This window comes from Triticum urartu, chromosome 7A, assembly GCF_056163025.1.
Source record: "Triticum urartu cultivar PI428250 chromosome 7A, HENAU_Tu73, whole genome shotgun sequence".
Classification (NCBI taxonomy): Eukaryota; Viridiplantae; Streptophyta; class Magnoliopsida; order Poales; family Poaceae; genus Triticum; species Triticum urartu.
Window position 1 is genome coordinate 44,424,593 of NC_141879.1, and position 72,089 is coordinate 44,496,681.

Consider the following 72,089-nt stretch of genomic DNA (forward strand, 5'->3'; position numbering starts at 1 on the left):
TTGTCAAACCATCAACACTTGATGCTCCTTCTTGATTTCTACCTTTTGCGGTCTTAAGCACCGCGAACAGCTCCAGGATCAACTCCATCCCTTGCATGTCATAGTTCATCACGAAGATATAGTAGCTTAGTGATAGTGGCTAGAGAACTCTATCAATCACTATCTTATCTGGAATTTTAACTCCCACTTGATTTAAGTGATTTTAGCACCCAGACATTCTGAGCACAAGCTCACTAGCTGAGCTATTCTCCTCCATCTTGTTGGCAAAAGAACTTGTCAGAGGTCTCACACCTCTCAACACGGGCATGAGCCTGAAATCCCAATTTCAGCTCTTGGGACATCTCATATGTTCTATGGCGTTCAAAACATCATTGGAATCCCGATTCTAAGCCATAAAGTTTGGTGCACTAAACTATCAAGTAGTAATCAGGATGTGTCTGTCAGGTGTTCACAACATCCACAGACGACGTTGTAGGGGTTTGCACATCGAGCGGTGCATCAAAGACGTAAGCCTTCTGTGTAGTAGTGAGGACACTCCTCGGAGTACGGACCCAGTCCGCATCATTGCTTACAATATCTTTCAACTTAATCTTTCTCTAGGAACGTATTGAAACAGGGAGCTACAACGTGAGCTATTTATCTACAACATATTTGCAAAGACAATTTAGACTATGTTCATGATAACTGAGTCCATCTAATCAAATTATTTAATGAACTCCCACTCAGATAGACACCCCTCTAGTCATCTAAGTGAAACATGATCCGAATCGACTAGGCCGTGTCCGATCATCACGTGAGACGGACTAGTCATCAACGGTGAACATCTCATGTTGATCGTATCTTCTATACGACTCATGTTCGACCTTTCGGTCTTCCGTGTTCCGAGGCCATGTCTGTACATGCTAGGCTCGCCAAGTCAACCTAAGTGTTTCGCATGTGTCCCGAGGCCATGTCTGTACATGCTAGGCTCGTCAACACTCGTTCTATTCGAACGTTAGAATCTATCACACCCGATCATCACGTGGTGCTTCGAAACAACGAACCTTCGCAATGGTGCACAGTTAGGGGGAACACTTTTCTTGAAATTTTAGTGAGGGATCATCTTATTTAAGCTACCGTCGTTCTAAGCAAATAAGATGTAAAACATGATAAACATCACATGCAGTCAAATAGTGACATGATATGTCCAATATCATTTTGCTCCTTTTGATCTCCATCTTCGGGGCTCCATGATCATCGTTGTCACCGGCATGACACCATGATCTCCATCATCGTGTCTTCTTGAAGTTGTCTCGTCATCTATTACTTCTACTACTATGGCTAACGCTTTAGCAATAAAGTAAAGTAATTACATGACGTTTAAGTTGACACGCAGGTCATAAATAAATTAAGACAACTCCTATGGCTCCTGCCGGTTGTCATACTCATCGACATGCAAGTCGTGATTCTTATTACAAGAACATGATCAATCTCATACATCACATATATCATTTATCACATCCTTTTGGCCATATCACATCACAAGGCATATGCTACAAAAACAAGTTAGACGTCCTCTAATTGTTGTTGCAAGTTTTTACGTGGCTGCTATAGGTTTCTAGCAAGAACATTTCTTACCTACGCGAAAACCACAACGTGATATTCCAATTTCTATTTACCCTTCATAAGGACCCTTTTCATCGAATCCGATCCGACTAAAGTGGGAGAGACAGACACCCGCTAGCCACCTTATGCAACTAGTGCTTGTCAGTCGGTGGAACCAGTCTCACGTAAGAGTACGTATAAGATCGGTCCGGGCCGCTTCATCCCATGATGCCGCCGAATCAAGATAAGACTAGTAACGGCAAGTAAATTGACAATATCGACGCCCACAACTGCTTTGTGTTCTACTCGTGCATAGAAACTACGCATAGACCTAGCTCTGATACCACACTTGGGGATCGTAGCAGAAATTTAAAATTTTCTACGCATCACCAAGATCAATCTATGGAGTAATCTAGCAACGAGGGGAAGGGGAGTGCATCTACATACCCTTGTAGATCGCTAAGCGGAAGCATTGCAAGAACGCGGATGAAGGAGTCGTACTCGTAGCGATTCAGATCGCGGTTGATTCCGATCTAAGCGCCGAACAACGGCGCCTCCGCGTTCAACACACGTGCAGCCCGATGACGTCTCCTACGCCTTGATCCAGCAAGGGGAGAAGGAGAGGTTGGGGAAGACTCCGTCCAGCAGCAGCACGATGGCGTGGTGGTGGTTGAGGAGCGTGGAACTCCAGCAGGGCTTCGCCAAGCACTACGAGAGACGAGGAGGGAGAGAGGTAGGGCTGTGCCAAGAGGGAGATGATCTCGTGTATGTTGCAGCCCCCAATACCTCAAGTATATATAGGGGAAGGGGAGGGGCTGCGCCCCCATCTAGGGTTCCCTCCCTAGGGGTGGCGGCAGCCCCAAAACCCATCTAGGGTTGTGGCCAAGGGGGGAGAGAGAGGAGGCGCTCCTAGGGTGGGCCTTAAGGCCCATCTGCCCTAGGGTTTGCCCCCCTCCCCTCTAGGAAGGCGCCTTGGGCCTTGGTGGGAGGCGCCCCAGCCCACCTAGGGGCTGGTCCCTTCCCACTATTGGCCCATGTAGGCCTTCGGGGCTGGTGGCCCCACCTGGTGGACCCCCGGACCCCTCCGGTGGTCCCGGTACACTACCGGTGATGCCCGGAACACTTCCGGTGGCCAAAACCATACTTCCTATATATCAATCTTTACCTCCAGACCATTCCGGAACTCCTCGTGATGTCCGGGATCTCATTCGGGACACCGAACAACATTCGGTAACCGCGTACATACTTTCCCTATAACCCTAGCGTCATTGAACCTTAAGTGTGTAGACCCTACGGGTTCGGGAGTCATGCAGACATGGCCGAGACAACTCTCCGGTCAATAACCAACAGCGGGATCTGGATACCCATGTTGGCTCCTACATGTTCCACGATGATCTCATCGGATGAACCACGATGTCAAGGATTCAATCAATCCCGTATACAATTCCCTTTGTCTAGCGGTACGATACTTGCCCGAGATTCGATCGTCGGTATCCCGATACCTTGTTCAATCTCGTTACCGACAAGTCTCTTTACTCATTCTGTAACACATCATCCCATGATCAACTCCTTGGTCACATTGTGCACATTATGATGATGTCCTACCGAGTGGGCCCAAAGATACCTCTCCGTTACACGGAGTGACAAATCCCAGTCTCGATTCGTGCCAACCCAACAGACACTTTCGGAGACACCTGTAGTGAAACTTTATAGCCACCCGGTTACGTTGTGATGTTTGGCATACCCAAAGCACTCCTACGGTATCCGGGAGTTGCACAATCTCATGGTCTAAGGAAATGATACTTGACATTAGAAAAGCTTTAGCATACGAACTACACGATCTTTGTGCTAGGCTTAGGATTGGGACTTGTCCATCACATCATTCTCCTAATGATGTGATCCTGTTATCAACGACATCCAATGTCCATGGTCAGGAAACCGTAACCATCTATTGATCAACGAGCTAGTCAACTAGAGGCTTGCTAAGGACATGTTGTTGTCTATGTATCCACACATGTATCTGAGTTTCCTATCAATACAATTCTAGCATGGATAATAAAGGATTATCATGAACAATGAAATATAATAATCATAACTAATTTATTATTGCCTCTAGGGCATATTTCCAACATACTGCAGTCGAGTGCTTGCCATTGTTGGTTTCACCAACAATACGCAACCTCAAGGTGACAAAGATGCTAGTTGATGGCGGGGCCGGTCTGAACTTAATCTCGCCTGCCGTGATCGAGAAATTGCAGATTCCTGATGAGGACCTCGAAGAGACGGGCACGTTTCAGGGGGTCAACCCGGGAAGAAGTCAACCAAAGGGAAAGCTCATGTTGCCCGTGACTTTTGGGAGTGATCTAAACTACAGGACAGAAAGGATTGTGTTCGACGTTGCCAAGATCCCCTTGCCTTACAACGGGATCCTTGGCCGCCCAGCGCTGGCCAAGTTCATGGCGGCGTCACATTACGCCTACAACACCCTGAAGATGCCAGGGCCTGTGACGATCATCACCGTCCCATCAGACAAGAAGGATGCGCTAATATGCGCTGGCCAACTCTACCAACAAGCAGTTGCAGCAGCCGCCACTGCTAAGGCACTTGCTCCTGCCGCTGGAGCCCCGGGAAGGCAAAAGAAGAAGACCGGTGAGACCTCAGGCACCCACTCCGGCAAGCGCACCTCTTCGGAGTGTAGCGCTCCCGTCGAGGACGTGCCAGAGAGCTCCGCCGACAGAAACAAGAAGTCCAGGGCCACACCGCCGGGAACCAAGAAGGTTTCTGTCAAGGAGGATGGCACGGGAGGGGCTTTTACCATAGGCTCCACCCTTGACGACAAATAGGAAGACGCGCTCGTCACCTTCCTGCGGGCGAATGTCGATGTGTTTGCATGACAAGCATCCGACATCCCCGGCGTTCCCAGGGAGGTGATTGAGCACCACCTTGCTGTCTGTCCTCATGCGCGGCCCGTCAAGCAGAAGGTCAGAAAGCAAGCTTTGGAACGACAAGAGTTCATCACAGAGGAGATCCGGAAACTGGAAGCAGCGGGTTTCGTAAGAGGAGTGCTCCATCCAACGTGGTTGGCCAATCCGGTGGTAGTGTGCAAGGAAAATGGGAAGTGGAGGCTATGTATTGATTACACAGATATTAATAAGGCTTGTCCCAAAGACCCCTTCCCGTTACCGTGCATCGACCAGATTGTTGACTCCACAGCTGGGTGTGATCTGTTGTCATTCCTCGATGCCTACTCCGGCTACCACCAGATCTTCATGACAAGGGAAGATGAACAGAAAACGACATTCATCACCCCATGTGGTACGTATTGCTTTATATGGATGCCTTTCGGGTTGAAGAGTTCTGGTTCAACGTTTGCAAGGGCGGTTCAGATTGGTTTTGAACCCCAGCTCCATAGCAATATGGAAGCTTATATGGATGATATAGTGGTCAAAACCAAGAACAGGGCAACCCTCATATCAGATTTACAAGAAACATTTGCAAACCTATGCAAGATCAATCTCAAGCTGAACCCTAAGAAGTGCGTCTTCGGCGTCCCGTCTGGCAAGATTCTCGGGTTCTTTCTGTCACAGCGTGGGATAGAGGCCAATCCGGACAAGATCAAAGCTATAGTGCAGATTGAAGCGCCCAAGCGAGTCAAGGATGTGCGTCGGCTTGCTGGTTGCGTTGCCGCCATGAGCAGGTTCATTTCCAAGTCCGTCGAGCGCGCCCTTCCCTTTTTCAAGATTTTGAAAAAGGCGGGCCTGATGGAGTGGACGCCAGAAGCCGAAGCAGCATTGCAAGATTTGAAGAGGAACATCTCCTCCGCGCCAATACTAGTTGCGCCTAGGCCACAGGAACTGTTGCTGCTGTACCTGGTGGCAACGAACCAGGTGGTCAGCGCCGCACTAGTGGCGCAGAGAGAAATTGATGATGAGGTAATAGCAGCGACGGAGCCCGATGCCACCGATGCCGAGACGACACAGCCAATTGAAGTGCCGCCGAAGAAGAAAATGATGCAGCACCCGGTCTACTTTGTTAGTTCCCTCCTGCAGGGGGCTAGATCGAGGTACTCCGGTGTGCAGAAACTGCTCTTCAGCCTTCTTATGGCCTCAAGGAAGCTGTGTCACTACTTCCAGGCGCACGAAATCACTGTCGTCACTCGCCTCCCTCTGCAACGGATATTGCACAATCCAGACACAACGGGAAGGATCGTAGAGTGGGCACTGGAACTGTCCAGCTTTGGCCTCAAGTTTGAGAGTACCTCGACGATTCAAAGCCGAGTCCTGGCGGAGTTCGTTGCAGAATGGACCGCGACGCCTGACGAAGAAACCCAAGAGACTGCTCTCCCTGGCAAGGAGGCACCTTGCGACTGGATCATGTACTTTGATGGAGCTTTCTCCTTACAGGGCGCCGGGGCCGGCGTACTGCTTGTCGCGCCCACCGGAGAGCACCTCAAGTACGTGATCCAGATGCACTTCCCCAGGGAGGTGTCAACAAACAATACAGCTGAGTACGAAGGGCTGCTTGCCGGTCTTAGGATCGTGGCGGGCCTCGGAATCAAGAAACTCGTCGTCAGAGGCGACTCGCAACTTGTCATCAAGCAAGTTAACAAGGATTACCAGAGCCCGTTGATGAAGGCCTACGTCGATGAAGTGAGAAAGCTGGAAGAGCGTTTTGACGGTATACTAGCAGAATACGTTCCCCGAGCAGAGAATGATATCGCCGATTACCTGTCAAAATGCGCTGCCCTCAAGCTACCTGTGGAACCAGGTACCTTTGTGCTTCGGCTAACTCAGCCATCCGTTGATCCATCAACAGAGCAGAACAAGAGGAGAAAATCAGGGCCCGGGAAGTACTTTCCCGCCGAGATCCCCGAAGCCGCCGGCAAGGATGTTGCCGGAGACATTGAGCCCGCCACGGGACAGCTAGCTCCGACAGAGCATCAAGCTCTTGCCATGGAGACAGCCGCTCCGATAGCAGAGGAAATGCCTTTAGTCCTCGCCGTCGAGCCCCAGGCTCCAGCGTGGGCACATCATACCGTCCGATTCCTCCAAACAGGGAAACTTCCTGAGGAGCAGGAAGAAGCGGAAAACGTAGCCCGTCGCTCTACTCTGTACCAGTTCGTCGATGACGTCCTGTACAGAAAGAGGCCGAACGGCGTGAAATTGAAGTGTATCCCTCGAATGGAAGGACTGGGGCTGTTGGCGGAGATACATGGAGGCATATGTGGATCCCACATCGGGTCAAGGGCCCTTGACGGCAAAGCGTTTCGGCAAGGCTTCTTCTGGCCCACCGCCCTTCAGGATGCGACGACACTAGTCACCAGGTGTGAAGCGTGTCAGTTCCATTCAAAGAAGCTTCATCAGCCAGCTCAAGCCCTTCAAACCATTCCTCTCTCCTGGCCTTTCTCGGTCTGGGGGCTCGACATACTAGGCCCTTTCCCCTGCACTATCGGGGGCTTTGAGTACTTGTACGTTGCAATCGACAAGTTCACAAAGTGGCCAGAAGTGGAAGCAGTGAGGAAAGTCACAGCGCAGTCAGCCGTCAAGTTCTTCAAAGGACTGGTGTGTCGTTTTGGTGTACCCAATAGGGTTATCACCGACAACGGCACGCAGTTCACAAGCCACACCTTCATGCAATATATTCAAGACCTTGGCAGCAAGGTCTGTTTCGCTTCCATTGCTCACCCACGAAGCAATGGTCAAGCTGAGAGGGCAAATGCTGAAGTACTGCGAGGCCTGAGGACAAAGACCTTTGACAGACTGCACAAGAGTGGAAGGCGCTGGATTGATGAATTGCCGGCGGTTCTTTGGTCAATCAGAACGACACCAAATCGAGCCACCGGCCAGACACCCTTTGCCCTGGTATACGGGGCAGAAGCAGTTCTCCCCATGGAACTCATATACGGGTCACCTCAAGTACTCGCTTATGACGAGCTTGAGCAAGAGAAATTGCGGCAAGATGATGCAACACTCCTTGAGGAAGATCGTCTTCGGGCGGCTGTGAGAGCAGCGCTATACCATAGCCGCAGGGTTCATGCCCGAAGCTTTGAGGAAGGCGACCTTGTTCTTCGGCACGTTCAATCGGCCAAGAATTCCAACAAGTTGACGCCAAAGTGGGAAGGCCCTTATCGGGTAATACGAGTCACCAGGACATGCGCAGTCCGCCTGGAGACCGAAGATGCCGTTCCAGTGAGTAACTCCTGGAACATTGAGCATCTTCGCAAGTTTTACCCGTGAGGCGCGGCTTGCCGGGCCCCCCGGCAAGCCACCTTTTGTACGAGCCTTGCCGATGACGCATGTAACCCTTTGTATAAAGCCAGGCGCAGACCCTGAGCATAAATAAATGAAGCGCTGGCGCCCAAAGTTGTAGCATGCATGCTAGGTCGAGTCTCGTCCTTGGTTAGGGTTGATAGTGCTTAGCGGCGACTAACCCCTAGCTTAGAGGTCGAGTGTGCGTCTCTTTGTCTTTATTTTGTCTTCTTTGGTTCATACGACACACAGATATCCGTGCCGAACCACTTGGGGAGAAAAAAAAGAGGAACAGACCAGCATCTAGCCCCCGGCAAGCCAGTATGGACTGAGGTATGTGAAACCTCGTTTTCCCCTAAGCTACCGTGATCCCCTAACTCTAGGCCTTAGGGCTCGTTCCTGGGGACAAGTTTGGTCGTAGTCCCGGCAGCGAAAGGATGAAACAAGGAGCCTGAACCCGCCTCATCCCTGCCTCCGCCAAAGGCGTGAGGAAGGTTGAGCGAAGTGGGGAGACGGCAAGGCCTGTTGCCGGGCAAGGAAATGTTTATCTTGAAGATATCAAGGATTTACTCCTTGTCATGGGTTCCACCCGCAAACAAATGACCCGGCAAACATCCCTTTTTCATTAAAAAAACATTCCACTCAGGTACAGTCCATAGGGAATGAAAAACATGAATGATGGGATTACAAGTTTTAAATTCAACAAAGGCCCGAAGGCTTACAAACTAAAAAGAGATAACGTGCCCGTAATCCCTTTCTTGTCCCTCTCCTCAGGAGGCAGGTCAAGGAGGCGAAAAGGACAAAAGGAGCGCCTAGGCGAGCTACGGGTGGCAGAAGACACCAAGAGAACATCTTGGTGGCCGTCCAAAGGCTGGATGGTGATGGCGGCGCTGGAAGCAGAGCTCGAAGACGACGCGGCAGGACGTCAGCACGCGTTGAAGGCATCGGTGCCCGCGTACTCTGACTTGACGGCCTTGCCGCCCGCCCTCTTCCTCTTCCGCAGCCTCCCAACGCCAGCCGCCCAAGGAGACGACCCCGAGAAGTTCAGGGAGCTGGCGACATGGATGATGGGGTCGCCGATGCCGCACGGAGCGGCACCCGACACCTAGTCGGACCCGTCATCCTGCCGCCTACTACCCTCGTCGTCGCTGCCGCTGTCCTCCTCGTCACTCCCGCCCGAGGAGGAGTCTTCACTATCAGAAGAGCTCTCCACGCAGCACCTTGCACGGGTCCCAAAGAGCCTGAAGACCTTGACAGAGAGAAGGCCACCCTCCATCAGCTTAAAATGGAGAGTGAGCCCCTCCGTCAAGCGGTGGATATGAGCAAACGTCTTCCATCCCCGACGAAGATACATCACGTGAGGGGCGGGGAAGTCGACGCGGACCCGCGTGCCACTGATCCCGCAGCCCCTCATGTGCAGCCGCAACGACTCCGGCGGATCCAGCTCCATATCCCGCGCAAATGGAGTCGGGAGACGAAGGCGACGGCGCGGCGGGCGGCGCAGCCTGACGAAAATCTCACAAGGGTCATCCCCAACATGGCCCTCCGTTGGAGGAGCTGCTGGCGGAGGCGAGGCCAGCGCGCCACCCCGTCCTTCCCTTCACCGAGCGCCCCGGCCTCGCCCCCTCCCCCTTCCCCTCGCGGCTGGCTCTGCCACCGCAGACGCAGGAGAAGGAGGGACGCGTTGTCGAGCGGCGACCCTCGCCGCCACTGTTGAAGGACCAGGATTCCCTCTCTCCATGACGGATGGAAAGGAGGAGTAGAAGCTGAACGAAGAAGATGATGAAAGAATGCGGGATTGCATCCCCCCTCCCGCTCTTTATAAAGGATCGGGGTTGGGGCTCGGCCGCCCCGCTCGGCCAATCAAGATACGGAAGGCGCAGGGAGCCAGGACCGACCCGCCGCCCCAACCAGCGACGGCCCGGTTTCCCGCCTCCACCGTTTGCCACCCCAGGCGCATGGGAGACACGTGGCGGACGTGCAGAACCGAGGGGATGGGTGAGATGACCACTCCCCACCCCGTGATCGTGGGGAGTGGATGCCTTGAAGACCGCGCCTCAGCCCCATTCAGTAAATAGGCCGCGCCTCCACACCTCCCTCCGTTTATGGGGAAGGCGCGAACCGCCCCTTTACTACGATGTGACGCATGCCTGCGGGAACCAACCCCACGCATGCCGCCCATGTCACATGCGCCTCCCCACTCCGCGCCACGCGCGAGAATCGTGGGAAGCGCAGCGCGCGAAGAATCTTACCGCGGTAAAAACCGCCCCGCCTGCCCGCGCACCGTTTTTGGGCCTAGCCCAACAACGCGTTGCGCTTATGTGTGGCCCAGGCCCGGGGGCTCCTGTCGGTGTACAAAAAGAGGGGTACACTTTTTGTACCCCTATAACTGTGCACGGGCAGTCTGAGCCGCGGATACCACCACACCAAGCAAGGCAAGGGAGGTGAGCCAGGGTAAGACCGAAGCTCAAGAGAACTAGAATGATGCCAAGGCCAAGACCACGAAGAGCAAAGGGGACGAAGCGGACTCCCCCGGCAAGATCCTTGCCGGGAGACAGTTCTAGCAGCCCCGGCAAGACCCTTGCCGCGGCGACTCGTCCCGCGCCTACGGAGCAAATCACCCTTGAGTCCACTGCCCCCAAAGGGTAAGGATTCGGGAGACATCCCCGTGGAGGCATGCAGATCTTTGTGAAGACATTCAAGATCAGATACGCACTAAGGAGACGACAACCCTTGGCGGGATCCCAGCCGAGGAAGAGCACAAGGCCCCCGGCAAGCGCCTTGCCGGGGATGACAGCAGGCGCCTCGGCAAGACCCTTGCCGGGGCCCCAGCAAGGCCCTTGCCGAGGACACCCGCAGGGCCACCATCAGGCCCACGCCAACTAAACCTCAACCACTGCATGCATGCAGTTGCCGATCCAACCAGCTGGGCAGGCACCTGCGTGGCGGCATGCAGATCTTCGTGAAGACCCACCACTGCGCCACCTCAGCTGCCTGCCTACCTACATGGCATCGCAGGCGTCGCTGGCCAGGGCGCGTGTCGACACAAGAAGGAGTGGCGACGGACGAGACATGTTTCTCCCCCGTCCCCGATAAAGCAAGGACACCTAAGCAAGACGCATTAAATGCGCCTTGTCACGTGATGCGAGGGATAACCTCGCAGCACTGTACCCTTTCCACCTCCTATGTGCCACTGTGGCAACCCCTTTTTTCTATAAAAGGAGGCTCGAGGGACCAGAGGAAGGATTCGGCTTTTGAAGCTCCTCACGCCCCATAGCTAGCTCAAGAACACAGAGATACAATCCACCAAAGCAGGAGTAGGGTTTTACGCATCCTCGCGGCCCGAACCTGGATAAACGAACCATGTGCTATCTGTTTGATCCACTCTTCTCACGACCCCGCGCCCCGCTAACCACAGTAGGGATTCTTGTGATCCCATAGGTGTCGTTCCCACCGACATGTTACTATCCATTGTGGAGGTAGTAACATAGAGTAGTAACATACGCATGTTACTACTCTAAGTTACTCCCCACTGTGACTAGTCTTATATCAGTTGTAGTTGGTGTAGACTTCAATGAATACACACCCAAGTTTATTGCTTGCTGAGGATCGACTCAAAATTTCAACCAACCTCTCTGAGTCGCACACACCAAAACCTAATAACTAATGTCGGTTGCCCCATCCCAGCAAAGTACCGGAAATGGGTCACACACTGGTCTGGCACACTCACCGGGGCTACCGCGGCCGTCATCCACCTAACCATCTTCAGAGCAGGTACCGACGCAAAGACCTTGCCAGGTGAGCTGTCAACTCCACCATGACGCCAGACAGCGCCACCGTCATGCACTCGTCTATCCAGCCACATCTGTCGTCGATATCCAGCTGCACCATGCCGCCAATACACGTCGTCATCGACGCGGTAGAAACAAAGCCGCACCTCCTGGAAACCTCCACACCGTCGCCGCTGCTGGAGCTACACGGGGTCCATCACCCACAACATCTCTCCGCCGAATAGCAGAACCTCCCAAGACGGCGCCTCCATGGAGGGTACGACGCGAAGGACACCGCCGCAGCCCAATCCAGACTGAATTTTGGACTTTCGTCCGGGAGGGGTTCAAAGATGGATAGGAGACCTCGACGTCGCCTCCACGGAGGGTAACGACGTCGAGAGACGCCGCCGATGCCGGACCGAACAAGTCGATCAAAGTTTCCTCCGGTCCTCATCCTATACCACCAAAACTCCGTCGACTCCGGATCCGGCAATTGACCATGAACCGGAAACCTGCAGAGATGAGAGAGCCATGGGGTTCAACCCACCATGGAGGAAGATCACGAAGAATCCATTGTAGATCTCCATGCGCCGAATCCTGTGATCCGGCGTGGTCTGCGACGACCACCACCACCCCGTGGCGGCTGACGGTGTTCAAGCCCAAGACCCAGATTGGATCCGATCTGAACCTGGCAGCGCCCACGACTATCGATCTTGCCCACCACGCAGCCGTCACCTTGCCGTGAGCAGGCCGCCACCGCCGTGCCGCGCACGACGTCGCCAAGAAACCCGCCCGCCGCACTGCCTGACACCAGCTAGTTCGGCGCCCCGCACCAGCCGCAATGGACAAGGAGGAGAGACGCCCCACCGCCGCCCAGCCGGCCAAGCTTTGCCCGACGGCGCTGCGGACAGCGGCGAGGAAAGGTGGAGGCTGGAGGAGGGCCGAGAGGACGGCGGCTAGGGTTCACCCTGGGTCGCCCGCAGGGGCGACACAAGGGGGACGAGGGACACCTTCCTTATGTCTTGTCATGGTCACCTTAATTACATTTGTAGCAATGAAACCAACAATGATAAAAGGCATTTCCAATTAATTTGACAGTGAAAAAAATAGCAGCGACATCAGTCGCATCTATATCTATACCAATATAAAAAGACCCAAATGGGCAGATCCAAACCATCTCGACCGTCAAATCATGTTATCTAGTGGTTCAAATCGCTCCAATGTTGAGCACCAAACACGTTTAACACTCTAATTACCCACCACTGCCATTGATTATAAACATGTTTTGACTCAACACCATCCCTTGAAATCTGTCATCTAATTAATATCTTACCATTCCCGCGAAAAAGTAATTGATATTTTACCAAATACCAACATGCAACAGATAGATCTTACCTAATATAACGTGCAACTAATATCCTATCTAATATAAACGTGCATTGCACGTACATTATTACTAGTTCTAATAATAATCATCAAACCAGCAGCGGCATCATGCTAAAAAGATTTTGAATATCTACATTGTAAAATTCATTGCTATTTAAAGCTCCATACAATCAGAAATATGGAAGGGGATAATAAAATAACTTTCATTGGGAAAGTACACCATGTCTACCAAACTCTGATGCTTTGTCTGTGTTTCCTTCAATCACGCTCAAAGCTGATTGACAAAAAATAACCAAACGAAATAGTAAGCAATGAAACAAAAGGGATTTAGATGCTTTGTGCTTCTGCAGTCATGATATCCATACAATAGTTTAGAGCGACCTGGAAGATAAATATATGTTCAACTTTTTGTGAATGCCTAAATGCATCTCAGCCCACCTTCGTTGTTTCGGGCAGAAAGAAAGAACATGAAAGAATATACTCCAGGAATAAAATGACTGTGGATCAAGAAATAAAATAGCGCGCTATGCAAAATAGCATCGCCCCTTTAAATATGCTATTATCATGCTATAACGCGCTGCAGCGTGCTATTAGTGACACACTGTACAGTGATTTATTTGGCGAGATAATTTTCTACATGCTATAGCGATGCTGTAGCGCGCTGTTTTATCTAGTAGTTTAATGCATTTATCTTACGCTAGTGCAGGCTTCTTCAATTCCAGCACACTGTGGTAAACTCTTCTGTTATGTTTCATGCTATATTCGTATTTATGTTAGAACCATATCACTGTACCATCTAGGTTCATGTGCTTTTGATATGGTTACATGCATTTCAACCATGCATATTCATCTAATGGGCACATTACTAGTACTCATTTATTATTACTAAGCCCGAAACTAGTAAATTGCATCAATTATGTTGTAGTTAGTTGCTAGGAGTTTTTCGTGTTAGGATCTTCTGGTGTATAGCTCACGCGTCCTTGTGATTGGTGACACTACTGCCCACCTCCCTGCGATCGGGCTACAACCTACCTACCTTGACTTCCTACCATCTCCTAGGATGGCGAGACATATGAAAACTAGTATGTATTGGATGATAATTAGATGTTCTTTGGATATCCATTTCCATTGTTTAGATTTTTGTATGGAGAATTAATTTAGGAAAATCCTCTTGTCTAGTTGTACTAAACGAGACTAGACGTTTGACACTCGATTATTTTCCCAATTATCCAAATCTTGGATCCATTGGTCTAGATCTCCTCACCTTTGCTATTCAACACCTCTGCGTTGAAGGAAACTAAATAATCCCATTAGGAGGTCCCACTAGTCCTACGTGGCTAGTCAAAAGAAAAATCAAGGCACATAACAACTACCAAGGCCGTGAAAAAAATTCCAACCTAGTCAAGGAGGATCAGGACTGATCAAAGAAAATCCAAGAAAATACCCATGGTCAACGAGTCAAAGGAGAAGGCAAAATATAAAGCCAAATTCAACAATGAAGGGAAGAATCTCAAGTCTACATGAGGCCAACTAGCCAAAAGTCCCATTCATGCTTTGATGAAGGAGAGTGGAGCACCATGGACTATGGACACCCCCACCTTTGACTAGTCTTCATGGACTCATAGACCTAGGTTAACATACTATAAATCATACCTACCATAGCCAATGATAGCCCTAGTCATCTGTCAAGGCATCCTCACCGATATAAGGCCCCCATGGGCATGCACATTATTCCACCCACACTTGAATAAACTCATGGACGTATTTATAGTTCCCAAGTCGCTCTAGGGTCAAGTCTGAGGAGTCGTGCATGACTTGGATCGAACTAGGCCAAGAGTTCAAGAGAGGGATTCAGGGAGTCACGCACGAGTCAACGCCTTAAGACCATACAACCCTACGCGAGGCCTTCCTAATGTAAGACTAGGTCATGGTCCAACAAGGTGGTTGAACCTTTAAAAAACCGGTGTTGTGTCACTCTTGTCAAGTGTACACCGACCTTCATTATAAGGTCATCGTACACACCCTTGATAACACTAACTTCCTTACAATCTTCCTACTAAGGATAGCCCTAGCCAAAAGTTGTTTCCCCGAAAACAACAGTGATGTAATGCAATATAGTAAAGAAAAGGGGGGAATGCGAAAGGTTACAATCAAATTAAGATATATATATCTAATATTCAAATCAAACAATCATAAGAGCATCTATAGCAGGGAGCCTCAAATCGGTCTTAAACACCCGGGCAGGCTGCTCGGTAACTAACTGGTCAAAAAAACCCGACCTACTCGGATGCCTCAAGCCGGCCTCAAACCTCCGGGAGAGGGATGTGATGGAGCATTCCATGCACTGCCGCCGCGGGTTACTGTCATCTCCGACTCCTCGTCGGACGATGGCGACGACCACAACTCCTCCGACGACGACTCAGATGATCCACCACCAGCCGCAGATGCCTACTGCTGCGCTAGCGACCAGAAGGGTAAAGGGCCAGCGAGGAAGTGATTGAAGACGCTCCTGCTCCATTTATTATTATCGTTTTTAGTTGTTTAAGTTTAGATCCCGTTCGGCGATGAATTGTGGTGACCTTTTGGATTATGTAAAGTGAGTTTATGTGCATTTCATTGTCCGTTTGATGCCGATTTCTTTGTCCGTTGTTTGATCTACATAGAGTAGTTCATCACGTTGCATGCATAGTATGGATATAGGGTGCTGGATATGAGGTACACGGCTATGCTGGCGAGAATTTGAGGACCGACTAATCACTGTCCGCAGACGCATGCAGGCGCATCGGTAGACGTATAGGGAGCTAGATTTGGTAATCGTGTATGTAGATGCTATAAGCTCTTCCTTGAAGCTTCTCTTGCATCCAAAAGGACATATCAACATCATTCCTTAAAACATGTAATCATGTGTGGCTATTCCAATAAAATATACCCCAATACAGTAAATTCCACATAGCTCCTCCATCACAACGTGATATCCCATGAATGTAAGGGACCAATGGTGGATCTTTTTAGTAAATAAGAGTGTCGAACCCAATAAGGAACAGAACGGATTGATGAGCTGGAATATAGCAAGGAATCAATAAAAGTGCTAAAAAGTGTTGGAGAGTTGCAGAAATGTAAATATCAAGAAATATGGAAGTGTGTAGCAAGTGGGCCAATCCTGAATTATGCCAAGTACAATCATGGTGTGTTTCATATATGTCCTATATAGTTCTCGAGGAAGGCATCAATATTGCATTGTTCTTAACTTCCATAATCACGTGCATCAATTATTGTTCCTTCACCATGGTTGTGTGGTTAGAGCCTACGATTATGTCCAGTGACAAAATGTGTCCTCTGCCTATTAATGGTCTTCTGTTAGGAACAAAACAACAATTCATACCACTGACATTACTGTATTTTTAGTGTCTACCGAAAAGTAAGAAGGAAACAATACAATATATCAAGTTAAAATACACAAATCAAGAAATGAATGGCTACATCTGAGTAATATTGCGCCGCTATTGTTGTTCGAACTAACGCGCCACCACCACTGGTTACATAGAAAACAGTAGTTGCCATGGCTATATCCTACAAAAATGCCATCCATAATCGGAAAATTAACATAGGCTAGTGCTACGTCTTATATTCTTCGAGCCAAATAGTCACTAAATAGAAGGAACATTGGTTCCTTATGGCTTCACGCGTATGGTTTCATTGTCTCCGCAACAAGAAAGTCTTGCGGCCAAATCACATCATATATATCGAAGATACAGGCACAATGCACATAGATGTCATATGGAAGAGGATAAAGGGATCATATTGCTCGCATGGGTATGTCCTACAGCTATAAAATAATTCCCGGTGCCTTCCAATCCTAGACAACTCATTCATGTACAACCCTATCTCTAGTCTAAACATATGTATTATGTCTACCCGTTGTTGTAGGAATTAGAACCAATAGTATTGGAAGGGGCGTATGTTTATATATACTACTGGACATATTGTTGGAGCGAATGTACTGGTTCAATGCCTTTATTATCATATGTGAGTGCATGCTTCTTCAATTCTACCACATGTGTGGAATCTCTTCGATTATGTTTTGATTTTCTATATTCGCAATTATGCTAGAACCATGTTATTGTCGTGTCATATGATCATGTGCTTACGATTGCCTGCATCTCAACCATGTATATTTCATCTAATGGGCAGCTTATTACCTGTACTTTTTTGCATAAGCATGCAACAAGTTAATTGTATTGATTATGTTGCGATGAGTTGGTGGGAAATTTGAGTGTTACAGAAAGTCCAGCAATGCCCACTGAAAATATTCAGATGGATCAAGAAGGGGGGAGGGGGTGTCGGTGTCAAAACTGGCCGATCTCGGGTAGGGGGTCCCGAACAGTGCGTCTGAGGATCGAAGGTAACAGGAGACAAAGGGGACACGATGTTTACCTAGGTTCGGGCCCTCTTAATGGAGGTAATACCATACTTCCTGCTTGACTGACTTTGATGAGTATAGGGGTTACAAGAGTTGATCTATCTCCAGATCATAATGACTAAACCCTAGATGTCTAGCTCATGTAAATTCTGATAGCCTCTACGGACTAAACCCTCCGACTTATATAGACACCGGAGGGGCCTAGGGTTGTACAGAGTCGGTTTACAGAGAAAGGAAATCATACATCCGGACGCCAAAACTTTCCATCCACGCAAAGGAGAGTCCCATCCGGACACGGGGAAGGCCTTCTATCTTGTATCTTCACGGCCCATCAGTCCGGCCCATATCACACAGCCCGGACACCCGAGGACCCCATAATCCAGGACTCCCTCAGTAGCCCCTGAACTAGTCTTTCGATGACGATGTGTTCGGTACGCAGATTGTCTTCGGCATTGCAAGGCGGGTTCCTCCTCCGAATACTTCAAAGTAGTCTTCTGAATAAGAGAATTGTATCCAGATCTGTATAGCAGTCACAACCCTCAACCACAAGGGCACAATACTTAATCAAATTAAGGTATGTCTACTGACAACTTTTTCGTCCAAACATTACGTCTAGCCTCTTTATCATTTCGAGCTGTTTTTTGACCTCCCGCTTCGCGTTTTGAGGCACGGCCTCTATTGGTACGTCTTGTCAAAATAGATATCGTGTCCGCTTATTGCGGGATCCTCATCACGGGTTTGGGTAATCCAACCGTGCCTTCGCACAATCCCTTGGTAACAGGCGAGTTTTAAGGCTTGTGTGTGTGTGGGGGGGGGGCGCTTGATATTCACTGCCTATATAAGCGGATAAAGATCCATCTTTTTACCCACGCCTTCTTCCTTCCTCTGCTTCCCCATCCTCAAGCTCCAACGCCCAAGCTTCAATCTTTCCCACCGCCACCAACATCTCCGGCCATGTCCGGATCCAGCTCTCAAGGCAAGTGGGTGGCCTCCTCCGTCACAGAGAAGGACGTCACAGATCTCCAGGAGGCGGGGTACCTGACTGCGGACGTCGCGCATAGGCTCCCTGCTAAGAAGCAGACCATCCCCACTCTGGAGCCCGGCGAAAGAGTGGTGTTTATCACCCACTTCCTCCGCGGACTAGGGTTTCCCCTTCACCCCTTTGTCTGCGGCCTCATGTTCTATTACGGGCTGGATTTTCACGATCTAGCCCCAAATTCCTTCCTCCACATCTCGGCATTCATCGTCATGTGCGAGGCGCTCCTCCGCATCCCTCCACACTTTGGCCTATGGCTCAAGGTCTTCAACGTGAAGCCGAAGGTGGTCGACAGGCAGCATGCGGACTGCAGTGGCGCCCTGGTGAGCAAGCTCCCCAGCACCACCTGGCCCAAAGGATCCTTTGTGGAGACCATCAAAGTTTGGTAGTAGGAGTGGTTCTACATCACTGAACCTCACGGCGCCACATGGGCGGCCACTCCTGAGTTTAGATCCGGACCCCCAATGCGGCTCGCATCGTGGACCAACAAGGGCCTAGACTGGGGATCGACCAACGAAGTGTTGATGCTGCAAAAGCGCATCAAAAACATGATAGAAAAGAACACCAACCTCACTGACGTGATCCAGGTGATGCTATTCCGTCGGGTCCTCCCCTGCCAGCGCCGGCCTCTCCATATGTGGGAGTTCAATCCGGAAGGGTCGCGATCCCTGCAGTGATTCTTCAGCACAACGAATGAAGAGATCTGGAAGCTGCTCTTCAAAGCCCATAAGATGTGGTCGAAGAAGACCGACGACATCGGCCTCGACAGCGCTCATCCGGCCACCCCGGTAAGCATTTAATTTTCAAACACAACATTGGTTCACAAATCAGAGGGTATGTTGAGCCCTTCATCCTTTATTTAGGACTGGAAAAAGAAGGCAGAGCGGATCAAGTGTCCGGCTCCGCTACTAGAAGACCCAGCCACTCCTCTGTTAACGAGGATGCTGGTCCCGGTGCCGTACCAGGCACCGGAGAAGAAGGCCAAGAAGAAGATCAAGGAGGCCAAAGGTGGCCTCCACCATAAAGGTGCTTAAGATGATGTGTCCGGAGAGACCGAGGCTCCCTCCTCCCACGAGGGAGATCAAGACAAAGAGGAGGAGGAGGCAGAAAGTGATTCTTCCCTTAAGGGGAGGAAGAAGAAAAGGGCGGCCTCTGTAGACCCAGAGTCGGAGGCGTCCAAGAGAGGGAAGATATCCCTCTCAGACGGCTCGGATTCGGATGCCGAAGCCATCCCTGAGTGGCGCCCCAGGGTGAAGCCCCTGGCCGCATCATAAGTGTCCAAGGATGCTTTACATATTTCAGGTCTTTATGATTGTAGTTTAACACATTATACCGTGTGCTTCAGTCCGGCCCGCGACCGCCCCCAACAATCATTATCGGAGGGGAACTCTCTAGCGTCGGAGATGGTGGAGAGCGAGACGCCACCGCGAGCCTCTCCGCTAACTGCCGCGGATGACACTGAAGTGTTGTCCCAAAGGGCCTCTCCGGGCCATGGAGAGGTGCGGGAGGCCGCCAAGACCGCACCGGAGGGTAATGCATTGGCTGCCGAAAACATGTGGGGTGCAAGCCCCATGGAGACTAGCAACGGGGGCCCTGACCAGTCTGGCCCCCAGCCGAACACCATTCGGGAGACCCATGTGGCTCCGGAATCGAGCGAGCAACCCCCTTCAAAGGAGGGGGAGCGCCAACTCCGGAGGTGCCGAACACTCTGATGGAGGCACTGCGACGTGCATCCATCGTGGATGAGCACTGCAACCTGATGGGTGTGGTGGTTGAGAAGGTTCAGTCCCCCAAGAGCGGGATGAACGAAGCCTTCACCAGCCTGCTAACAGGCTTCAAGGTATGCGATATAATATTCTTAGCCGCATTTCATATCAAAAATATGCCTGTGTATAGATAGTAGCCCCTGGGACTCTGTTCCGTTCTGAAAAACGGTTGAACAGAGGATGAAATAATAATCACAGGAGGTAACTTACTGGTCTATTGGTAAACAGGCCTCCCTGTTAGCGGCGACCGCCCAGGCCGCTGAAGTGTCCAAACTTCAGCGGAAGCTGAAGCTGGCCGATGATGATATTGTCTGCATTAACAAGCGGTTCGATGAGGCGCAAGGTATGTTTGAAAAATTATTTACACACCTGAAGTGATATGCCAATGCAGAGTTTAAGCTCATGCGTTGTCCTGATCATTATTGCAGGTAGTGCGGCCGAGGTCGAGACCCTGAAGAGTGCCCTCGCCCAAGCCAAGGAGAAGGAACGAGTGAGCTAAGTGGCTGCTGATAAAGCAGCTGCGGATTTAAAGGCCGAGCAAGTTGCCCGCCACCAGTATGAGGAGCGGGTGACCGAAGTGGAGCAAGAGCTCAAGGATGCCGCCGGCAAGTGTGAGACCTTGGAGGAGAAGAATAAGGCCCAAGCAGTCGATCTCGCCAAGGCTCCCTGGGAGGCCAAGGAGGCGCGGATCGAGTCTCGGCCGGCTCGTGAGGAGATCAACATGCCAAACAGATAGCGGCTGGTAAGCCCTTTCTTTTGCAGAGTAAATTTGGCAGTCAGAAATATGCCTTTGCTCACTCAACTATGGACTTCTCCAGACGCCTTCGCGGATATTCCGAAGAGTGCTGCCGACGCCACACAGTATTTCCGGGCCCAAGAGGGGAACACAACGGAGAAGCTCTTCTGGTCACAGTACCTAGCGCCGGAGCGTCCAGCGCTGCTGAACAACCATATGATACAGCTGGCGGAGCTGCATAGGATGTCCGGGTTGGCCATGAAGGACATCATAGTCCGGCTGTGGCCAGTCGGACCCATTACTAGCAGCTACTTCGGCCTGGTCAAGCGGCTTGGCGACACCCTGCCCCGAGTTGAAGTTGTAAAGCGCTCGACGTGAATAGAGGGTGCGTGAATGGCCTTTGCCAGTGTCAAGATGCATTGGGCAAAGATGAAGGCCGCCGTCGTGGCGGTCGAGGGCCCACCCGAAGGCAAGGACCACCGCAAGCCGGAGCAGTATTTTGAAGGCGTCCTAGAGGGTGCCCGTTTAATAGAAGGTCAATGCTCGAAGGATATCATATTTGAGTGAATGTATCTGGGCTGCCCGGGCGTTGTTTTATGAACCAAGGCTTTGTAATATATTTGTGCCTTTTATCTGAAATTACTTTCCTCCTGTGCGGTCGTTTATTAATCTTGAGAGTTTGCCAGTCGTCGGCTTCAGCCCCCACGTAGATGCTATGGGTGTGTTCGGATTAGCGCATGATCACACTTGTCCCAATGTCTTGGTCCATGAAGGAGGTGTCTGCGCAGCGAACCGGGCAATCAGACTATGCGGCTTTATCATTTTGACTTAGCCATAGGAGTTTGACGGTGGGGCTAGGGATTAGCCCTGGTGCGTATGCGACTATCCCAACTAGGAAGCCTTCGAGGTGTAACTGTACGAAGGCCAGTCCTTCGTGTAAGACGGAAAAAATCACAAGAGATTTATATCAAGTCGCCGAACTGCTGACCAGCTCTCATCACATCATGACATTCAGTTTTCGGCTTTCTCTACTGAGGCGTTTGACCGGACGAATCGGAAACACAATCGCAGTAGTTCTCCCTTTACTACCTTAGCCGAACAAGCGGAATGTAAGATAGTAACCACAGGAGCTGGCAACCCAACTATTGACCAAAGACATGATTCAGAGCCGATGCATATAATGAAGTGTTCGGGACGTCGAAGTATACTCTAAAAGTGTTCGGACTTTTTTTTTTGAAAAGATATGTGGCCGAATAGAGCCCCTAGAATTTTGAATCATGCCGAGGTGTATATGCCAATCTGACGTGAAGAGGGAATACAGATTATGAAATAAACCAATACCGAATAGGGTTTGACAAAACTGTTTCCATTATAGTCTGATTGATGCGTCAAAATTTGCTCTTACAGAGAATGCCATAAGCATCAAGGCTATTTTACATCTGCGCCGCACGTCTAAAGAAGGGAAAGAAGGGAGAGCTGTATACAGGCCCTAAAAAAGAAAAGATGGTCTTGAAGATCCTTTGGACACCCTGCCGCACGTCTGCGCCACTTTTCGCCTTGGTGTAGGATACTTTGAGAGGATCGATGATCGTGTATATAAAAGGGGCCTGGGAAAGGGCCCTTGTACCACCAAAAAGTGATTTAGGTTTTAAAGAACTTGAAATAAAAAAGAGAAAAAAAGATTAAGGTCCAAATAGGGCCGAGCCGCATTATGGACCTTGTCCACCATGTGCCTCCGTCCTTGTCCAAGGTATTTTGGGTGCGTAGTTATGCACGCGCGGTACATATATCGCGATTAGATGGGCGGCTGATGGAGGCGGAATTGCTAGTCCAGCTCTGGATGGACTGAGCTGTCATTCTGCAGGGTAGGCCGGACTCATTTGACAGTGTCCGGGGGCTTGATGGCCGATGAAGTGTTCGGCTTGATAAGGCCGCTCTATACCTCGTCTGCGAGGGCTGCGGTGTGCTCCTCGGTACGGAGGGAGCGCTCCATGTTTCCATTGACTGTGATAATGCCACGCGGCCCAGGCATTTTGAGCTTTAAGTAAGCATAATGCGGGACCGCATTGAAGCGGGCGAAGGCGGTACGTCCGAGCAGTGCATGATAACCATTGCGAAAGGGGACGATGTCGAAGATCAAGTCTTCGCTCCGGAAGTTGTCCGGTGAACCGATGACTACTTCCAATGTTAGTGAGCCCGTGTAGTGGGCCTCAACGCCAGGTATCACTCCTTTAAAGGTGGTATTACTAGGCATAATTCTTGACGGGTCAATACCCATTTTAGGACGATGTCTTGATAGATCAAGTTAAGACTACTGCCACCGTCCATAAGGACTCGAATGAGATGTTATCCGTCAATGATTGGATCGAGGACCAGGGCTGCCGAACCTCCATGACCGATACTGGTCGGGTGGTCCCTACGATCGAAGCTGATCGGACAAGCCGACCACGGGTTGAATTTAGGGGCGACGGGCTCTATGGCACAGACGTCCCTTAGCGCACGTTTGCGCTCCCTCTTGGGGATATGCGTGACATAGATCATATTCACTGTTTTCACCTTAGGGGGGAATTTCTTTTGATCCCCTGTGATTGGTGGCCATGACTCGTCATCGTCCTTTCTCGGCGGTCCTTTCCCCTTATGTTCGGTATTTAACTTCCAGGCCTGTTTAAAGACCCAACAATTTCTGTTGGAGTGGTTGGCAGGCTTGTCAGGGGTGCCATGAATCTGGCAAGACCGATCGAGTATTTTGTCCAAATTGGATGGACCATATTTATTCCCTTTGAATGGCTTCTTCCGCTGACCAGATTTAGAGCCACTGAATCCGGCGTTAACTGTTTTGTCTTCAGTTTCTTCATTGTTACTTCGACGCTTATGGTTGTTGCGTTGTGGCCTACCATTGCCATCCCTGACTTCGGAGGTGCTAGGGTCGTTGGTACTGTTGCTTCTACGAGCCAACCGGATGTCCTCTCCTACGCACAAGCGGGTCATGAGTGTGGTAAGGCCTGCCATGGACTTCGGCTCTTCTTGGCCGAGGTGTCGGGTGAGCCATTCGTCATGGACGCTATGTTTAAAGGCCGCGAGGGCTTCGGCGTCCGGAAAATCGATGATTTGGTTCTTTTTAATTAAGAACCTAGTCTAGAGTTTGCGGGCTGACTATAAGGGTTGCCGGACTATATGACTAAGGTCATCGGCGTCCGGAGGCCGGACATAGGTACCTTGGAAGTTGTCTCTAAAGGCATCCTCCAGATCTTCCCAGCTACCATTGGAGTTCTCGGGGATGTTGTTTAACCAGTGTCATGCTGGTCCTTTCAGCTTTAAGGGGAGGTATTTGATGGCGTGGAGGTCATCGCTGTGAGCCATGTGAATATGGAGAAGAAAGTCTTCAATCCATACCGCGGGGTCGGTCGTTCCATTGTATGATTCAATGTTTACGGGTTTGAACCCTTCTGAGAACTGGTGCTGCATTACCTCATCGGTAATGCATAAGGGATGCGCGGCACCTCTGTATTGGGCAACGTGACGATGGAGTTCGGATGACATCCGTATTTGGTTTTTGGCCCGGGTGAGGTTATGCCTGTCGCGCCAGGCTTGATGGCCGTCGTCTCGCGTTGGGGCACGCCCCCTTTATCCATAGATTGATCTGGCCTGACCGGCTTTATTGTCGAGGTCCTGTCGTAAGTCGTAGGTATAGCCGGAGCTGCTACCTCTTTGCCTCGACGGCGAGGTGGTAGGGGCTGGTGTTCGGCATAAGTAGCCGCTTTATCTTGCCCACGTGGTGGCCAGTCTGGTTCATCAGCGCGGTCATATCTTGACAGTATTGGCTCAAGGGCCTCGTCGTCGAATTGTGGTAGTAGCCGATGCTTCGGATAACTCTTTGTTGGTCGCTCGAGGCCATATTCTTCGGCAGCTAGGACCTGGGTCCATCTGTTGTTGAGGGTATCCTGTTCGGCTTGGAGCTGTTGCTGCTTCTTCTTTAGGCTTCTCGCAGTTGCGATTAGCTGGCGCTTGAAGCGCTCTTGCTCGAGGGGTTCCTCTGGCACGATGAAGTCTTCATTGCCGAGGCTGACATCATCCTCGGAGATCGCTAGACAGTTATTATCTTCCGAGTCCTCATTCCTGACCGGCTCGTCTGGGTTAACTTGTCCCTCCTCCCATTCGTCATGTTCGGACGCATGCTCAATAGGGTCTTCGGCATTGTTCGGAGTGTTATCGTCTCTGGTGCCGGTGTTACTTTCTTTTCCGCGACGTGATTTTGAGCGGCGTCGCTGACGTCGATGTTTTGGTGGTGCATCCACGGGCTTGTCCTCGATCGTATCTTTTCCGCCTTCGTCGTCATCCTCTTTAGGTGTATCGACCATATACACATCATATGTGGAGGTAGCCGTCCAACGCCCCGTGAATAGCGGGTCTTGGATTTGTTTGTCTCTGGCATCGTCGTCCATACCGTCGATGTCTTCAAAGGCATAACCTAGCATGTCGGTCAAATCCTCGACAGTGGCTATTAAGTGGGTGGCGGGTGGGACGTGAAATTCCCCGCTCTCAGCCCCTAGTCCCGGCTAGGTGTAGTTCGGAGGCGATACTTCCATAATGGCGAGGGATCACATTAAGTTCATGGCCTCAGTTAAGAGCGCAGGACGGACGGGGAACCGGGGACCTACGGGGCTAGGCACGACAGATTCCACCAGGCTGAGCTCACTAGACGCAGACCTTGAGGGTTCGGTGTTGGCGTCCCGAGGCGAGTTCGACTCTCTGATGACATGGAGAGTCCTGCTTGATCGCAGGCTCACCGAAGACATAGTTGCCTCCACGCCTTCGGAGAAAAGCTCCATAGTAGGAGAGAGTCCGGTGGGTTTCAGACACCCATCTTCGGATGAAGTAGTCTGCTCTGGATATAAGGCCAGGGTAGGGATGACTGTTGGTCCTTGAACGGAGCCTGGTGGAGGATCCGACGGGCTTCCTTCGGTGGTCGAGGCCGTGAACCCTTCGAAGATCAAGTCTACTCAGATGTCGGTGATGTAATCTAGGCTTCCAAATCTGATCTGTTGACTAGGGGTGTAGCTGTCGACCTGTTCGAGGTGACCAATCGAATTGGCACGCAGAGCCAAGCCGCCGAACACAAAAAGTTGACCGGGGAGGAAAGTTTCCCCGGAAACAGCATCGTTGTTGATGATCGAACGAGCCATCGAACCTTCTTCCGACGACACAGTGGAACTCTCGATGAAAGCACCAATGTCGGTGTCAAAACCGGCCGATCTCGGGTAGGGGATCCCGAACTTTGCGTCTGAGGATCGAAGGTAACAGGAGACAAAGGGGACACGATGTTTACCCAGGATCGGGCTCTCTTAATGGAGGTAATACCCTACTTCCTGCTTGATTGACTTTGATGAGTATAGGGGTTACAAGAGTTGATCTACCTCGAGATCGTAATTGCTAAACCCTAGATGTCTAGCTTATGTAAATTTCGATAGCCTCTACGGACTAAACCCTCCGTCTTATATAGACACCGGAGGGGCCTAGAGTTGTACATAGTCGGTTTACAGAGAAAGGAAATCATACATCCGGACGCCAAACTTGCGATCCACGCAAAGGAGAGTCCCATCCGGACACGGGGGAAGACCTTATATATTGTATCTTCATGGCCCATCAGTCTGGCCCATATCACATAGCCCGGACACCCGAGGACTTCATAATTCAGGACTCCCTCGAGGGAGGGAGGGGGGGTGAGTAGGTACTATTGCAAATATTAATTGAAAATCAGCAAGTTTAGGCAAGTGCGGAATATAAGGTTGGCCTAACCAATTGTTCAGGTGAGATAACAAGTGTACTAAAGATGTCCACAATTATATGAGTTAAACGAAAACAATAAGATATAGTAAGTGCAAGGTCAATTGGTAACCGAAGCTCCTCATACGAGGAGTTATTCCGATGTTCACTTTCTTATAGGGAAGCTACATCATTGGAGGGATGAGTGTTACCAAAAAAAGGCACACCAACATCACGAATGCAAACCCTATCACTAGTACTGAGCCGGGCTTTGCAGGATGTTTCAGCACATAGGCCAGCGGTGGTTCCTCATTCCACCTCAAAGCCTATGTCACTAATACTTGGCTTGGTGCAAGCGGTTTCTAGAAGCATGTGACAATAATCTACTGCATGCAGCTTACGTAAACAACCTCCTCCAATGTGTTGTCTCCCGGAGGCGGCTTTAGTTTTCCCGCCGCATCGAATATGCGATCATTATAGATGGTTTGTATACTAGAACCGCTTGTGTGTGTGTGTTTTGAAGAAACAAGCTTTTTATATTTCCTCTTACATTAGATACACAAAAGCGTACGCAATTCATTCATCACACAAATCTCATAATCCATTCAAATGTGTTTCATAAGGAAACATTTATTCCACGACCTCGCCTATATAAGCATTATGTTCCAAATATGTTTCATAAGGGAGAAATATACCGTAAAGTCGTTCATAAGGAAACATTTAATCCACGACCTTATTAACAGGCCCAAAGCCACCGCGGGAGTTCCTTACAGGGACAAAGTGAGAAGACAAAGACACCCCTTGACGCCTTCATCAAGTGAGAGAAGCATGTGGTATTGCATCCATTGCCACAGAATGTGGTATTACGTTTGGTCCTGCGCGTGTACAAATTGTGCAGCGAAGGTAAAATAAAAAGACGCCATACAAATTGTGCACAAGTAGAATAGGGAGGTAACGCCCGGAAATCCAGTTTGGTCCCGGGCCTCCCGGCACCATGTGTGGTCCTGCACGTGAAAAATAATTTTTGAAATGTCAAAATAGCCCAACAAAATTTATATGTATTTATAGTCACATCTACATGGTACCTGCGAAGTTTTAGGAAAAAATGTTAAAGATTTCGGCCCGTACAAAAACAACAAATTTGAACATCAACTATTACCCCAAATTTTTTTCTCACCAACGAAACACTCAGACTCGGTTTTGGATGAAAATTGTCAAGCATGGCTTCGACACTAACACGAAGATCCACAAAAATGACCGGAATATTTTTAAAATATATAACCACTTTTTTGCGGTACTGTTTATCCTGGAGCAAATTCTCCCGGGAGCCAAAACACACCCCCCCCCCCCCCCCCCCCCCCGCGCGGTAACGTCCGCCTTCACTGGATCAGTACAAGCATCTAATTCCATGGGTGCCTAAATTGAGTTGACAAATGCTCGTGGATGCGCCCGGGCACACGGTGATGTTCACACCCCACATTGCAACTCCAACAACCATAATAGGCATTTTTTCGGTTAGCATGTTTATACAAAACAATGCAAAAGACAAGATCTACGTACTACCGACTATCAACTACGGTACTTGTCTTTGTTGGAGATGTTGATGAAATTGGTGCCGGAGCCACCGACCTCGTGGTCATTGGCGATCGGGCGCACCTCTGGCTTCTCGCTGGACTCCGTATCGGCGAAGATCTCATTGATCTTCGTGGCTTGCTGGCACTGAGGAATCGGAGGTTGGCCTCCAATGGATGGAGTCAAGGATGGCTTGTTGGTCCGCGACCTCGTACTTCGCTAACGCCTCGGACATGTCGAAGCCTGCAGGCACCGGAACTGCCTCCTCTGCTCCCTTCTCCATGGTGGCATCCTCCTCCTCGGCTTCCTACTCCATGGCGGCGACCTCCTCCTCTTTCCCTGGCTCCTCATCCTCCTCTTCGGGCTGCATTAAATCCGGAGGTAGGCCGGCTGCATTTCGAGCCCCGCACCTAGCCCGGATCTCCTCTAGCAGTTGGAGCTACCTCTCGAGAGTGAGCATTGCGTAAGTAGTGATTAGGTGCCTTGGCATTGCTAGAAGTGGACAAATTGAAAGTGGCGGCGACGAAGAGCAGAAAGGGAAAGAAATAGGGAGACGCTACGGTTTGGTTGCCGTCGTCCGGCTTAATTAGTAGGACTTGGTTCCTCGGGCTGCGTGCCGAAGCGGCGCCACACGGTACCATGAATATGTCCTCACCGAGGAACATATGAGGCGCTCGTCAGACCACTGGTTTATACGGTTTACCATGTTGGTCCTACCGGTCAATCCACATGGGGGAAGGGGGGGATTCAGGAGTCACCATATCCGGCCCATATATGGGCCAGGGACGGGCCCGGCGGTCAGTCCGAACGTTTGGGCCCGATATAACCGGTTTGGTGACAATTTTGCGTCCAGTCACTGACTGGGTAACCTGCCCGGGCGTTTGGAGCGGTTTTGGGGGCTCCAGCTGTAAATGTGCTAAGAAGTTCGCCATCACTAACTAGACCATATCCCCGGCCGCATTAGGCAAGAAGGCCTTCCAACATCAAGGCAAGTCACCTCCAAGACCGCCGATCTAGAAGACAATAGGAGAACTTGAGGAATCGCATGGTCGTGGATCGGACCTGGCCTCTGTCGTGAAATAATTCCAGATGTCTTTCGAGCCTAGACAACCCATGATACACACACGGACAGTTCACCTATATTTGAAGGAACAAAATCATCAACTTTCTGTTTACTATTTGCAGCTGCGACCATTCAGATACGAAGATTCCAACAGCGTGATAACTGCGACAAAGCTCAGTGTTACTACACACGCAGACACGCTCAACCAGCCAGCCAGCCAGCCAGTCTGTAACAAGGAAGTCTATCAGGCCGTAAAAGTAAAACTATAGACGAAACGAACACCTCATAGTGTACTCCCTCCGTCAGATTTACTAGTCTTAATCTTTTTTGGGTCATATTTTGATCATAATTTTAACTAATAAAATATAGTATGTTATATGTAGCAAAAATAATATCACTGGAAACCACATTCAAATTTGAATCCAACATTATAATTTTTGATGACATGCATTAAGATTTTTCTCGTTAAACATGTGGTCAAACTTTATCCAAAAGTACAATAGGGACTCTTAAATCGAGAGATTTGCTTCACGTCTCAAATATATAGCAATGTAAAATGCTTCCGGTTTCCATTGGTTTGCCACAGCTGCTTGCAGGCACGGTGGAAACGGCCAATTGTCACGGTCGAAGCGAAAAAGGGAAGGGATCAAATGACCAGTGGAAGCTTAGCTAGATGTATATAACTGTGGCGGGATGGCGACGGACTAATCATTTCGGAGGAATCCGACGTACCGGCCGTCGCCGTCGATCGCCGTACCGGGCTTGATATCTACACCACCGACGGAGAGGCGTATGTGCCGTCGCCCAGAGAATTGTGGTTCATCTTGATTGGTGGCAGCGGCACCGGTGGGTCGCACGTCCCTATCATGAGCATACGCTTTCGTTTTACAGATACATCCAACGGCATACATGAGTGGCCAGACCGAACCAACGGAATGCTAAAAGAAAGAAGAGTCCATGTTATGTGGTCCCTGGGCAAAGCTGCCCGTGAGCGTGAGAGCCCGTGCCGGCAGCAATGAACAAAATCAAGCGAAGATCATTACTCTCTGGGTCGATCGACGATCCTGTGAGTGGGCCAACCAACTAGTATGTAGACCCGATGGTAATTTGGCTCTGAATGTTCTTTCCTCTGCTCTGCTTGGTGAAATGCAGTTCAGCAACAGTTGGAACTGCAAAATTTACGGTGCTCCTTTTTTTTCAAACAATTAAAAAAAAAGACTTACAGTACTCCTGTTAAATAGTGTCACGGGATTACTGGGAATAGCCTAACGGTAGACAAAAAGCAACGCTGGCTGCTAGTAGTGTTCTCCAAATGCTCTCCACTCAAATGTCCATCCATCTATCCAGAGTGCAATATCTTTTGTCCAATCCTTAACTCTATGCATGCACACACATGCACCCACACACGTAGGTAGGTAGAGGTGACAGGATAGGGGGGGCTTTGGAGTGGTGACTTTTCCAGCGTCCACTCCATTCAGCTCTGATCTATCATGTGCCACACTCCTAAAATGGTAGCACCAGCCTTAGCTTCGATTGTCAATCCACCCATGGCAGCCACTTTCTGCAACCAAGCTACTACTAAAAAGAAACATCACATCCTACTGCTTAATGCTACTCCAAGGTGGAGTAACTAGTAGAACCAATAGTGCACAAACAAACATACACAAGACGAGATCGATGAAGCATGCCATTCGAAGGTGGATCGAGAAATGCCTCAGTTTTTGGGGGCACAAAAGGATGGATCGACGGATGGATGGAGGCGGGCCATCACTCATTTCTCATCCCCATCCATCTCTCTCCTCTTTCCTTGCACCATTTGGAGCGAATTCGTAAGAAGATTTCCTCTTCCTCTTCCCTTACACTCTCCTAGTAGCAGGGGAGGTCACTACTTCTAGAGTTGGGGCCGCTACAGAGCATTATTGTCATGGGAGATCATATGGGTGAAACCACCAGTGTATGTGTGTTGTCGTAGTAATCATCACATAAGCAAATGAGATGCACATTTAATCCTTTTTTTAGGAAATCCTCTCTTCTTTTTGTAATGTTTTCACGACAAAAAGAAATTCAGAAGCTCATGCATGCCTCTTGGAGCAACAGTTGAAAGCTCACAAATGATAAGCGAGGAAGTTTCTTTATCACATGCACGTACTTGGCTGTACTAGTATTTTTTGTTCTCTCTCTCCCATCGTGGTTTGATTTATTTATATGTACCTGACCAAAACTACCAAACCCTTGTCATCTTATCTTCCCCCAGTTCAGGCCGGCCATCATCATGCATGCATAAGATGCATTGCTAGCTCTGCCATCACTCACATGGCCTGTGCCAACAATAATTTGTCCACTAGATCCAGTAAATGGGGAACCACCAGGGTATCCCGCTAGCTCTGACTTCCTCCTGAAGATCTTGAATACGGCAGCGCCCTGAATTGTTGGAATTTTGCTAGTAGGCTTTTGGCCCAGAGCTCAACTAAAATTCTGAAATTCTCTTGGCTCATTCATGCACACATGTGAGTGGAGTGAGTGAGGCTAAAGTTTAGTCCCACCCCAGAAATTGAGAGAGAGTTGCACCTCTTTATAAGGTGAGCTCTTCTACCACTTGTATGAGCATGAGAAGAGAAGACATACACGCTCGCCTCGTCACGACGCGCCGCGCCTCGTCACGACGCGCCGCGCCACGCCGCGCCGCGCCGCGGGTTGCGGGATTGAGCCAAGAATTTCAACAAGTTGACGCCAAAGTGGGAAGGCCCTTATCGGGTAATACGAGTCACCAGGACCGGCGCAGTCCGCCTGGAGACCGAAGATGCCATTCCGGTGAGTAACTCCTGGAACATTGAGCATCTTCGCAAGTTTTACCCGTGAGGCGTGGCTTGCCGGGCCCCCCGGCAAGCCACCTTTTGTACGAGCCTTGCCGATGACGCATGTAACCCTTTGTATAAAGCCAGGCGCAGACGCTGAGCATAAATAAATGAAGCGCTGGCGCCCAAAGTTATAGCATGCATGCTAGGTCGAGTCTCGTCCTTGGTTAAGGTTGATAGTGCTTAGCGGCGACTAACTCCTAGCTTAGAGGTCGAGTGTGCGTCTCTTTGTCTTTCTTTTGTCTTCTTTGGTTCACAGGACACACAGATATCCGTACCGAACCACTTGGGGAGAAAAAAAAGAGGAACAGACCAGCATCTAGCCCCCGGCAAGCCAGTATTGCCGGGGGCTGCAAGAGCAAAGATTTACCCACGGCGAACCAGGGTTGCCGGGGACTACAGCTTCAGATAAGTTCTTCATCCCTTATCATGTGTTCCATTATGGACTGAGGTATGTGAAACCTCGTTTTCCCTTAAGCTACCGTGCTCCCCTAACTCTAGGCCTTAGGGCTCGTTCCTGGGGACAAGTTTGGTCGTAGTCGCGGCAGCGAAAGGATGAAACAAGGAGCCTGAACCAGCCTCATCCCTGCCTCCGCCAAAGGCGTGAGGAAGGTTGAGCGAAGTGGGGAGACGGCAAGGCCTGTTGCCGGGCAAGGAAATGTTTATCTTGAAGATATCAAGGATTTACTCCTTGTCGTGGGTTCCACCCGCAAACAAATGACCCGGCAAACATCCCTTTTTCATTAAAAAAACATTCCACTCAGGTACAGTCCATAGGGAATGAAAAACATGAATGATGCGATTACAAGTTTTAAATTCAACAAAGGCCCGAAGGCTTACAAACCAAAAAGAGATAATGTGCCCGTAATCCCTTTCTTGTCCCTCTCCTCAGGAGGCAGGTCAAGGAGGCGAAAAGGACAAAAGGAGTGCCTAGGCGAGCTACGGGTGGCAGAAGACACCAAGAGAACATCTTGGTGGCCGTCCAAAGGCTGGATAGTGATGGCGGCGCCGGAAGCAGAGCTCGAAGACGACGCGGCAGGACGTCAGCACGCGTCGAAGGCATCGGTGCCCGCGTACTCTGACTTGACGGCCTTGCCGCCCGCCCTCTTCCTCTTCCGCAGCCTCCCAACGCCAGCCGCCCAAGGAGACGACCCCGAAAAGTTCAGGGAGCTGGCGACATGGATGATGGGGTCGCCGATGCCGCACGGAGCGGCACCCGACACCTAGTCGGACCCGTCATCCCGCCGCCTACTACCCTCGTCGTCGCTGCCGCTGTCCTCCTCGTCACTCCCGCCCGAGGAGGAGTCTTCACTATTAGAAGAGCTCTCCACGCAGCACCTTGCACGGGTCCCAAAGAGCCTGAAGACCTTGACGGAGAGAAGGCCACCCTCCATCAGCTTAAAATGGAGAGTGAGCCCCTCCGTCAAGCGGTGGATATGAGCAAATGTCTTCCATCCCCGACGAAGATACATCACGTGAGGGGCGGGGAAGTCGACGCGGACCCGCGTGCCACTGATCCCGCAGCCCCTCATGTGCAGCCGCAACGACTCCGGCGGATCCAGCTCCATCTCCCGCGCAAATGGAGTCGGGAGACGAAGGCGACGGCGCGGCGGGCGGCGCAGCCTGACGAAGAACTCACAAGGGTCATCCCCAACATGGCCCTCCGTTGGAGGAGGAGCTGCTGGCGGAGGCGAGGCCAGCGCGCCACCCCGTCCTCCCCTTCCCCGAGCGCCCCGGCCTCGCCCCCTCCCCCTTCCCCTCGCGGCTGGCTCTGCCACCGCAGACGCAGGAGAAAGAGGGACGCGTTGTCGAGCGGCGACCCTCGCCGCCACTGTTGAAGGACCAGGATTCCCTCTCTCCATGACGGATGGAAAGGAGGAGCAGAAGCTGAAGGAAGAAGATGATGAAAGAATGTGGGATGCCATCCCCCCTCCCGCTCTTTATAAAGGATCGGGGTTGGGGCTCGGCCGCCCCGCTCGGCCAATCAAGATACGGAAGGCGCAGGGAGCCAGGACCGACCCGCCGCCCCAACCAGCGACGGCCCGGTTTCCCGCCTCCACCGTTTGCCACCCCAAGCGCATGGGAGACACGTGGCGGACGTGCAGAACCGAGGGGACGGGTGAGATGACCACTCCCCACCCCGTGATCGTGGGGAGTGGACGCCTTGAAGACCGCGCCTTAGCCCCATTCAGTAAATGGGCCACGCCTCCACGCCTCCCTCCGTTTATGGGGAAGGCGCGAACCGCCCCTTTACTATGATGTGACGCATGCCTGCGGGAACCAACCCCACGCATGCCGCCCATGTCACACGCGCCTCCCCACGCCGCGCCACGTGCGGGAATCGTGGGAAGTGCAGCGCGCGAAGAATCTTACCGCGGTAAAAACCGCCCCGCCTGCCCGCGCACCGTTTTTGGGCCTAGCCCAACAACGCGTTGCGCTTATGTGTGGCCCAGGCCCGGAGGCTCCTATCGGTGTACAAAAAGAGGGGTACACTTTTTGTACCCCTATAACTGTGCACGGGCAGTCTGAGCCGCGGATACCACCACACCAAGCAAGGCAAGGGAGGTGAGCCAGTGTAAGACCGAAGCTCAAGAGAACTAGAACGACGCCAAGGCCAAGACCACGAAGAGCAAAGGGGACGAAGCGGACTCCCCCGGCAAGATCCTTGCCGGGAGACAGTTCTAGCAGCCCCGGCAAGACCCTTGCCGCGGCGACTCGTCCCGCGCCTACGGAGCAAATCACCCTTGAGTCCACTGCCCCCAAAGGGTAAGGATTCGGGAGACATCCCCGTGGAGGCATGCAGATCTTTGTGAAGACATTCAAGATCAGATACGCACTAAGGAGACGACAACCCTTGGCGGGATCCCAGCCGAGGAAGACCACAAGGCCCCCGGCAAGCGCCTTGCCGGGGATGACAGCAGGCGCCTCGGCAAGACCCTTGCCGGGGCCCCAGCAAGGCCCTTGCCGAGGACACCCGCAGGGCCACCATCAGGCCCACGCCGACTAAACCTCAACCACCGCATGCATGCAGTTGCCGATCCAACCAGCTGGGCAGGCACCTGCGTGGAGGCATGCAGATCTTCGTGAAGACCCACCACTGCGCCACCTCAGCTGCTTGCCTACCTACATGGCATCGCAGGCGTCGCTGGCCAGGGCGCGTGTCGACACAAGAAGGAGCGGCGACGGACGAGACATGTTTCTCCCCCGTCCCCGATAAAGCAAGGACACCTAAGCAAGACGCATTAAATGCGCCTTGTCACGTGATGTGAGGGATAACCTCGCAGCACTGTACCCTTTCCACCTCCTATGTGCCACTGTGGCAACCCCTTTTTTCTATAAAAGGAGGCCCGAGGCGACCAGAGGAAGGATTCGGCTTTTGAAGCTCCTCACGCCCCATAGCTAGCTCAAGAACACAGAGATACAATCCACCAAAGCAGGAGTAGGGTTTTACGCATCCTCGCGGCCCGAACCTGGATAAACGAACCATGTGCTATCTGTTTGATCCACTCTTCTCACGACCCCGCGCCCCGCTAACCACAGTAGGGATTCTTGTGATCCCATAGGAGGTGGCGCATGAGAGCAGTCTACTGGTTTCAGACCATGGGCTGCTATGACGCCACCAAGGGCAAGCCTGAGGGCAATCTTAATCCAGCACAGCTGGAAGCTTTTGAGAAGATCGATACCCTCTTCAAAGGCGCTCTTCTGAGTGTTCTTGATGACTCAATTGTGGATTCGTATATGTCGTTTGACAACAGCAAGGACATGTGGGCTGCGCTCGAGGCCAAGTTTGGTGCCTCGGACGCCGGCAGCGAGTTGTACGTCATGAAGCAATTCTATGACTACAAGATGACTGATGAGCGCGCTGTTGTACAGCAGGCTCATGAGATACAGTCGCTCGCAAAAGAACTTGAGTACTTCAAGTATGTGTTGCCGGACAAATTTGTTGCCGGGGGCATCATTGCCAAGCTTCCACCTTCGTGGAACAATTTTGCTACTTCCCTGAAACACAAGAGACAGGAGTTTTCCGTTGCGGATCTCATTGGTACTCTTGATGTTGAAGAGAAGGCAAGAGCAAAGGACACACATGCTCGAGTTGCTGAGGGAGGTTCTAGTGCCCACATGGTACAGATGAAGAACTTCCAGCCCAACAAGTTCAAAAACAACAAGAACAAAACTCAGGGCAAAGGCAAGTTTGATACAAAGAACAAGCCATCACATTCTACCAACTTCAAGAAGAATTCTCATAAGAAGGGGAAGGAACTTTGCCATGTCTGCGGTGATCCTAATCACTGGGTTCCGAAGTTTCCTAACCGCTTTGAGGAACGCGAACATGAGAAGAGCAGCAAGTCCGCTAATGTCGTCATCGGTGATACTGATATGAAGGAATCAGGGTACGGTATTTTTCCTACCATCCTTTCAGTATTTCAATCCCCTGATTGGTTAATTGACACTGGTGCCAATATACATGTTTGTGCTGACGCGTCCATGTTTTCTTCTTACCAGGCCACTGGGACTTCTCCCGTGCTGATGGGGAACGGGTCACATGCCATCATTCGAGGTGTTGGTACGGTCGATCTGAAGTTTACTTCGGGGAAGACCGTGCGTCTGAAGAACATTCATCATGTGCCGTCCATCAATAAAAATCTCGTTAGCGGTTCCCGTTTATGTCAAGATGGTTTTAAGTTGGTTTTCGAATCCAATAAAGTTGTAATTTCTAAGTGTGGACAATTTGTTGGAAAAGGCTATGAGTGCGGAGACTTGTTCCTCCTATCTTTGTCAGATATTTGCACTAAAGTTATTAATAATGTTTGCCACAATAATGAGTCTGATATTTGGCATTCACGACTTTGTCATATTAACTTTGGATGCATGACGCGGCTAGCCAATATGAATTTAATTCTGAAAATCTCTCCTGTCAAGGGCTCTCAGTGCCAAGTATGTGTGCAAGCTAAGCAACCTCGCAAGTCCCATAAGACTGCAGAGGCAAGAGACTTGGCGCCACTAGAGCTTATACATTCTGATCTTTGTGAGATGAATGGCGTGTTGACAAAATGTGGAAAGAGATACTTCATGACGTTGATTGATGACTCCACTAGATATTGTTATGTGTATCTTCTGAAATCAAAAGATGAGGCTTTGACTTTCTTCAAAAACTATAAAGCTGAGGCAGAGAACCAATTTCATCGAAAAATTAAACGGCTTAGGACCGATCGTGGTGGAGAGTATTTTTCCAATGAATTTGATCTGTTTTGTGCGGAACATGGTATAATCCATGAGAGGACGCCTCCCTACTCACCCCAGTCAAATGGGGTAGCCGAAAGAAAGAACCGAACTCTAACTGATATGGTTAACACCATGTTAGACACTTCGGGTCTATCCAAGGAATGGTGGGGGGAGGCGCTAATGATTGCGTGTCATGTCCTAAACCGGGTTCCCACAAAGCATAAGACCATGACTCCATTTGAGGAATGGGAAAGGAAAAGGTTGAAACTCTCTTACCTACGTACTTGGGGTTGTTTGGCGAAAGTCAATATACCAATTCCCAAGAAGGGCAAGCTTGGACCAAAAACCGTGGATTGTGTTCTTCTGGGCTATGCTTTTCATAGCATCGGCTATAGATTTTTGATAATAAAATCTGAGGTGTCCGACATGCATGTTGGTACGATTATGGAGTCAAATGATGCAACTTTCTTTGAGGACATATTTCCTATGAAGGATATGTCGAGTTCATCAAATCAGGAGATACCTACTCCATCTAGTGAGGAATTCACTGTAATTCCTGAACCCACCATTGCGATGGAACACGTTGAGAATCCTGTTGAGGGTGACAATGGAACTCCTGTGAGGAGTAAGAGACAGAGGACTGCAAAGTCATTTGGTGATGATTTCATTGTGTACCTCGTGGATGACACACCCAGGACTATTTCAGAAGCCTATGCATCTCCTGATGCTGACTACTGGAAGGAAGCTGTACGTAGCGAGATGGATTCAGTCTTAGCTAATGGTACCTGGGAGATCACTGACCGTCCTTATGGGTGCAAACCTGTAGGATGTAAGTGGGTGTTCAAGAAGAAGCTTAGACCTGATGGTACGATTGAAAAGTACAAGGCACGGCTTGTGGCCAAGGGTTATACCCAGAAAGAAGGTGAAGACTTCTTTGATACTTACTCACTTGTGGCTAGACTGACCACAATTCGGGTGCTACTATCACTGGCTGCCTCACATGGTCTTCTCGTTCATCAAATGGACGTTAAGACAGCTTTCCTCAATGGAGAGTTGAAGGAGGAAATTTACATGGATCAGCCAGATGGTTTTGTAGTACCTGGTCAGGAAGGAAACGTGTGCAAGTTATTAAAGTCTTTATATGGCCTTAAACAAGCTCCTAAGGAGTGGCATGAGAAGTTCAAAAGAACATTAACTGCTGTCGGCTTTGTAGTAAACGATGGTGACAAGTGCGTGTACTATCGCTATGGTGGGGGCGAAGGAGTTATTCTTTGTCTGTATGTCCATGACCTATTGATATTTGGAACCAAACTTGATTTAATCAAGGAGGTTAAGGATTTCTTATCTCACTGTTTTGAGATGAAGGATCTAGGAGTAGTTGATGTTATCTTAAACATCTAGCTGTTGAGAGATGAGAATGGTGGGATCACACTGCTTCAGTCTCACTATGTGGAAAAGGTCTTGAGTCGTTTTGGGTATAGTGACTGCACACCTTCTCCAACTCCATATGATGCTAGTGTATTGCTTCGAAAGAATCGACAGATTGCTAGAGATCAACTGGGGTATTCTCAGATTATTGGTTCGCTTATGTATTTGGCGAGTGCCACGAGGCCTGACATCTCTTTTGCTGTGAGCAAGCTGAGTCGGTTTGTGTCAAAACCGGGAGATGATCATTGGCATGCGCTTGAGAGAGTTATGCGCTATTTGAAAGGCACCGCGAGCTATCGGATTCACTACACCGGGTATCCAAGGGTACTGGAGGGTTATAGTGACTCAAACTGGATTTCTGATGCTGATGAGATAAAGGCCACAAGTGGTTATGTTTTTACACTTGGTGGTGGCGCTGTTTCTTGGAAGTCTTGCAAGCAGACCATCTTAACGAGGTCAACTATGGAAGCAGAACTCACATCATTGGACACTACCACTGTTGAAGCAGAGTGGCTTCGTGAACTCTTGATGGACTTACCTATGGTTGAAAAACCAATACCCCCTATCCTGATGAACTGTGATAATCAAACTATGATCGTCAAGATAAACAGTTCGAAGGACAATATGAAGTTCTCAAGACATGTGAAGAGGAGACTAAAATCTGTCAGAAAATTGAGGAACTCCAGAGTTATTACGTTGGATTATATCCAGACGTCGAAAAACTTGGCAGATCCCTTCACAAAGGGTCTATCACGTAATGTGATAGATAATGCATCGATGGAGATGGGTTTGAGACCCACCACATGAGTTGTCCATAGTGGTAACCCACTCTATGTGATCGGAGATCCCGTGAAGTAGAAGTGGGAGACAAGCTGTTGGTCAGCTGGGAGGAGAGTATCCCTATATTGACTATCCCACTCCGTGAAGATGCAATACTCTCCTGATTTGCATGGCAGGTTGATACTTATCTTAATGTGTTCCAAGTGGCTTATTCGGGTAAGCAGAGATGTTGTCCTGCAGAACATCTTCCAAGGAACACACCTATATGAATTTGAATGTTAACGTCGCAGTCTGTGAGAATTGGATGTTCTCTAATAAATTCATGAAAAGGCCCTGGAGTATGACGTATACGCTCCACCCGCGGGGAAGCCTTGCGGCAGCAAAGTATCGGTCAAGAATTTGTGTGAAACTAGTCTCGCAGAAAACTTGTAGTTCAAGGCATAGTCCAATATTCAAGTTGTGATCTAGTGTAACATAAATCTCTAAGTGGAAGTTCAACTTCAAAGTCTCCACTAAGCACCGGTATATAAACAATATTTTGGAACTAAATGATGAGATGTGCCAATGAGACTTTGTGGGGGATTGTTGGAATTTTGCTAGTAGGACTTTGGCCCAAAGCCCAACTAAAATTTTGAAATTCTCTTGGCCCATTCATGCACACATGTGAGTGGAGTGAGTGAGGCTAAAGTTTAGTCCCACCCCGGAAGTTGAGAGAGAGTTGCACCTCTTTATACGGTGAGCTCTTCTACCACTTGTATGAGCATGAGAAGAGAAGACCTACACGCGCGCTCCTCCTCCTCGCTCGCCTCGCCACGCTATGCCTCGCCATGACGCGCCGCGGGTTGTGGGATTGAGCCGAGCCGAGGACAGAGCTATGCATGTTGTCTATATTTTTGCTGCTCGGGAAAATTAATGAGTCATTAATTAATAATTAACGGACGCGTTAATTACTGAACCGTTTCCGATTCTTTTGGATCGTGACGACTCGGACGTGGGGTTTATTCCCACGACCTACCCGTCCCGCACTATATAGTCAGGCAGACGTCTACCCTAGCCACCGCCGCTTCTTATGGTTTCTCACCACCGTTCCAGATCATTGCGCCGCCAAGCAAGTCTTCTCCATCCCACCTTTCGGCGTGCACCGAGAGAAGGGACAGCAGGCCTCCGGAACCCGGCCTCTCGTGATGCTGTACGGGAGAGGGGCGATCAGGTTTTTGGGGAGCGCACTCGCGCGACTGCTGGCAGCGACGACTTCGCGAACGTCGACTTCTTCCCCGACCTCGGCAACCTCGTCCTCGACGACATGGGTGAAAACGTCAACGCTGGCGGTGTTGCTCCCGCTGCACCGTATGTGATTCTATCCTTCATGTTCGAGATCGTGGTAGAATTCATGTTTCAAGTATGTGCCCTAGATGTGATCTATTCATCTGCTATGCTAGTTCACATGATTAGTTTTATCTCTGTTGTTGTAGTCATGAATTATCTTCTGTTTATTCGGAATAAATCTCGTACTAATTTGCTCATATTTCCAACAATCCAAAAACCTGATTATAGGCAATTTACTTCGAGTGGTTTTGCTGCGCATCTGAAGCCGCCTGCCTTTAAGGGGGCGCAATATAAGAGGTGGCGCACGAGAGCAGTCTACTGGTTTCAGACCATGGGCTGCTATGACGCCACCAAGGGCAAGCCTGAGGGCGATCTTAATCCAGCACAGCTGGAAGCTTTTGAGAAGATCGATACCCTCTTTAAAGGCGCTCTTCTGAGTGTTCTTGATGACTCAATTGTGGATTCGTATATGTCGTTTGACAACGGCAAGGACATGTGGGCTGCGCTCGAGGCCAAGTTTGGTGCCTCGGACGCCGGCAGCGAGTTGTACGTCATGGAGCAATTCTATGACTACAAGATGACTGATGAGCGCGCTGTTGTACAGCAGGCTCATGAGATACAGTCGCTCGCGAAAGAACTTGAGTACTTCAAGTGTGTGTTGCCGGACAAATTTGTTGCCGGGGGCATCATTGCCAAGCTTCCACCTTAGTGGAACAATTTTTCTACTTCCATGAAACACAAGAGACAGGAGTTTTCTGTTGCGGATCTCATTGGTACTCTTGATGTTGAAGAGAAGGCGAGGTGTGGCGTGGAGTGGCGAGGAGAGCGAGGAGGAGGAGCGCGCGTGTAGGTCTTCTCTTCTCATGCTCATACAAGTGGTAGAAGAGCTCACCTTATAAAGAGGTGCAACTCTCTCTCAACTTCCGGGGTGGGACTAAACTTTAGCCTCACTCACTGGGATCACACTGCTTCAGTCTCACTATGTGGAAAAGGTCTTGAGTCGTTTTGGGTATAGCGAGGCGTGGCGTGGCGTGGCGTGACGTGGAGACTTGGTGTCGTGGCGAGGCGTGGCGTGGCGTGGCGAGGCGAGCGAGGAGGAGGAGCGCGCGTGTAGGTCTTCTCTTCTCATGCTCATACAAGTGGTAGAAGAGCTCACCTTATAAAGAGGTGCAACTCTCTCTCAACTTCCGGGGTGGGACTAAACTTTAGCCTCACTCACTCCACTCACATGTGTGCATGAATGGGCCAAGAGAATTTCAAAATTTTAGTTGGGCTTTGGGCCAAAGTCCTACTAGCAAAATTCCAGCAACCCCCCACAAAGTCTCATTGGCACATCTCATCATTTAGTTCCAAAATATTGTTTATATACCGGTGCTTAGTGGAGACTGTGAAGTTGAATTTCCACTTAGAGATTTATGTTACACTAGACCACAACTTGAATAGTGGACTATGCCTTGAACTACAAGTTTTCTGCTAGACTAGTTTCACACAAATTCTTGACCGATACTTGGCTGCCGCAAGGCTTCCCCGCTGGTGGAGCATATACGTCATACTCCAGGGCCTTTTCATGAATTTATTAGAGAACACCCAATTCTCACAGACTGCGACGTTAACAGTCTAATTCATATAGGTGTGTTCCTCGGAAGATGTTCTGCAGGACAACATCTCTGCTTACCCGAATAAGCCAGTTCGAACACATTAAGATAAGTATCAACCTGCCATGCAGATCAGGAGAGTATTGCATCTTCACAGTGTGGGATAGTTAATATAGGGATACTCTCCTCCCAGCTGACCAACAGCTTGTCTCCCACTTCTACTTCACGGGATCTCCGATCACATAGAGTGGGTTACCACTATGGACAACTCATGCGGTGGGTCTCAAACCCATCTCCATCGATGCATTATCTATCACATTACGTGATAGACCCTTTGTGAAGGGATCTGCCAAGTTTTTCGACATATTGATATAATCCAACGTAATAACTCCGGAGTTCCTCAATTTTCTGACAGATTTTAGTCTCCTCTTCACATGTCTTGAGGACTTCATATTGTCCTTCGAACTGCTTATGTTGACGATCACAGTTTGATTATCACAGTTCATCAGGATAGGGGATATTGGTTTTTCAACCATAGGTAAGTCCATCAAGAGTTCACGAAGCCACTCTGCTTCAACAGTGGCAGTGTCCAATGCTGTGAGTTCTGCTTCCATAGTTGACCTCGTTAAGATGGTCTGCTTGCAAGACTTCCAAGAAACAGCGCCACCACCAAGTGTAAAAACATAACCACTTGTGGCCTTTATCTCATCAGCATCAGAAATCCAGTTTGAGTCACTATAACCCTCCAGTACCCTTGGATACCCGGTGTAGTGAATCCCATAGCTCGCGGTGCCTTTCAAATAGCGCATAACTCTCTCAAGCGCGTGCCAATGATCATCTCCCGGTTTTGACACAAACCGACTCAGCTTGCTCACAGCAAAAGAGATGTCAGGCCTCATGGCACTCGCCAAATACATAAGCGAACCAATAATCTGAGAATACCTCAGTTGATCTCTAGCAATCTGTCGATTCTTTCGAAGCAACACACTAGCATCATATGGAGTTGGAGAAGGTGTGCAGTCGCTATACCCAAAACGACTCAAGACCTTTTCCACATAGTGAGACTGAAGCAGTGTGATCCCACCATTCTCATCTCTCAACAGCTTGATGTTTAAGATAACATCAGCTACTCCTAGATCCTTCATCTCAAAACAGCGAGATAAGAAATCCTTAACCTCCTTGATTAAATCAAGTTTGGTTCCAAATATCAATAGGTCATGGACATACAGACAAAGAATAACTCCTTCGCCCCCACCATAGCGATAGTACACGCACTTGTCACCATCGTTTACTACAAATCCGGCAGCAGTTAATGTTCTTTTGAACTTCTCATGCCACTCCTTAGGAGCTTGTTTAAGGCCATATAAAGACTTTAATAACTTGCACACGTTTCCTTCCTGACCAGGTACTACAAAACCATCTGGCTGATCCATGTAAATTTCCTCCTTCAACTCTCCATTGAGGAAAGCTGTCTTAACGTCCATTTGATGAACGAGAAGACCATGTGAGGCAGCCAGTGATAGTAGCACCCGAATTGTGGTCAGTCTAGCCACGGGTGAGTAAGTATCAAAGAAGTCTTCACCTTCTTTCTGGGTATAACCCTTGGCCACAAGCCGTGCCTTGTACTTTTCAATCGTACCATCAGGTCTAAGCTTCTTCTTGAACACCCACTTACATCCTACAGGTTTGCACCCATAAGGACGGTCAGTGATCTCCCAGGTACCATTAGCTAAGATGGAATCCATCTCGCTACGTACAGCTTCCTTCCAGTAGTCAGCATCAGGAGATGCATAGGCTTGTGAAATAGTCCTGGGTGTGTCATCCACGAGGTACACAATGAAATCATCACCAAACGACTTTGCAGTCCTCTGTCTCTTACTCCTCACAGGAGTTCCATTGTCACCCTCAACAGGATTCTCAACGTGTTCCATCGCAATGGTGGGTTCAGGAATTACAGTGAATTCCTCACTAGATGGAGTAGGTATCTCCTGATTTGATGAACTCGACATATCCTTCATAGGAAATATGTCCTCAAAGAAAGTTGCATCATTTGACTCCATAATCGTACCAACATGCATGTCGGACACCTCAGATTTTATTATCAAAAATCTATAGCCGATGCTATGAAAAGCATAGCCCAGAAGAACACAATCCACGGTTTTTGGTCCAAGCTTGCCCTTCTTGGGAATTGGTATATTGACTTTCGCCAAACAACCCCAAGTACGTAGGTAAGAGAGTTTCAACCTTTTCCTTTCCCATTCCTCAAATGGAGTCATGGTCTTATGCTTTGTGGGAACCCGGTTTAGGACATGACACGCAATCATTAGCGCCTCCCCCCACCATTCCTTGGATAGACCCGAACTGTCTAGCATGGTGTTAACCATATCAGTTAGAGTTCGGTTCTTTCTTTCGGCTACCCCATTTGACTGGGGTGAGTAGGGAGGCGTCCTCTCATGGATTATACCATGTTCCGCACAAAACAGATCAAATTCATTGGAAAAATACTCTCCACCACGATCGGACCTAAGCCGTTTAATTTTTCGATCAAGTTGGTTCTCTGCCTCAGCTTTATAGTTTTTGAAGAAAGTCAAAACCTCATATTTTGATTTCAGAAGATACACATAACAATATCTAGTGGAGTCATCAATCAACGTCATGAAGTATCTCTTTCCAACTTTTGTCAACACGCCATTAATCTCACAAAGATCAGAATGTATAAGCTCTAGTGGCGCCAAGTCTCTTGCCTCTGCAGTCTTATGGGACTTGCGAGGTTGCTTAGCTTGCACACATACTTGGCACTTAGAGCCCTTGTCGGGAGAGATTTTCGGAATTGAATTCATATTGGCTAGCCGCGTCATGCATCCAAAGTTATATGACAAAGTCGTGAATGCCAAATATCAGACTCATTATTGTGGCAAACATTATTAATAACTTTAGTGCAAATAGCTGACAAAGATAGGCGGAACAAGCCTCCGCACTCATAGCCTTTTCCAACAAATTGTCCACACTTAGAAATTACAACTTTATTGGATTCGAAAACCAACTTAACACCATCTCGACATAAACGGGAACCGCTAACGAGATTTTTATTGATGGACGGCACATGATGAACGTTCTTCAGACGCACGGTCTTCCCCGAAGTAAACTTCAGATCGACCGTACCAACACCTCGAACGATGGCATGTGACCCGTTCCCCATCAGCACGGGAGAAGTCCCAGTGGCCTGGTAATAAGAAAACATGGAGGCGTCGGCACAAACATGTACATTGGCACCGGTGTCAATTAACCAATCAGGGGATTGAAATACTGAAAGGATGGTAGGAAAAATACCGTACCCTGATTCCTTCATATCAGTATCACCGATGACGACATTAGCGGACTTGCCGCTCTTCTCATGTTCGCGCTCCTCAAAGCGGTTAGGACACTTCGGAGCCGAGTGATTAGGATCACCGCAGACATGGCAAAGTCCCTTCCCCTTCTTATGAGGATTCTTCTTGAACTTGGTAGAATGTGATGGCTTGTTCTTTGTATCAAACTTGCCTTTGCCCTGAGTTTTGTTCTTGTTGTTTTTGAACTTGTTGGGCTGGAAGTTCTTCTTCTGTACCATGTGGGCACTAGAACCTCCCTCAGCAACTCGAGCACGTGTGTCCTTTGCTCTCGCCTTCTCTTCAACATCATGAGTACCAATGAGATCTGCAACGGAAAACTCCTGTCTCTTGTGTTTCAGGGAAGTAGCAAAATTGTTCCACGAAGGTGGAAGCTTGGCAATGATGCCCCCGGTAACAAATTTTTCCGGCAACACACACTTGAAGTACTCAAGTTCTTTTGCGAGCGACTGTATCTCATGAGCCTGCTGTACAACAGCGCGCTCATCAGTCATCTTGTAGTCATAGAATTGCTCCATGACGTACAACTCGCTGCCGGTGTCCGAGGCACCAAACTTGGCCTCGAGCGCAGCCCACATGTCCTTGCCGTTGTCAAACGACATATACGAATCCACAATTGAGTCATCAAGAACACTCAGAAGAGCGCCTTTAAAGAGGGTATCGATCTTCTCAAAAGTTTCCAGCTGTGCTGGATTAAGATCGCCCTCAGGCTTGCCCTTGGTGGCGTCATAGCAGCCCATGGTCTTCTCTTCTCATGCTCATACAAGAGTATCCCTATATTAACTATCCCACTCCATGAAGATGCAGTACTCTCCTGATCTGCATGGCAGGTTGATACTTATCTTAATGTGTTCCAAGTGGCTTATTCGGGTAAGCAGAGATGTTGTCCGGCAGAACATCTTCTGAGGAACACACCTATATGAATTTGACTGTTAATGTCGCAGTCTGTGAGAATTGGGTGTTCTCTAATAAATTCATTAAAAGGCCCTGGAGTATGACGTATACGCTCCACCCGCGGGGAAGCCTTGCGGCAGCCAAGTATCGATCAAGAATTTGTGTGAAACTAGTCTCACAGAAAACTTGTAGTTCAAGGCATTGTCCACTATTCAAATTGTGATCTAGTGTAACATAAATCTCTAAGTGGAAGTTCAACTTCACAGTCTCCACTAAGCACCGGTATATAAACAATATTTTAGAACTAAATGATGAGATGTGCCAATGAGACTTTATGGGGGATTGTTGGAATTTTGCTAGTAGGACTTTGGCCCAAAGCCCAACTAAAATTCTGAAATTCTCTTGGCCCATTCATGCACACATGTGAGTGGAGTGAGTGAGGCTAAAGTTTAGTCCCATCCCGGAAGTTGAGAGAGAGTTGCACCTCTTTATAAGGTGAACTCTTCTACCACTTGTATGAGCATGAGAAGAGAAGACCTACACGCGCGCTCCTCCTCCTCGCTCGCCTCGCCACGGCACGCCTCGTCACGACGCGGCGCGGGTTGCGGGATTGAGCCGAGGACAGAACTATGCACGTTGTCTATATTTTTGCTGCTCGGGAAAATTAATGAGTCATTAATTAATAATTAACGGACGCATTAATTACGGAACCGTTTCCGATTCTTTTGGATCGTGACGACTCGGACGTGGGGTTTATTCCCACGACCTACCCGGCCTGCACTATATAGTCAGGCAGATGTCTACCCTAGCCGCCGCCGCTTCGTATGGTTTCTCACCACCGTTCCAGATCATTGCGCCGCCAAGCAAGTCTTCTCCATCCCACCTTTCGGCGTGCACCGGGAGAAGGGACAGAAGGCCTCCGGAACCCCGCCTCTCGTGATCCTGTACGGGAGAGGGGCGATCAGGTTTTTGGGGAGCGCACTCGCGCGACTGCTGGCAGCGACGACTTCGCGAACGACGACTTCTTCCCCGACCTCGGCAACCTCGTCCTCGACGACATGGGTGACAACGTCAACGCCGGCGGTGTTGCTCCCGCTGCACCGTATGTGATTCTATCCTTCATGTTCGAGATCGTGGTAGAATTCATGTTTCTAGTATGTGCCATAGATGTGATCTGTTCATCTGCTATGCTAGTTCACATGATTAGTTTTATCTCTGTTGCTGTAGTCATGAATTATCTTCTGTTTATTTGGATTAAATCTCGTACTAATTTGCTCATATTTCTAACATGAATGATGTATTGCCATGCTGCATATACACTGGTGGTGACTTTCTACATGTTGCATTGCATCCATATACAATGACAAATGTACTGCAATGAGAGAGGCAACACTTTTCTGATGGTATATATGGCGGCAATATGTTTCTGTTGTGCCAGCATTTGCATTTCACGGATAGATAGCCACGATGGAGTAAGGAGAGCGATCTACCCATCACGGATTCCATGATGTGTTCAATCAATCTATCCGTCCATCCTCATGCAGATACATGCCATAAATAACAGTGAGCTGCTGCGTTATCCAGTGTGCATACATCCTCAGTTGCAGCCGCTTCCATGAGCTTCGTCCATACATCCAAACACATTAAGGAGCTCAAACCTAAAAGAAAAATCACATCGTTTTATGTGTGTCTTTCTAGAGACACAGAGAGAGCAAACAAAACTAAAAGATTTCATGAGTTGATAATTGATGGATGCGACAAGTGATCTTGCACCGATAAGGAGCCTGCGCGCACCTGCACGGCGGCCGCTGCTCTACTCTAACTCATTGCGCCCAACACTTGCAGCTCTTACTACTAAAGCTTCACAGCCGGCACAGCTATCCACCCGAGAAAAGAAGTGGAGACCTCAACCTCCTTGCTGGGACAGGTTAGGCTAAAAATCTTGAGATCTTTTACCGTGCATCTAAATAATGTGAGCCGTTCACTTTCGGCCTCCCCATTCAATGGTCTAGATCGACCAATACTGCCGGACAAAATCACAAGTATTTTTTGTTCAAGGGGCAAAATTGGAAGACACACAAAACAAATACAAAACTCTACTTGCTGAAGCCCGTGTGTTTTCTTCTCCTGTTCACGACTGCAGTGGATCGACCCTTGCCGGACAGTATTTTAGGCCCGGAGGAAATCACCATGTACGAGGCCAGTACGAGTACGTGGTCGGCTGATTGTTCTCCGACGATCAAACCAGCGGCTGCAGCCGCTGCACAAAAGCAAGGCAGGCACCCCGATCTAATTTCGCCGGAACACGTCAGACGATCCCGTTGTCACAAGCGACGCGCGTCCCAGTGGTGATGCTAATTTCGCCGGGGTACATGCCTAGGCGGAAGGCTCGACGTACAGCACACCCCGAAGCATCAGCGATGTCGTGGACCAAGCGGAACGTCGGCGCTGCGGCGCCGTCGCCGTCGCCGGCGGCCACAATGACGCCAGGTGTCCAGAACGGTGGCAGCTACTTCGTCAACGCCATTAGGGCGAACGGATGGCATGAGCTCCGAAGTGTGATTGATTGTTGGCTAGGCGCAGCAGATGAGCGACGACGGCAACGATGAAGCCTGACGAGGGTGGTCTTAGGGGAGGGATTTTACATATTACGAAACAAATAAAATACCAAACTACCCAGGTAATCAACAGCTGAGATAATTCAATACTACTCTCAAAATCTAATCATGCATCGGGATTAGTTAATGAATCATTAATTGTTCATTAACAAATCATTCATCTTTTGTTCAGAGTTTGAAGAGGAGTTAAAAAAGACTTGAAACCTTGCACGGCAATTAACCACCACACGTCAGACCCAGCATAAACAACATAGAAGTTTTTGCCAGTGCTGTCATCCCCAAACACATCTCGTTCACTTTTGCTCTTCAGAGATTGATCTCTGCTACTGTAATCTGGATGATCTCCATGGAGATGTATTCCCTTGGAAGCAGATGTGGGAAAAAAGAAGACCGGGGGACAAGAATCAAAGCAAGAACAGGAGATGCATGCAGCAGATGCCACAGCCGGAGACGGGGCATGAAAGGATTCAAAAATAGTTTTGGGTTGCAACAATGCTACTCGGAGTAAGCATTCTTCCGATATTCCGTTGAAATGTTGCCGTGGGCTGTAGCATGGCATAGGCATGCAAGTGAGCTTTCAGACATTGTCATTTGCCCACAAGCTGCTTCTGCACCAACATTGTGCATTGCGTTTAGCATTCATTAATGAAGGCAAGATATGTGTTTGAAATGAAAAGATGCATCTACTATTAAAGATGAGACTAAGAGAAAGTGACAGTCTTTTTGAATGTTCATATTTGTTTTTTTTAATGTTCATATTTGTTCGTTTGTGTTGTGCATATATTATATACACTTGCACAAACTGTGCACCTGCTGCCCGCCCTTGTGTATGTACGAGTGTGATTATCCGCTGCGTTGATTTACCATCTTGTGTGGGTGTGCTCCTCTCTCTCTCTCTCTCCTCTTTTATTTACTAGGCTATAGCTGGCGCCCAAGGCTGCAAAGCATCAGCATAAACCTGATCGAGCTGGGATTGGTTCACATGACCTGTGCATGTGTGTCTGCATGCTGCCTTGTTTGTCTCGCCTCGGGGCTACACACCATCGGAGCGCTCAAAGGAGTTTAGGAAGATGCTAGACTTGGACAAAAAGATTAGAATAGAGACAAGATTTACTACGCGTGTCAACGTTTTGGTGCGTCTGCTTAGAGCAACTCCAATGGGCCGACCCAAACGAACGGCACTTTTATCTGCTCTTTGTCTGTTTGGATCGGCTGCCCGCCCGGCGTTCGCCCTTTTTTAGATTTGGGTCGGCGGTGCGCCCAACGCGCCGATCCATTTCATGACCGCGTGCGCATAGATAATGTCAGCGGCCATGTCGTCGCCCTGGTTTTGGCGCTCCAGCGCGCGGGAAAGGTTCGCGCGTGCGGGGAAAAATCGGCCCAACGCGCGCTGGTTTTGGCGTGCCGCGGCCGGCGCTCGTTATTAAGAAGGCGCTCCCTCCACAATCTGTCCGCCGCCCACTCGTCTCGCCCCCTCTCACTAGCCTCGCCGTCTCTGCGCCACCATGTCGATGCGCCGCCTGGGCGCTTTAGATTTTCGCGGAGTTCGCGAGCGCCGCTCCGGCGCCTTCTCCTCCGAGATCTGGTTTGGCAAGAAACGCCTCATTCTCGGCACCTTCGACACCGCAGAGGAGGCGCCCCGCGCGTACGACGCGGCGGCGTGGCGCCTCCGGCGGCCTCGTCGGAAGATGAATTTTCCCGATGTGTCGACGAGCCAGCGGGCGCAAGATCTCGCGCCTCTCCTGCGGCTTTTCACCAACGAGGATCGTCGTGACAACCGGAGGCGGTAGCGTCGTCTCGCCATCGCCGAGATGGACGTGGAAGCCATGGCGGTGTGGCGCGAACGCTTCCTGCAGGACATTGTGCACGAGCGCCAGTTCTACAAACAAAGGAGGACGAAGAGGGAGGCGAGGAGACGGAGCGAGCCGCCTATCGGGAGGACAAGCGTGCGCGAAAGCAGGCTGCTCAATTGAACATGAAGCTAGGAGAAGCGTCGTCCTGGGACTCCGAGGACGAGCGCTATGCTGACGCCTACATTCAGACGTCGGAGGAGGACATTATCGAGTCGGAGTCGGAAAACGACTAGTAGTTGATATTTTCTTTTATCTTTCTATGCTAGAACTATCTATGCATCCTTTTTCTATCGGAAAAGATGGCCGGCGGCGTTTGCGACGAAGCAGGCGGGCGAGGGTGTGTTGTTGGATGGGGAGAGGCCAATGTGCGACCGACTAGCGGGCCCTGGGAGGAGAGAGGGCGAGCGCACGCGCGTCCGTCTTGTGTCCGCGCCGATGCAAATCTGGCTCAAAAATGAGCCGGGAATGGGTCAACAAGCGGACGAAAAGCGGACGCGCGTCCGTTTGGGTCGGCGCATTGGGCCCACTTTTCTGTCCGCGCCGACCCAAATAGACGGCGGCTGACGAAATGGGTCACCCCAATAGAGTTACTCTTAGCACCTAAATCTTCCCACTTACAGATTTATTGTCTCCTAGTATCACTGATTAAAACGCTCCCTATTGTGAATTTGTGATACATGCGCCCTTTCGGAGCTGTGGTACAGATTATTATTTTTCTCTAATTTCTGTTTAGCTACTTTATGTAAAAATGCAAAACCTATCAGTGTTAAGTGTTGGCCGTCTAAGAAAAAAATATAGACTCCAAGAAGATTTACATAAATGGATGAATGGATGACTATATGCAAGTATGTTGCTGCACTACTTTGTCTGTCCAAGTGTAGCACCACTGCCAGTTACGCAAACAGTCCTAGCCATCAGGGCAACTACCTCCGTCCGGGTTCATTGGTCCCCTTCATATTTTGTGCGTAATTTTAAACATGTATTTGACTAATAAAGTATAAGTTGTACTACCTAATGATCTAAAAGGTCTTATATTACTTTTACAAAAGGGAGTACATTATAAAAATGTATATTGTTGGATTCATATTAGAAAGAGTTTCCCAATGACAATATTTTATGACATAAAACTTATCTTTTGGTAGTTAAATCAAAGGTCGAAGTTTGAATCAGAATACAAGAAAGACTTATAAACCCGGATGAAGGTACTATCTCCAACTACTATAGCAACTGGAATGTCAAAAATAATAGTAGCTAGAGCTACATCTTAAGCCCTTGCAACAAAATAGTCACTAAATAGAAGGAGAATGGGATCCTTATAGCTTCAAGCATATGAACTCCTTGTTCGTGCAGCCATTGTACCTCGGCGCCGATTCTAAGCAGGTGGATTAAACATATGGGCAGGATGCCCATCGACGTCTTGTAGAAGAGGCCGAAGGGATCAAATCACTCGCATTGATACGAAGCGAAGCCGTAAAATAATTTCTGTTGCCTTCCAAGCCTAGATAATCTATGCATATATGACCCGATTTCTACTCTTTGAACGTATGCATGATCTCTATCCATCAATGTTGTTGGAACTGGAACGAGTACTGGAAGGGACCTATATTTATATATCTTGGGCACTGTTGGAGTGAGCTTAGTGTTTAAATGCATTTATTAGCTTATGTGAGTGCAGACTTCTTCAATTCTAGCACATTGTAGTAATATCTCGTATTATGTTGGTTTGCTATATTCATATTTATGTTAGAGTTGTATCACCGCCGTGTCATAGTCTCATATGCTTTTGATATGGTTGCATGCGTCTGAAGCATGCATATTTCATCTAACGGGTATATTATTTAGTCGTTTTTTATTACCTAAGCCCGCAACTAGTCAATTGTATTGAATTGTGTGGTGCATTGGTGGGAGGTTTCGGTGTTAGCATCTTTTGGTATATAGCTCATACGGCCTGGCGATCTACGGCACCACTGCCACCTCCAACCGATCAGGCCACAACCATCCTACCCTGAATTCCTACCATCTCTAGGACAGTGATATATATGAAAAGTAGTATGTAATGGACGATAGTTAGATGTTGTCTGGATATCCCTTGTTTAGTTTTTCAACTGGCAAAATATATTACGAAATCCCCTGGTCTAGTGGTATAAAACGTCTGTTGTTACTTTTTATGCATGTCCATGATTGAACGGGTCTTTTGCCTGTGAATGGTGTCTCCATTAGTAGCAAAAAAAAATCACTGTAGTTTAGATAGCCTCATGGAGCTGTTGGTTGCACATTGTCTGATACAGGGATCGGGAATTTCCCCTCTTTTTCGAAAGACAGCAGAATAACTGATGTGATTCCATTGAAGTAGAAGAGGTCGATGGCCAAGTACAAAGATGGTCATAGATCAAAGGAAAATAATAACAAAAGAACAACAAGATCGGAGCTTTGTACACAACCCACACCACGGCCTAAAGCTAGCTAATCCGATTCAGCTAGGGTCAAAGGGTATTGGACAACCTGCAAGTTTTCACATTGCTGCTTCATCTCTAATCCGCTGAATCATGACTGCCACTGCGAGGTCCTTTTGCTGGAAGATTCTCTTGTTGCGCTCAAGCCAAATTTCCCAGCAAGTTAATGCTACCAGCGCCGTTAATCCTTTTCTTGACTTATTCGCCAATCGTCGTTCACTCACACAGAAGAGTAAACCAGTCCATAAAGGAGCCTTCCTCATTCCAATTGTAAAGAGAAAACGATGGGAGGGAAGTAGTGGTTGGGAAGTTGTCCGAAATCTGCCTTGACCAATGGCAGTCGGAAAGTAAATGCTTTGTCGTCTCTAGGCAGCGCATGCAAAGAGGGTAAAAATAACCGTTCTCTCGGCCTCTAAGCATCAGGATATCTGTTGTTAGGATATTGCCTTGTAGCGCCCTCTAAAGGAAGATATTGTACTTGGCTGGTACCCAACCCTTCCAAATGCAGCTATAAAATTTGGAACAAACCATCCCTCAAACTGGAAGTCGTAAGCAGAGCTAGCAGAGTAAGTGCCATCAATCCTCATGAGTTGTATCTTTTTTTATTCCATTATAAGCCATATTTATGTACGATTCTTAGACGCTGCTACAAGATGGTTGTGTGCATTACCTGATCAAAAGGCCGGGGTGTACACCCCCTTATGAAAAAACTAACAAAAAACAATTCATACAATTGTTGTTACCGCATCTGTACCTATTTGTGATAACTGTCTAAAAAAGGTTGTAATAATACTTGCCCAAATCTAGACATGAATGACCATATGCAAGTAATACTGTAGTTGTCTTATTGTCTATCTAAATGAGGCAATGATTATCTAAACAATCCTACTCATCATGGGCATCGCCAACACAGTTGGCAACAGGGATTGTAAAGACCACAATAACAAGAAATTGTATGTGCCTTCCAAGCTTAGAAACTCATTCATATGAAAACCGGTCTCTGTTACTGAATATATGCATATTCTCCATTCGCCAGCATTGTGAATTGGAATCACGAATATTGGTTGGGACTTATATTTATATCCTGGACATTGTTGGAGTGAACGAAGGTTTCAATGCATTTATTAGCTTGTGTGAGTGCAATCTTCTTTAATTCAACGGCATGTGTGGTAATCTCTTATATTTTTGTTTTTATCTACTATATTCACATTTATGTAAGAATCATATCGATATTGCATCATAGGCTCATGTACTTTTGATATGATTGTGTGCATCTCAACCATATATATGCATATTCTATCTAATAGGCACATTATTACTAGTTGATTTTTACCTTGGCCTACAACTTGTACAATCTACTCATTATGGTGTGGTGAGTCTGTGAGAGATTTTGGTGTTAGAGCAATGGCAACCATGCCCCCATCTCCCATTTTGGTGTTTTCACAACAATAAAAAAAACTCACTACATGGCTCCCTCCACCCACCTCTATATATTAGGGACACCCATCCCACCCTACCCCTCCCCTCAAAACATGAAGGAAAATAAGGCCTCCCCAACCACCCTTCCCCATCCAGTACTATAAAGCCGAATAAAACTGACTGGCCAAATCATATCATCATTGATGCGCGTTTGGCTAGTCTGTGGCTTGGGGTTAGTGATAAAGTATAAGCACAGACCGTCAGCCCGTCTTTGTTAATTGTTCATCACATGCTGCTTTGCCCCCTTCATGGCTTTGCTTTATTTATGTTGGCACCAGCCCGGCAAATGAAATTAATGAAAACACACAAACAAAATATGTAGGAATACATCATTGTTCATTTGTACAAGTTGTTTTCATACAACAATACGTACACTTACACACTTCACATTCAACATATATACTTCTAAGAGCTTATTAAAAAGAGTAGTCTATCGAGCCACTTAACAAGCTAGACAATGGACATAGATATAAATCTAAATATTTCTGAACTACTCACCGTCTCGAGTAGTCTATCCGTCGCGCCTCTTAAGAACTAAAGGCCGCTTAGGGCCTATTCGGTTTGGAGAATTTTCATAGGAAACACATAGGAACAAGGATCCTAGAGGAAAATTTCCTATAGATGCGTTCGGTTTGTAGGAAATGTGTACAAGAATTTTATAGGAATACTATTCATTTCCTGTGTTTTTGGAGGAAATTACACGTTCACTCAAATCTCATTTTACGCGTAGGAACGAGGCGAGTCAATTCCTTAGGATGGCAAGTGTCATCCTATAAAATTCCTATACTAGTCCTAATTCCTACGTTATGAAATCCTCCAAACCGAATGAGCCCTTAATAGGAAGCAGATCGCAAGAATAATAATCTCACCAATCTGCACTAGTAGAAAACAGGGCTATGGTCCAGGCCGGCTCAGCCCATTAGTCCCGGTTCAGTGTAGAACCGGGACCAATGCACATTGGTCCCGGTTCGTGAGCCCAGGGGGCCGGCCGGGCCACGCGGGCCATTGGTCCCGGTTCGTCTGGACCTTTTGGTCCCGGTTGGTGGGACGAACCGGGACCAATGGGCCTCGCTCCTGGCCCACCACCATTGGTCCTGGTTGGTGGCTTGAACCGGGACCAAAGGCTCCCCTTTGGTCCCGGTTCATGCCACCAACCGGGACCAATGAGGTGCCTATATATACCCCCTCGCACAAGAGCAGAGCACAGTGCTCTGTTTTTTCTGGCCGAGGGAGAGAGGGCTTTGTGGTGCTCTAACTCACCTCCTATGCACATGAGGTGTTCGATGGAATGCCCGAGCCACACTACTTAAGCTTTCTCCTCTCGAAGCTCGACCTCCAAGCTCCATTTTCCTCGAGATTTGTCTAGATTTAGCGGTCCGTCACGCCCCGTCCCCGTCTTCACCGCCGTCGATCACCCGCGCCGATCTCATCACCGACACCACCGTGGTGAGCCTCTTGTTCTTATCTTCTTTCTGAAAGGAAAAATATTCTTACTTGTATGTTTAGATAGATACTTGTATCATTTTCTTACATTTATTATTGCATCTTATATAGTGCGATGGTTTTGGTATCCGCCCCCATCGGCCCTCATCCTGTCTATGATTCGGATTTGGTATGTATATTATCTTTATAACTATTGGTTCATTTATTGTTTATGAAAATTATGCCGACCAACGTGACATAGATTTTATTTATCTAGGATGTATGTGAATCGGAAATGCCAACCGACCCTATTGTCGAGAGGTTAAATTTAGTTGAAGAAGAAAACAATTTGTTGAAGGAAAAAATAAAAAAAATTGAGGAGGAGAAGATGATATTGGAGTTGCATGTTGCGGATGTCGTCGATGATCACAAGATCAAGATGGATGCAATGCGCTTGAAGATTAGAAAGATTAGAAAATATGCCATTCATACCGAGGCTTGGTATCATTATGCCGTTGGATCAATTGTTACCTTGGTTGCGATTATGATCGCATTTGTTTTCGCATTGAAATGTTTTACATAGTTTCAATGTATGGTTTAATTAATTAGATGCTCTGGAGAGCTATATGTTGTTAGATGAGAACTATGTATGCACTTTGGTTTTAATGTGATGATGAACTTCTATTAATTTGGACACTTAATTATATATAATGCACGCAGATGAACCGGCAATGGATGTACGGTGACAGACACACCCGCGAGTACATTAAGGGCGTGCATGAGTTTCTCGATGCGGCTGAGGAAAACAAGCAGAATGGTTTTATGTGTTGTCCATGCACTGAATGTGGGAATACGAGGTCTTACTCTAACCGGAAAATCCTTCACTCCCACCTGCTTTACAAGGGTTTCATGCCACACTATAATGTTTGGACGAGGCACGGAGAAATAGGGGTTATGATGGAAGACGGCGAAGAAGAAGAGTACGATGACAACTATGTGCCCCCTGAATACGGTGATGCTGCAACGGGGGGAGCTGGTGAAGATCAAGAGGAACCAGACGATGTGCCCAATGATGCTGCCACGGGTGAAGCTGCTGAAGATCAAGAGGAACCAGACGATGTGCCTGATGATGATGATCTCCGCCGGGTCATTGTCGATGCAAGGACGCAATGCATTAGTCAAAAGGAGAAGCTGAAGTTCGATCGCATGTTAGAGGATCACAAAAAAGGGTTATACCCCAATTGCGAAGATGGCAACACAAAGCTCGGTACCGTACTGGAATTGCTGCAGTGGAAGGCAGAGAATGCTGTGGCTGACAAAGGATTTGAGAAGCTACTGAAAATATTGAAGAAGAAGCTTCCAAAGGATAACGAATTGCCCGACAGTACATACGCAGCAAAGAAGGTCGTATGCCCTCTAGGATTGGAGGTGGAGAAGATACATGCATGCCCTAATGACTGCATCCTCTACCGCGGTGCATACAAGGATCTGAACGCATGCCCGGTATGCGGTGCGTTGCGGTATAAGATCAGACGAGATGACCCTGGTGATGTTGACGGCGAGCCCCTCAGGAAGAGGGTTCCTGCGAAGGTGATGTGGTATGCTCCTATAATACCACAGTTGAAACGTCTGTTCAGAAACGAAGAGCATGCCAAGTTGATGCGATGGCACAGTGAGAACCGAAAGAAAGATGGGAAGTTGAGAGCACCCGCTGACGGGTCGCAGTGGAGAAAAATCGAGAGAAAGTACTGGGATGAGTTTGCAAAGGACCCAAGGAATGTATGGTTTGCTTTAAGCGCGGATGGCATTAATCCTTTCGGGGAGCAGAGCAGCAATCACAGCACCTGGCCCGTGACTCTATGTATGTATAACCTTCCTCCTTGGATGTGCATGAAGCGGAAGTTCATTATGATGCCAGTTCTCATCCAAGGCCCTAAGCAACCCGGCAACGAAATTGATGTGTACCTAAGGCCATTAGTTGAAGAACTTTTACAGCTGTGGAATGGAAACGGTGTACGTACATGGGATGAGCACAGACAGGAGGAATTTAACCTTAAGGCGTTGCTATTCGTGACCATCAACGATTGGCCCGCTCTCAGTAACCTTTCAGGACAGACAAACAAAGGATACCACGCATGCACGCACTGTTTAGATGACACTGAAAGTATATACCTGGACAAATGTAGGAAGAATGTGTACCTGGGCCATCGTCGATTTCTTCCGACCAACCATCAATGTCGAAAGAAAGGCAAGCATTTCAAAGGCGAGGCAAATCACCGGAAGAAGCCCGCCATGCGCACCGGTGATCACGTGCTTGCTATGGTCAATAATTTACACTACGTAATCTTTGGAAAGGGTCCCGGTGGACTAGCTGTTCCGAATGACGCTGAGGGACACGCACCCATGTGAAAGAAGAAATCTATATTTTGGGACCTACCCTACTGGAAAGACCTAGAGGTCCGCTCCTCAATCAACGTGATGCACGTGACGAAGAACCTTTGCATGAACCTGCTAGGCTTCTTGGGCGTGTATGGGAAGACAAAAGATACACCTGAGGCACGAGAGGACCTGCAACGTTTGCACGAAAAAGACGGCATGCCTCCGAAGCAGTATAAAGGTCCTGCCAGCTACGCTCTTACGAAAGAAGAGAAAGAAATCTTCTTTGAATGTCTGCTCAGTATGAAGGTCATGACTGGCTTCTCGTCGAATATAAAGGGAATAATAAATATGCCAGAGAAAAAGTTTCAGAACCTAAAGTCTCATGACTGCCACGTGATTATGACGCAACTGCTTCCGGTTGCATTGAGGGGGCTTCTACCGGAAAACGTCCGATTAGCCATTGTGAAGCTATGTGCATTCCTCAATGCAATCTCTCAGAAGGTGATCGATCCAGAAATCGTACCAAGGCTAAGGAGTGATGTGGCGCAATGTCTTGTCAGTTTCGAGCTGGTGTTCCCACCATCCTTCTTCAATATCATGACGCACGTCCTAGTTCATCTAGTCGACGAGATTGTCATCCTGGGGCCCGTATTTCTACACAATATGTTCCCCTTTGAGAGGTTCATGGGAGTCCTAAAGAAATATGTCCGTAACCGCGCTAGGCCAGAAGGAAGCATCTCCATGGGCCATCAAACAGAGGATGTTATCGGGTTTTGTGTTGACTTCATTCCTGGCCTTAACAAGATAGGTCTCCCTAAATCGCGGTATGAGGGGAGACTGACTGGAAAAGGCACTCTTGGAAGAGACTCAATAATATGCAGGGACGGATATTCTTGGTCTCAAGCACACTACACAGTTCTACAGAACTCTACCTTGGTGACCCCGTATGTCGATGAACACAAGAACAGTCTGCGCTCCAAACACCCGGAGCAGTGCGACGACTGGATTACATGTGAACACATCAGGACTTTCAGCAGTTGGTTGGAAACACGTCTTAGAGGTGACAACACTATTTGTGATGAGTTGTACTTGTTGTCAAGGGGACCATCTTTGACTGTATTGACTTACAAAGGATAGGAGATAAATGGGAATACATTTTACACGATCGCCCAAGATCAAAAGAGCACCAACCAAAACAGCGATGTCCGCTTTGATGCAGCAACCGAGAGCGGAAAGGACACATATTATGGTTACATAGTGGACATATGGGAACTTGACTACGGACCTGATTTTAAGGTCCCTTTGTTTAAGTGCAAATGGGTCAATCTGTTAGGCGGCGGGGTACAGGTAGACCCACAGTACGGAATGACAACAGTGGATCTGAAAAATCTTGGGTACACTGACGAACCGTTCGTTCTAGCCAATGATGTGGCACAGGTTATCTATGTGAATGACATGTCTACCAAACCGAGAAAAAGAAAAGATAAGGAAGCGAATACATCATACGATGAGCCAAAGCGCCACATAGTTCTTTCAGGAAAAAGGGACATCCTGGGAGTGGACGACAAGACAGACATGTCTGAAGATTATGAAAAGTTTCATGAAATTCCTCCCTTCAATGTCAAGGCTGACCCAAGCATCCTGATAAACAATGAAGATTATCCATGGTTACGGCGCAATAAGCAAATGACACAAGCGAAGAAAAAGTGAAGACTTTCTCCCGCAACTATTATGATGATACCATGCCAAATTTGTAACAGACGAACATGCTACCATTGTCCGTTTTGTACATGCACATGCTATGTGGGTGAAATTATGATGCCATCCCAACTTTCAACTTTTTCAGAGTTCATTTGAAATGCTTTCATGTCTTATGGTTCGAAACTTTGATACTTCAAAAGTGATTGTCCATTTTGTACACGAAGTGCATCAAGTTTTTGTCGTAACCCTCTCTACTTTTTGGAACATGCTATGTGGGTGAAATGATGATACCATGCCAACTTTCAACCTTTTCAGAGTTCATTTTGAAATGCTTTCCAATTTCAGAGTCATTTAGCTCAAAGAATGAATTAATAGCAAACAGAATGAACTACAAAACTTTTATGAAAATAAAAACAATCAATTAAAATATTATGTTATGATCAACTAAAATAAAACTATAATATTCTTCAATAGCAAAAAGAATATAATTTTTGTGACCTAAAATCAAACTATAAGTATTTAATTGTAAGTATAAATAAAAAATAAATAGCAAAGAAGAAAAAAATTCTAATTTTATAGTAAAGTTATTCATAAACTAGTGATTCACACAAATTTTTAAAAATTCAAATTTAAACTATTTAAAATTTAAAACTAATGGCACTAACAGAAAGTTTATAATTTTTGTGACCTAAAAGCAAAAAGAAATCACTAAAAAACTGTAAGTATTTAGTTGTAAGTAGAAATAAAAAATAAATAGAAAAAAATTCTATTTTTATAGTAAAGTTATTCATAAACTAGTGATTCACACAAATTTTTAAAAATTCAAATTTAAACTATTTAAAATTTAAAACTAATGGCACTAACAGAAAGTTTATAATTTTTGTGACCTAAAAGCAAAAAGAAATCACTAAAAAACTGTAAGTATTTAGTTGTAAGTAGAAATAAAAAATAAATAGAAAAAAAATTCTATTTTTATAGTAAAGTTATTCATAAACTAGTGATTCACACAAATTTTTAAAAATTCAAATTTAAACTATTTAAAATTTAAAACTAATGGCACTAACAGAAAGTTTATAATTTTTGTGACCTAAAAGCAAAAAGAAATCACGAAAAAACTGTAAGTATTTAGTTTTAAGTAGAAATAAAAAAATAAAAAACCAAAAAAAATATAGAAATAAAAAAGAAAAAACCAAAAAAATGCCTCCTACTCGGCCTCCACGGCATGAATACGACTAGAAACCCTACATGGGCCAGGATTCAGGCCCGCAGAAGGCCCAATAGGCCCACAGGCAGTAGCAAGTTTAGGCCCGAAAGCCTGCATTAGAGAGGAGCTCGAATGGGTAGGAACACCAGCGCTTATAAACCAGTGCCGACGCCCTTCAGCTAGCGATGTGGGACTAAACTTTTGGGCTCGGGGCAGCAAAGGCCATTGGTCCCGGTTGGTGGCACCAACCGGGACTAAAGGGGGCATTGGTCCCGGTTCGTGGCACCAACCGTGACCAATGCCCCCCTTTAGTCCCGGTTGGTTCCACCAACCGGGACCAAAGGCCGCCGCTTCCCGCCCTTTGGGCTGCTGAAAATTGGCCTTTAGTCCCGGTTCGTGGCACCAACCGGGACTAAAGGGGGCATTAGTCCCGGTTTGTGCCACCAACCGGGACCAATGCTCTGTCTATATAAGCCACACTTGTGAAAATTTTGGTTCAGTTTCTTCGATCCCGCCCCGACGTCGCCGCCAGGCTGCCCCTGTGCTCGCCTCGCCGTCGCCGCCGTTGCCCCTGCCCCGCCCCCGAGCGCGCCCTGCCTCGCCGTCATCGCTGGCCGCCCGTCCACTGCCCCCGAGCACCCCCTGCGCCGCCGAGCCCATCCGCCGCCCCCGAGCACCCCCTGCGCCCCCGAGCCCGTCCGCCGCCGCCGAGCGCGCCCCGCCGTCGCCCTCGCCCTCGCCGACCCCGAGCCCGTCCTCGTCGCCGTCGCCCCGACGCCGGCCGGCCGCGTCTCCTCCCCGATCCCTCCGGGAGAGGTAGCTACCGCCCCATCCTCCCCCCTTCCTTCCTTCCCTGCTCCTTAATTTGCAAAATATTGATATGATGTAGATGTATGTATGTATGTATGTATGTATGAGTTGGGGAGAAAGTTTATAATTTTTGTTCATATATACTGTACATGTATGTATGATGAATTTTGATATTTTTTTGTTCATATATAATGTAGATGTATATGTATGTATGGAATGATATCGATGGATGTATGTATATAGAACATTCGTAGAAAAAAATGTCCCCCTCCGGTTCACTCGGGAACACTAACTATCTCGGAGAAAAAAATGTTATCGGGGAAAAAAATGTTATCGGGGTCGAGGGTCGTCGAACATGAGAGGAAGAAGAGGATAAAAAAGAAGAGGAAGAAGAAAAAAGAAGAGGAGAAGAAAGAATAGAGGAGCTTCTCCTCTATTCTTTCTTCTCCTCTTTTTTTTCTTCTTCTTCATCTTTTTTTTATCGGGAGGGGTCGACGGTCGCCTAGGGGTCGAGGGTGGGGGGGTCGAGAACGCCGGACATTCATGAGAGAGGCGAGGAAGAAGGGGAAGAAGAGGGAGAAGAAGAGGAGAGGAAGAAGAGGAAGTCTTCTCCTCTATTATTTCTTCTCTTCTTTTTTATTCTTCTTCTTCCTCTTTATTTTATCGGGAACGAGGGTCGTCGAGAGGTCGAGGAGCGGTAGAGGAGAAACCCTAAATAGAAAGTATCGTCGGTGTGAGATACATGTACCGTCGGTGTCGGACACTACACCCACATCCCACAAGTGGCGCGGGCTTCGACACCCACGTCACTTGTGGGACGTGGATGTAGTGTCCGACACCGAAGGCCACATGTATCTCACACCCACGATACTTGCTAGCTATTTAGGGTTTCCTCTACCGAAAAGAAGAGGAGAAATAAATAAGAAGAAGAAAAAAGAAGAAAAAGAAGAGGAGAAGAAGAGAAAAATAGAATATATATTCTATTTTCTCTTTTCTCCTCTATTCCTTTCTTCTTCTCCTCTTTTTTTTCTTCTTTTTTTCTTCGACACGTGGGGGGGGGGTCGAGAACGCCGGACATTCATGAGAGAGGCGAGGAAGAAGGGGAAGAAGAGGGAGAAGAAGAGGAGAGGAAGAAGAGGAAGTCTTCTCCTCTATTCTTTCTTCTCTTTTTTTCTTCTTCTTCTTCCTCTTTATTTTATCGGGAACGAGGGTCGTCGAGAGGTCGAGGAGCGGTAGAGTAGAAACCCTAAATAGAAAGTAGCGTCGGTGTGAGATACATGTACCGTCGGTGTCGGACACTACACCCACATCCCACAAGTGGCGCGGGCTTCGACGCCCACGTCACTTGTGGGACGTGGATGTAGTGTCCGACACCGAAGGCCACATGTATCTCACACCCACGATACTTGCTAGCTATTTAGGGTTTCCTCTACCGAAAAGAAGAGGAGAAATAAATAAGAAGAAGAAAAAAGAAGAAAAAGACGAGGAGAAGAAGAAAGGAATAGTGGAGAAGAAGAGAAAATAGAATATATTCTATTTTATCTTTTCTCCGCTATTCCTTTCTTCTTCTCCTCTTTTTTTTCTTCTTCTTTTCTTCTTCTTCTTCTTCTTCTTCTTCTTCTTCTTATTCTTATTAGCCGGAAGTAGAGAGAGGTTTCCTAGTGTCAAAGTATTGAAGAAATCCATGCCTTCATCATTAGCCGGAAGTAAACAGGGCATGTTGGTACGAAGTTCTGCAAAGTTGTTCTGGAATGGAGTCCCGGATAGAATAATCCGCCTTTTGGTACGAATTTAGCAAAGGCCTTCCAAATAGCGATATTCGGAAGGCTCTTGCTGAACTTTGTACCAAAAAGCAAATTATCCTATCTGGGACTCCGTTCCAGAACAACTTTGAAGAGCTTCGTACCATCATGCACATGTTACTTTCGCCTAATGATGAAGACATGGTTTTGTTGAATCCCTTGACACTAGGCAACCTCCCGACCCCTCGGCGATCCTATCGAACATGAGAGGAAGAAGAGGATAAAAAAAGAAGAGGAAGAAGAAAAAAAAAAGAGGAGAAGAAAGAATAGAGGAGATCTTCTCCTCTATTCTTTCTTCTCCTCTTATTTTTCTTCTTCTTCCTCTTTCTTTTATCGGGAACGAGGGTCGTCGAGGGACATAGATGTAGTGTCGTCGTTGTCGATATATACCCCCTCCCGATAGCTTACTATGATTAGGTAGCTAGTTCTACGTTTGGCACTAATATATCCATCTGTCATGTTTGAATAATAATTGCCATGTTGTAAATATTTGTAGAAACTATGGACACCGCCCTAGACGAAGCAACAAAAGAAGCGTTGTTGAGGGACATAATCGCAGAAGGAAGTGATGCCATCTCGTTGTTTCTCAACGAAACCGATGGTCTGGAAGGAGAGGGTGAACAAGCTAGCTACGGTGACCTAATGCCGGTGCAAGAAGAAGAACATGAGGACGGCTCCGGTGACCCAATGCCGGTGCAAGAAGGAGACCGTGATGACGGCTCCGGTGACCGAACCGAGTCCGGCCAGGTATATATATTAGTTAAGCCTATGCTGACTAGTTGATTGATGCATTCATTGTTTTGGTATGTACACATATTAATTAAGTCTTTGTTCTTTTTTCTAGCCCTCCGAATCGAGCACAACTTCGGTAAAGAGACGAGGCCCGAAGAAAAAGTTGAGCTCGGATGAAAAGTTTGAGATCATAGCAATCGCGCCCGACGGCCAACCTATTGAACCCCTCCGGACAAAGAGCGCATTTATTGCTCAGTGCGGGGTTCTGGTTAGGGACAAGATCCCGATAAGCATCCAGCAATGGTTTAAGCCGGCTACAGAAGACCCTGAGGTGTCTTATGTCAATGATATGCAGAAAAATGATCTTTGGACTGAGCTGAAGTCAAATTTCACCCTACCGCCTGAGGATAATCCAGAGAACCCAGTTAAAGAGAAATTAATCAAGTCTTTTGCTCTGAAGAGGATGGCAGAACTATTCAGGAGGTGGAAGAAAGAGCTGAATAAGTTTGTCGAAAATAATGAGACACCAGAATTCAAGGGCAGATATGAGAAGATCAGAGATCACTGGCCCGCATTTGTGGCCCACAAGACATCAGAAAAGAGTAAGAAGATGTCGGCGACAAACAAGCAAAATGCTGCGAAGAAGAAGCTTCACCATCGCACGGGGTCAGGTGGCTACCTCGTAGCCCGGCCTAAGTGGTCCAAGACTGAGAATGATCTGGTTCATAAAGGGATCGAACCAGAGACAATTAACTGGCCAGACCGTTGCCGGACTTGGTTCTTCGGGGCTGGCGGAACACTGGACCCTATAATAGGGAAGTGCATTTGGACGAACGATCAAATGGACATACCAGTCAGTAAGCTTAAGCAGTATATCGAAGCAGCGCAGGAAGGGACGTTCTTTCCAGACAGAGAGAACGACGAGCTCACAATGGCCCTCAGGAATCCTGAGCACCCTGGACGGACACGAGGCACGCCAGGCTCCATTCCGTGGAAGGTTGGGTTTCCGGACGCAGGCGGTTACAAATCCCATGAGAGGAGGAAAAAAGTGCAGCAGACCCAAATACAGGCGCTGCAAGCAAGGGTAGACGCGATAGAGGAACGAGAAGCAAATCGCAGCAAACGTACTGCCGAGGCCTCCCCTGAAGCTACCCCGCCATCTCAGCGCAGAAGCAGCGTGGCTTCCACCGAGCTGCTTCAGCTGGAGCATGCCTTGACGGCTCCTGCCAGCTATCCCGTGGATGCTATAACGGAGTCTCAAAATTGCCACCTTATGACGCAATGGATGAATTTGAAGGTCAAGGCGGCTGTTGGCTCTGTTTATCCTACTGAACCCGGCGCAACTTTTCACTGCCGGCCGATTCCAGAAGGATATGCTAGGGTGATGGTGGATGAGATAACGGAGGGATTTGAGGACCTCCAGCTTGACCACCCTACCGGTGAAGGGGAGACTCGGCTGGGGTCTGCTCTGAAGACTCCATGCCTATGGCGGAAGGAGCTCATCAACCTTCCGAACTGGACGCCACCGCCTCCTCCTCCTCCTCCTCCGGCGAGTCAGGGCACTCCGCCTCCACCGCCTCCTCCTCCGACGAGTGACGATCAGGGCCCTCGGCCGGCTCCTTCTCCGGCGCGTGGCGGCACTCCGCCTCCATCTCCGCCTGCGCCGACGCGCCTGAGCAGCCAGCCTCCTCCTTCTCCGCCTCGTCAGCAAGGGCGGAAGAGACCTGCCGCCGCTCCAGCTGCTCCGGCGCGTCGTAGTCCTTCTCCTCCGCCGCTTAAGCAAGTAAAGAAGACAACCGCTCCGTCTGCTCGGTCGGCGTCTAGCAGTACAACCAGAGGCGGGAGGACATACAGATTCGGTCCTTCTCTGAAGACTCCAGAGAAGTTACCATATGAGAGGACCCTGGAGGAGAACGCCGAGATCGCGCGAGAAGAAGTGAGGAACTTCTTTGAAGGGGTGAAAGCAAAGAAACATCCACCTCCGGAGGAGAAGGTAGATCGGGTGAAAGTGAAGCGCACTCTGGCTGCCCTGACAAAACCACTGAAGTCTGATCCGCCGAAAGGAAACTATGACCGCATTATTGGAAAGGAATTTGCCGAAGCGGAGCGGTCGGGAAGTACTGTCAGTGATCAAAGGCTGAAAGAACGACGAGCTGGGAAACAAATTGCCCAGCTCGGCGAACAAGCGAAGCAATCGTGCCCCCCGCTCAAGGTGCCTAGCCACAACGTCGATAATGATCCGAGGATGGTGCCCGGTTATAGCAATCTTGCAGATTACCTGCCCGACGAAGTACATTATGAACCCATGGAGGTGCAAATATAAAGATACGAGTACGGGAAGCCTCTCGTCAAAGATGAAAGATCTCTATCAACGATGATGCGAAGATTGCATGATTGGTACTTGAAAATCTGCAGAGACTCTGGGGGGAGGAGTACTTTGTATGTGAAAGTTAAAAAGGAGCATGACCTCGTTGGAATTGATCTGTTGCATGTTCCATTTGAGGAGTTCTATCAGTTTTTCAATCAATTGGCCCTCGATAAAACAATGGTCGCCTGCTACTGTCTGTAAGTAGTACTACTTCTGTCATTAAGTTTCTCTATATAGCTTAGCTCTTTCATTGCATGTATTTATAATCATCCTCACTATATTATGCAGATTGAAGATCGCCGAATTGAAGAAAAGACAAGTCGGTGATATTGGGTTCATTAACACATATCTCATAGATGCAACTCAGGTTAAACTTCATGCCGCAGCTACCAAGGCCAACTTACTACAGTCGTTCGTAATAAATCAAAACAAAGATATAATACTCTTTCCTTACAACTTCAGGTGAGTGTTACTGTCTTGTGCGTATTCGGTTTCCCTTATATATTAGTCAAGGTTATAGTAATGTAATTCATGAGTTATGCATGTGTGTGCAGTTTCCACTATATTCTCCTAGAGATTAAGCTTGAGCAGGGAGTAGTAACCGTCTTGGACTCTAAATGAAAAGATCCCAAGGAGTATGCGGACATGACTGAAATCCTCAAGAAGTAAGTTAAATCGATCATTATCCACCATATCAGCAACTTTGTTCATTTCCTGATATCAAGTAATTGTTTTCTTTGTCCGGCAGGGTTTGGAGAAAATTCACCAAAATAGTTTCGGGACTGCCGAAGGAGCTGGAATTTAGACACCCGAAAGTAAGTACTATAGTAGCATGTTCCGCGCATCTCCTAGTGATTCGAGCGCTAGTTTCATCAATACCATTTAGCATTCTTGCTTATCAGTTTGATTGACCTCTATTTCTTGTAAAGTGGTTGTGGCAGGAACAAGGGAATGATTTCTGTGGATACTACATCTGCGAGTCCATCCGCCACACGACCTGTGAGCGGGGCGGGTACTCTAACGAACAATATGAAGTACGTAAATAACAACATTCACAATTTTATTTTATTACCATCATTTGTGTTGAGTTTCATTCATTTATATATATATATATATATGTATTGACCCCCTTCTTCAAATTAGATGTTTCGGAAGCGGGATGAACTCCTAGCACCAGCTCGCATGCGAGCAATTCAAGAGGAATTGGCGGCATTCTTTCTTGACCACGTGATCCCTGAAGACGGAGAATTCTATGTGGACCCTGAGTCCGTATGATTATATTTGTAAAAGATAATTATTGTATATATGTAGCCGGTAGTGTCAGATAGATATACGAGAACTTGTTGTTCGACCAATCTCTCGGAGAAGGAGAGATGGTCGATATCACTTCTCTCTGTATATATGCATATATGTTCATGACGATCTTCTGTTTCCTTCGTTTGCTTACTAGCTAGCTAGCGTGTCTAGTCCTCTCTATATACGTATGTATAGTACGTAGCGTCGACCAAGCACGGACATAACAGAGGACACTTCTCTCTATTAATTATAACTAGCTAACACAATATATGAAACACCTAAATTAACCCCCCAAAACCCCCAACCCCCCCCCCCCCTTCAAAAAAAACAAAAACCCCAGCCACAGAAGTGCTGACGCGTGGATGCCTATTGGTCCCGGTTGGTGGCACTGCGCTCTGCGCACTGCCCACGTGGAGGGCCTTTAGTCCCGGTTCTGGATTGAACCGGGACTAAAGCGGGGAGGTATTAGTACCGACAATTTAGTCCCGGTTCCGGAACCGGGACTAAAGGCCCTTACGAACCGGGACTATAGGCCCTTTTTCTACCAGTGCTGTGTCAAACTTATCGATCCAATCACCAATGAAACAAGTGTTAGTGAAACCCGTTGTGCTTACACCAATATGTATATTTGCAGCGTCCCTTGTCATCTTCTTTTTGCTAGAATTTTTTCTATTTTGGGCCAAGCCCAGTAGCAGTTTCAGAAATTCCTAATAAATTCTAGAGGCCCACGCAGCCCATTCGCGCAAGGCAAGAGGTGGACCTCCTTATAAGGAAGGATGTTTCCCCATATGTATGAGCATGAGAACAAGAGGGGCATTCATGTGCGCTCCTCCTCCGCCGCCTTGCCTCGGCACGACACGCCACGACGCGGGTTGCGGGAATGAGCCGGTGTCTAAATTTTTGTCACGCACTACGGGTATACGAAAGGTCACTCGGGAGCTGGAAAGTTTTTGCTGTAGTGGATACTGAATACGAACGCTGCACCCTCCGGCTGCTGCCTGTTCGTTTCGTCTCCCCCGTTCCCTTCAGCTCCCTGCGCAGCCTCTCGCCTTCTTCTCTTGCGCCTATAAAAGGGAGGTCGCTCCTCTCAGAGAGATGCACCAGAAGATCATCTTCCTCTCGCCACCAAGTTTCTGAGCACTGCGTTGCTGCTACGTTCTTCCTCATCTCGGCTTGCGACGTGCACCGTAGGTCGGGACAGGAGGCCTCCGAAATCGCACCTCTTTGAGTCCTGTACGGAAGAAGGGTGATAAGGTTTTTGGGGAGCGCTCCGCGCGACTACTGACTTCTTCGTCACGGATGCCCCGGACTCCGACGACTACTTCCCCGACGACAACTTCTTCACCGACATTGACAACGTCCTCAACGACATGGCTGGCAAAGACATCGACCCCAAGTCCAGTGCTACTGTTGTCGCTGTTGTCTCATACATGTTCTTGCTCTTTCTGTTAGAGGTCCTGCAACAGTTCCTTGTTCCAGTGTTTGCCCTAGATATGTTAAGTTCTACTTCATATATGCAACTTGCTTTACTGTTTGCTCTAGATGTGTTCAGTTCTAGTTCATATTTGTAGATGTTATTTACCTTCTCTTTGTCAGATTACATGACTTGCTTTATCTCTGTTATTTTAGTCATGCTTTATCTAGTATTTCCGTTAATAAAATCATATGGTAAATTGCTCATATTTCCAACACTTTTGTGCACTGCAACTAAAATATAATTTTGCATAGAACAAAAATTGAAAAGACAATCAACACAAGATATTCATCGATTTATAAAATGCATGTGGTTAATAATAACATACCTAAGTCCAATCTATTGCAATGCGATAGCTGGGATGGGGCGTAACCACTAGTGGTATTCTTGCTGGCGACAATCACCATAGAATCTATTGCTGACTAACATTCCCTTTATTTTGTGCAGTGCAACTAAAATCGACCTACATATGAAGAACATGGTTAACTTATTTGAATTCATGCATGTAAACTTTAGGAGATACGCAACTTGTAAACATTATATTCAACTTAGGACGCGATGTGATTAGAACAGACAAAACCCTTGGAATTTTTCCTGATCATGTCACCTTTTCCGAACAGATAGTAAGTTTGCTGTGTCACTATATAAGTTTAGTGGCTTGTAACAACTGAAATAGTCAAATACTGTACAATGAAACCCATCTGTACAAGGAAATCCATCCGGACGTGAAAATTATAGACGAACGAACTCCTCGTGGTGTACAGTATAATTCAATTTGCTCCACGCCTGGAATAGCAGTGTAAAACGCTACACGTTTGCTGCAGCTTGCTCGCACGGTAGAAACGCTACACGCTCGAACCAAAGCAAATCAGGAAGGAGCATTAGCATATGACTGCGGCGAGATGGCGACGGGCCAATCATTTCCAAGGAATCCGACGTGCCGGCCGTCGGCGTCGCCGTCGATCGCCGTACCGGGCTTGATGTTTACACCACCGTCGGCGGCACAAGCCGCATGTGCCGGCGCCCAGAGAGAGCTGTGGATCTGGATCCGTGGCACTGGCAGCGCGGCACCGTTGTCTGTGGGTGGCGGTCCCGACCATGAGCATACGCTTTTTTTCTTTCTCCAAAATCATTAGCATACATTAGAGGACACGCGCCCAAACGAACAAACCAAGCATGGATCAGAGATTCACAGGATCCTACTCGCCACTAGTGTTTAGCTGAGCCCTCTCTCCCTGTCTCGATCCTGTGGGTGGGCCACCCATGTGTACACAACTAACTGATCTGTGGGCCCGGTTGTGATTTGGCTCCGAATGTTCTTTCCTCCCTAACACATGCTCTGCTCTGTCTCATGAAATGGAGTTCAGCAACTGTTGGAACTGCAAAATTGCACTGCACTCACAGTAGTGTCCTGGCATTATCGTATTAGATTAGTTATACTACATCAATCATCCTCAAGTTCACCTTTCCTTTTTGTCCTTTGTACTCTATTGATAGACAACTGCTGCCACTAACCGCATACTACATGCACCATCAACATGATGGGCATGCGTGCTAGGAATGGCCTAACGGTCGACCAAAAGTAACGCTGGATGGTAACAGTGATCTCCAGATGCTCTCCACTCAAATGTCCATCCATCTATCCATATCCAGAGTGCAATATCTTT